Raw genomic sequence first — 67498 nt, 5'->3', positions numbered from 1 at the left:
TATCCATGTTGGCGATCCAGCCCTACGACAACTCGAAGAGCACGGGCTATATCGCGACCGTGGCCATGGCGTACATCCCCACCGACCAGGTGGATGGGCTGCAGAAGATGCTGAACAACCCCAACTCGCGGCTCTACCAGCAGGCCGATGGCTCCTCCAAGGCTCTGATGTCAATGGTCGATCCGTCCATTCCTCTAGTGGTGGGTGAGTCTGGATCCTCCTCGGGCAGCAGTGGATCCTCCGGCTCGAGTGGGTCCAGCGGCAACACCGGCGGCGACAGCGGCAACAGCGAATCGGACCCCAACTCGGATGCGGGAGCCAGCAGCAGCGGCTCGACCCATGCCAGCTCGGTCGGCATTGGCGTTGGTGTCGTGGCGGGAGCTGCCGCTTACGGTGCGGGTATGTTCTGGGTGGCTCGTCGCTACCGCAAGAAGCGTCAATTGCACCAGCGGTCGAGCTCGAATGTCGAACAGATGAGCGAGGGTCGTAACGGTGCGTCTCTGTTCGGAGCGGGTGGCCGTATGTCGCGCAACAGCAACAACAGTCGCGGCACCGGACGGACACAGATGATCAGTGCCCCCGTGATGGCCGAGAACTCGCTCGGATGGAATTAAAAATGAGATGTACATGACGAGGTCCTCTTTTAAAACGAGGGTAGCAAACAACAAGGCAAAACACACACACACACACCAAAATGACACAATTAGACTGGGAGGAATTCGGATCGAATCGATCGATTCTGTGTGGCCCTTGTGGAAGCTATGGCCGTTGATCTTCTAACTGTATTCAAGTTTTGGATATCATTTGTCTTTCTATGTTATTCGCCTTACATACCTTTTTTCTTTTTTTTTCTCTTCTTATTCCCCCTCTGTTTTGGCTTCTTTTTTTTCTCTTTTCTTTTTTCTTTCTCCTTCTTACTCTCCTTGATGGTGACCCAGCGCAAAAGATCTTGCCCCCCACCAAATCTTATTATTTACCGTAAAGATTTTTTTTTATGTATTCTTCTTTGATTTGGACTTCCTCTCCCGCTCTCTAATGTATGGGTGGTAAGGTATCTGTGACGAGTGATGTCGTACTATCCTACACTACCCCCTTGTCCCCTCCCCCTGTCCGTGTTCCTATTGTTCTCTGACTGGATTGATTTTCTTTCTGTCGCTTGTCCATGTGTGTACAGTTGTATATTGCCAGTAGAAAGCGAAATGAGCCATGCGTCGGCATGGATTGAATGATTTTGAGTCTGTTCCCGTTGTGTGAATGTAGGGCGGAATGGTCGGGTCGATGTAGCATCCGGCGGACCGACGAGTATTCGAGGCTGTATCGAGCAGGGTCTACGTCTCCCGAGATTAGTTCCTACGAGACTGATCTGACTCGCTGGACCTGAGCATGCGCTACTAGAAATGACGTCCCGTAGAGGAGCTGATCAAGGCATCGCAAGCCCTCGGACGAATCTGCGACACGGCTAAGGTATGTATGTATGGATGGATGGATGGATGTATTTATGTACATGCAACGTGGAGGAACAACAGAAAGAAAGAGGCACCAACGCTCCCATGCATAAGAAAAACAGATAAGCCAAAATTCGAAGGAAAGAAACCAGGAAACGATGTGCCATGATTACTCCGTCTTCTTTTTCGAGTCTTCTTCCCCCCCGAACCTCAGCAAGGCCAACGGTCCTTTCTGTCCGCGTTCCTCGAGCTCCTTCTTCCGCTCTTCTCTCGCCTGACGACGCCCCTCCTTGTATTCTTCCCAGGAGTAGGTGGTGCTGGCATCGGCGTCTGTACCGGCAATCTGCGCTGGAGGCAGTAGGCGGACGGCGTCCTCACCGGCGTAGGCACGGATGGCGGTGCGGAAGGACCACTCGACGGCCTCGTCGACGGGTTCGTCGAAGATGTACGGGAGGAAGGGGACGACGGAGAGACCAAGCTGGGCGAACGATTCTGTTAGCACTCCATTCAGGTCACAACGCACAGCGAAAAGGAACACTCACTCCAATAGGCGCCCAAGTGCGGAACCACACACTCTTGGAATTCTTCAAGGCGCGGCCCGAGTATTTCACCACGGAATGAATGGTCAGAGCGGGTAGTCCCATACTGGCGATGCTCTGGAACACGGCACGTTTGGCCATGACCACACGGTAATCCTCGATGAGCGGAATCTGGGTCGTGGGCCAGGGCTCCAGGGAATCCGACTCCCCCGTAGCGGAGCGTAACGAGCCGCCAACATTGCCGGTGGCCATGCCCTTGAGGACTTGATCTTGGGTGAGATCCTTGGCGTCCTTGTAGGCCTCGCCGGGCGGGGCGAGCACGCGCCGATTGCGCAGGTAGGCCTTGTAGCCTTCATGGGCCACATCGCCGATCAGGTAAGACCAGGAGATCGCGTAGGCGGAGCGCACCAGATACGGATGAGCGACGGGACGGAAGGATTCGCCTATGTCGGAGGTATAGGCGACATAACGATGGGCGGAGAGTAACACAGTGCGGAGTCGATTGGCGTATCCGGCATATCGGTAGGGAGTGTCGGTAGAATCCACGGAGCTATTGTTTTTGGCCAAATGATGATTCGGTTAGTGAGAGCGTCACGTGCGGACCTGGGTGGGAACAACAACGAAGGAAGGATGTCCGAGCATGTCTGAGTATTCGAAAGAAGCCCCAGATTTGCTGATGGATGCACTGATGTGACGAGGCTCCCGTTTTGCGGGGGAAAGGAAAAGTGTGGGGAAGGAGAAAGAAGAAGAAGAAGAACAACAACAACAACATACTAGGGCGAATAGATATCATCATAGAACCCGTCGTCGTGATCCACGAGTTGCTGTAGTTGCGGAGGCAGTTTCTCTCGGGGGATAGGCTTCTCCGGCGAGTCCTCGGGCTTGGGTTGTGATCCCCAGAGCATGATGATCGTATGGGTTTCGTACTCGTTGTAGTCGTAGGGGCCGTGCGAGTGGTGGTGGTGGTGGTAGTAGTAGTAGTAGTAGTAGTAGTAGTAGTAGTAGTAGTAGTAGTAGTAGTAGTATAGACTGTCCGATCCCGAGACGAGTGAGTAGGAGAGAGACCACGAAGGCGAGGGAAACACATACCGTGGACTAGTCGAGAAGGAGCACGAACAGGGGGAGACTCGAATGAGGGAAGAGGATCGGAGTGGATGTTAATGAAGGAATCCCCAACGTGCCATAGCCGCACACGGTTGCCGGACCAGCTCAGAAGCTCCAGGGGAGGAAGAGTTCACTTCCCCCGAGGTTGTTTCTTCCTGTGGTCCGGATGCGCCCTCATGGCTCTTTCATTTGGGTTCATTTTTTTTCTTTTCTCTTTCCTGTGGTAATTGCGTGGCTCTTCTTTTCTTCCGATTGCGATCCTTGACCTCCATTTACCCTTTGGCCAAGCTGAAGACAAGCAACCACGAAGCATGCGCCCGGATGGCTTCACCGATCTCTTCCGACGTCATGGCCGCGGAACCTCGGATATACCCGGGAGAGCCCCCGTGACGGCTGCTGACTCAGATGCATCTCGGGTGACGATGACTAAGATCGTGTGCATAAGATCGATAGTGACACTAACTACTACTGGGTAGTAGTTATGCTAGTTGTTACTCCTGCGCAGTGCTGAACGGTGGCTGACGCACCAGCCACCGGCCTGCACCGCCCCAGCCTGAGTAAGCCCCTGCAATCCGAAACCCGAACCTCGCCTTTCTTGAGATCATTTCGCTTCACTGCTTCTCCGCCGTTGTTTCGTCCCTCCACTCCCTCGTGTCAATCAACTCCCGTCTACCGTCATCATGGTTGTCTACTACCAGCTCGCCGGCAAGCAGGTCGGCTCCCACGTGGTAGGTCCCTAATGCTGCCTCACCGGCTCCCCCGGTTCCAAATTCTGTTCGCCGCGTGATGGAGCTGCGATGTTGTGGAAGCCCCCCCCGTTGCTGATCCTCTTGTTCTCCTAGCTTGCCATGGGTGTTCTCGGCTCCCTCTTCGGCGGTGTCTACCTCGCCACCCGCGGTGGCTCTCAGCCCAAGCAGGCCGCTCCCCCAATCCAGGCCTCTTCCAAGGATGAGGAGACCTTCATCCAGTATGTCCTCTCTCTCTCTCTCTCCGTTCCCCAGCTCCTTCACGACGGGTGACGTCGCATGCTGTTATGTCTGTTGCAATCGTCTGAGAGCGATGAGCGACGACAGTGTCACTGTGCCAGCATTGAGCTAGTCCACGGCCTGGAAACAGAAGCACCACCCGGCCAACCCGCGATCAAATCGTTCGACGGGAGCCATGAAACCTCGCTAACCATGCGGTCAACCACAGGGACTTCCTGAAGCAAGTGAACGGAAGCGGGGAGGAGAAGAAGAGCGGCCATTAAGATTTCCGAAAGATGAGAAATGAATCGAGGACCGTCCCGGTGTCCACGGAACCTTGACGGCGACTCTCCCTGACTTCATGAGCGTCAATGGTCTGATCCGAAACAGGGATAGCAACTGGGGCGGGCCTTGTATTATGTATCGGACTGCTGGACGGCTTGTGCCAGCAGCGAGGTGTGTGATCTGTACATATAGAGGTATACACCGCATTGAGCTATGTTCTTCTATGCTGGTAATCATCAACAAGAGTTGGAGAATCATGTTCGGTGCACCGTCCCGTTGGTTCCGTAGGGCGGTTCGATCGCCGATCCATGCGTAGTGTAGACCATTGATGGGCGATATTTCTCGTGTACCTTTGCCGCAGCAATATAAACTACTGCTACATACATGATCGAATTCGATTCGACACATCCGCAAAAGTTGACAGAATCTGGCGTCACCCACGGAGTCACCTGACCCCGCTGCCGTAGTTGTTGCGGCAAGAAAGATTCTCTCGATCCTTCTCACTCATCCTCACATCTCCAGACCCCTCACGCCAGCTGCCCTCCGCCGTGACCACCATGAAACCGCTGCCCTTCCCGCTGGCCCTGAATATCGGTACGGACATTGTTCACCTTCCACGCATCACGCGCCTCCTCCACCGCGGCGACTACCTGGCACGCTTCACACGACGCATCCTCCACGATCATGAACAACGTGACTTCCGCACTCGCTTTGCCCTGCCTGCCGCCACGAACCTGCCGAACCCATGCGCGAACCAGAGTACTACAGACATGGCCCGCTGGCTCGCCGGTCGCTTCGCCGCCAAGGAAGCCGCACGCAAGGCCGCGCCAAACGGAGCGGCGAGCCTGGGATGGAAGGACGTGATGGTGCGGGTTAGCGAGACGGATACGGGCAGACCGGAAGTGGTCTACTTGGACGGAGAGACGCCCCGCATTGGGAAGCTGTCCATCTCGCACGACGGGGAGTACGTGATTGCTACGGTTCTGGCGGCCGGATGAGGTTGATCTCTGGGGTGTGGGATGACAATCTGTCCTGCCTGAGATCACAGCTCAGAACAGATGGGGTACGAGCTTCGCGCCATGGGTTCACCCCGCTCGTCGGAGCGGTGGCTACGTGTCCCGCTTACCGGGAGTTGGATTAGGCATTGGGATGGAGGACGAGGTACATCGGTACGTCCACACGTGGAGCGTTCCCGTTGCGACAACCTCAGCGACAGTCCAGCCATGCGATGGGAATTACTACGAGGTTGGCGATATGACGACAGTCAGAACAGGCGCTTAGCACATCTGCAGCCCGCATGTGTCGAGCCGAGGTACATTCCTACCATGGGACGAGAGGACGACGTCCTGTATGGACGGAGTAGCAGTTCAACAGAGAGGTGAATTCAAGACGCTTTGTAGAGTTTATGCAGTAGTCTGTCTGGGTTGATCCGGTGGGACCGGGACAGTTCATGAACCAGTCTTCCGATTAGTCCGCTCATCATCTCCATCGCCCCCATCCTCTTCGGCCAGGATTTCCCATCATCCCCACCACTGTATGCATTCGGTCGTGCGGTACGCGACACAAATCGGGACCTCAGGATTGGAGTGTCTCTCCGGGCGGATTTGATAGCAGTCGTCGAAGTCTCCACGGGCTGCCCGCATCCATCTGAGTCATCGCGGGGTAAATAAAGAGTCTGTCCATTTATTCGGCATCCAAACGACTTCACTCCCTCATCGTCAAATCCCACATCGGCAATGCCTTTCTCACATCACAGCCACTCCGGGCAATTCTGCCCGGGGCACGCCAAAGACTCGCTGGAGGAGGTCATCCAGCTCGCCATCGCCAAGAAATTCCAGGTCTTCTGTCTGACCGAGCACATGCCGCGAGGCCAAGAGGATTTCTATCCGGAAGAGGTACTTCGCCTGACGGTCCACGTTAATCCGCACAGCTAACGGCGGCGGTAGATCGAAGCGGGCAACACGGAGACGGGCCTGGTGGCCAACGAAGCCGCGTACTTCCAGGAGGCGCAACGGCTGCGCGAAAGGTATGCGGACCAGATCAAGATCCTGATCGGATTCGAAATCGACTGGATCCGTGCGGAATCCCGCACGCTCATCGAGGCATCTCTGGCACGTCACCCCTTCGAGTTCTTCATGGGCTCCGTCCACCACACGTTGACGATCCCCATCGACTACGACCGAGAGATGTACGTGCAAGCACGGGATCTGGCCGGCGGTACGGACGAACAGCTCTTCCAGGTGTACTTCGACGAGCAGTATGAGATGCTGCGGCAGCTGAAGCCGCTCGTCGTGGGGCATTTCGATCTGATCCGGTTGAAGAGTGACGACCCCGAGCGGAGCTTTACCCAGTGGCCTGCCGTTTGGGAGCGTATCCTGCGGAATCTGGACTTCGTCGCCTCGTACGGTGGGCTCTTGGAACTGAATTCGGCTGCGCTGCGGAAGGGCATGAGCGAGCCGTATCCCAAGGCGGAGATTTGCAAGGTATGCTGTGCCACCCCCAGGACGATAACGACCCAGGGAAAACTAATGGGTGTAGGAATTCCTGGCGCGAGGAGGTCGTTTCTGTTTGTCCGATGACAGCCATGGGCTCGACCAGGTGGGATTGAACTTCCATCGTGTGCTGGCCTTTGTGGAAGCCGTAGGTATCTCGACGTTGCATTACTTGGATTTGGCGGACGAGCCGGCCGTGGACGACCGATTCCCGCGGACCCAGATTCGGTCAATATCGTTGGAGGAGATGAAGAAGTTGGCATTTTGGCAATAGACGACGGAGTTGACGACGTGTCGATGCTAGATCTAGAGATACCGTTATGCATGTCGGGAGGGAACCATCCCAGGCTACCTTCTGTAGCTACTTCTCACGTTGTTCCCCGTTGCTGTGTGAGACCCTAACAACCATGGCCCAACCACGACAGTGGTAGGGTTTGTCACCCATGCTTGAGAAAGTCTTTCATCGCTGAACCCAAGTTTTGCCTTCACCTAGCCAGCAGTTGGTGACATAACTGTAATGCCAAAGCCCGTACTTCTGTATTTCTCGGTTCTCATATTACGGCCATGACCGCTAATGCGAGGCCGCGCGACATGGATTAAATCAAGGATAGAAAGCCACCGTCGAAGTGACCAGAGAGATATGATGGGGCAGACGACCCAGTCGGTGACCTGTGTAGACTACTCGAATTTGCGAGTCGTTTAGCAGTCTTCTATGACAACAATGGCTAGATTCCCAGCAATCCCGGCGGATGAGCGCACCCCAACCACGAACTTCATTGAGCAAAGCATTCGACAAACCTTCTCTCAAATGCCTTCACACCTGGAATGGCACGATGCTTCTGGCGCGCTCCTGGGTACTTATGCTTCGTTGCCGTACGTTTCGCTTCCAGAAGATGATCTTCCCACGGTGTGATTGGGACGAAGGCTGATGTGAGGTTAAACAGTTACACGGAGGATCTGGCCAAGCCATGGTTCAACCTTGCTTTTGCCATCACTCGGCAGGAGAGATTCACGATCAAGGAGAGAGAACGCGTAATCCTCGCAGTTCTGACCGAGTATGACGCGCCGTATGATCATGAGCTCCCTCGTCGCAGCGGTTGAACTCGGGCCTATCAGCAAATTCTGAGTATTATTCTCTTCGATAGAACTGACTCGGGACTTGAAGGCACTCTATTGCGTGGTAGAATGTGATCTTAGAAGGAAGAGCGGAAACAGCTGGTACATCAACATTCCGGTTTATGTTCACTGACGACAATGCTCACTGAGGATAATTCCTAGATCTTGCAAGAGGCTTTCTCACCATGTGCTGGTTGGCGATATCGCTCAAACATATGCTTTGGGTTTATAGGTTGGATGAGCCTGGATATGCAAGCTGTCAGCTTGTGCCACTGCATGATTCAAATTACACATGAAGCGCCAGCTAAGACAGCCCATCCGGAGATAATTCAGATACTGCTGTCCAAGAGCTTTTCTGGTTGTTACCTGTGTAGGGGCCGCATGATCAATCTTCTGCATGGTGTGCTGAAAGAGAAATGGCTCGTGTAATCCATAATATGTTAAAAAACAGTGACGAAGTCTATAAAGCCCTTACACTGGCCGGATTTCCAGTGGCTTTAGTCAAAGCGGCTCCCGAACTGCTCCCTCACGCAGTTGCATTCATTGATGTGGGCCATCCGGAGGAATTGCATTGATCCTGACAATCGCCAATGGTATTGGATCGGGTGACTGATAGGATTGCAGATGTGCTGCTGGTGAGCAACGTCATCTAATAGGCAATTGCCAAGGGCCAAGACATCGCTCTTTGCCACTTTGAGTGCTATCAACTGGGGGAGATCTCATGGCCATTATACAGAGCATTGACCACAGGTTTTAGCAACGGAGAAGCTTTGTGTTTAGTCCCTGTTCGAGAAACGAGTACAGGTGATCCGCTTAGAGGGATACCAACCGCCGAGCTTCGTATATTGGTCTCTGGTACCGAGCAGAGTAGTGCTATCTCGGTGCGGATCACACGACGCCCGGTGCTTCCTTGGAAAGCAAAACACCAATTTCGCTCTGAATCTGTCTATGTCCAATGCCTCTCAGTCCCAAATTCTCTCTGATTGCTCTTGAATTATCTCCCGGACATCCGCTTTGATTCCAACCGACTGGACATGGCTATCTAGCCCTAAGACAGTTATGATGTATCTACAATCCGGCAAATACAACTGGGATCTAGAATGAGGTTAGGATCTATGGGAACATCCGAGCCAGGGTGTAACTCGTGCATCCAACTTCCTGTCGGCTTGTTCTTGCCCGAGACCCTGTTGATGAGCAGCAAAACGTGGCTTCGTTCACTGGGTGCAGGGTGACATCCCCAGCTCTCTTTATCTCCACTCTCTGCTCCGCATCACCTCACCTTCTTCGTAAGGGATAGCTCTGGCTTGACCTGCTAGCTGAACTCTATCATGCGCTCGGGTTAACATTTCCCGTGCATCCCCGCATTTGTGCTAGGCGTCGATTCCTTAAAGCTATACTCCGCATACAGCTTGAAGGAACGCTGCCTCAGTGGTATATAACTTCCTTCAGGACATTGCGGACGTTCCTCTACGTTTTTCCTACTATAGCCGAACAGTCTTAATTCCCGGCTACTATTATCTCACTATGTTGCCTTTCAAGACTGTATTCTCCGCTATTTTCTTGGCTGTAGGAGGTTGGTTAAGGGTTCCTTAAAACCAGTTCTCCATACTTAAGCTCGTCACTAGGCTTCCTCTTCGGCTATGATAGCGGTATCATTACCTCCACGATCTCACTGCCCGCATTCCAAGAGTACTTCACCAACCCCAGCGACACCGTCACTGGTGGTATTGTGTCCGCATTCCAGGGAGGCGCCATTCTCGGTACAATGGTGAACATGGTCTGCGCGGACTGGTTAGGTCGAAAGCGGACAATCCTGGCGGGTTCGGTTATCTCCTGTCTAGGCTGTGCACTACAGGCTGGCGCCGTGAGCATGACGATGCTTATTGTTGGCCGCTTCATTGCTGGCATGGCTGTGGGAATGCTCACAGCCACGATTCCTATGTACGCCGCTGAGTTGTCTGAGCCAAAGTGGCGTGCCACCCTTTCCGGGTTGCTTCAATGGATGTTGAGCTGGGGCTTTCTTGTTGCCCAGTGGCTTGGATACGGCTGTTCCTTTTCCTCTACAGAATTTTCATGTAATGTCTCATTCCTGAGTGAGATCAACAGAACATACTGACTGAGTCTAGGGAGATTCCCGCTCGCCTTTCAGAACATACCCGGTCTGATTCTAATTGCCGGCATTTGGTTTCTCGATGAGTCGCCGCGTTGGTTGATGGAGAAGGATAGATATGAGGAGGCCAAGGCAGTCCTTACACGGCTTCGAGGTAATGCCTCTCCTGGCCTAGTCGAGCTGGAATTCTGCGAGATCCGAGACGTCATTGACGCCGACCGTGCTGCTGGCAATACCTCGTGGAGGACAATCATGACGAAACCATCCTGGCGTCGTCGATTGATTCTTGGGTGTGGTGTACAGGCATTTGGGCCTCTCTCCGGCATCAACGTGATCAATTAGTCTGTATCCAAGTTACTCGACATGTTTAGACCAGCCCTAACCTCCCTAGTTACGGACCTCGAATTTATGAGATCCTGGGTATCGACAACAATCAGACTTCGCTCATGATCATTGGGATCAGCGGAGCTCTGTCCATCGTGTATTGCACCATCTGTCTATACCTCGTGGACAAGGTTGGACGTGTTAAGCCGCTGATTGTTTCTGCTGCGTTTCTCGCCGCGTCTCTGCTCGTCAACGCCGTCCAAGCCCAATACATGGACGCCAATAACCCACACCAGCTGCGGTCCATGGTCGCCATGAATTTCGTATTTAGTCTCTTCTACACTCCGCTGGGCATCATTTCCTGGGTAGGCATTCATTCCTGCATCCAATGCTGCCTCACCCTAACCCACTATCTCCTAGGTTTACCCGGCTGAAATTTTCCCCGTTGAGGTGCGCGCGCTGGGGAATGCCCTCACCACCTTCACCAACTGGACGGTCAACTTGATCTTCGCACAGTTCACGCCTGGTGCGCTGTCCTCAGTGGGGTTCAAGTACTTTTACCTGTTCTTCGCGCTGAATCTGATCGCGATGACTTGTTACTACTTCTTCTATCCCGAGACCAAAGGGCGCACTCTGGAGCAGATCGATGAACTGTTCGGTGACCAGCTCGTACCGCACGCCCTGGAAGATCCCGTCGGTGCACAAGCAGCCATGGAAAAGGAGGCACAGGTGGCCCACGTAGAGAATGAGGGACGGGAATGACCTGGAGGCTAGTGGCGGTTAGGTTTTTGATTCGGTGGGTAAATATGGCGAGGAACTAGATACTTAATGCGTCGTTTGGGCAAGTGAAGACAGCCCGGCCACTTTTCTCTCTTAGCCAAGTAGATTTATTGTCTCGGCTAGAGTCTGGGTAAGCCAGAGTGCTCTCGTATCTCAGGAGTGCCAGTGCGGGCACTAAATGCCTGCAGCGGCGAAAGACCAATAGGCGTCGGAGAACGCCGCCGCCGCTCAAAACCCTAAAGCGATATCGAGGCGATTAAAGACGCGTTGGGTGTCTAATGCGGGGGTCAAAGACCCCTGAGCAACCGTTAGGTCAATCAATGGCATTCCCATTCAACCTGAATAGAAGCTGTATGTATGGACGGCAATGTGCCGGGTTTTCGCGGCCTGCGAGGGCTCCGCTTAGAAAACGTAGCTCTGATGCAGGCGAGAGGAAGTCTCGGAAGACCATAGCACACATCGGGGCAGCAAATGCTATTTCTAGACTATCGAACCTAAGAGGTCGAATGTACCTTTGGGTACGCACCCCCATCTTCGCACCAGTGGGCCATAATGCATTTTCTTGGTTGTGTTGGGTCGTGGCTTTGCCATCATCATCCCCAGGTGGGAAGTGTGATGCACCTCTGTTAGTATGCCTGTCCTGTGCGGAGTGTGATATGTCGAGGACACTTTATTGGTCTAATGCTGCAGCATACCTCCGAGAAGACCAGAAGTCCTTTCATTCTACAGGATTGGGTTGTAGCGAGGGCTTTAATCAAGTGATGTACGCCTGGCGTAGTTGAAGACTTGTCAGTGTTCCAGGCGATTGCGTGGCCTGCTTTACAGCAGCCCATAGCAGTCTCCATACAGAGAACGCCCCCCGCATAAACAACTGCATCTGGCAACATGGAGTAACCGACCGGAAGGCTTTGCTTTCTTGGGAAGCCATGCTGTGGATGATTCCTCTGATTTGGAGGCAGTAGAGTGCTTTACCGACGTGGCTACGAAGGTCCAAGCGCTTTTGCTAATGCAATATCGGCTAGATATCGACCGAGTGTGGACGATTGAAAGCTACTATCGTAGATGAGACGAAATGCCAATACGCCGTAATGATACACCGAGAGAGATGCAGCATTACAGCTGGGCTGCTGAGCTCCAACTAGCTATGGAATGGCCGTGTAGGGATCCCTAGATACTCTGAACAGCTGTAGGTGCTGGAGAAATAGAAGATATAGCATACGTTCATACTACGAGCAGCTATTTATTCTTACTGCTGACAAATCTTTCTTTTGCTTCTGCAACTCGTGAAATTTCATCATGAAGCTTCGTATTTTATTACATGACCTCGCTCTAGTTTCCTCTGCTTGCTCTACCTTCCCCTTTACTCCACGAGCTTGGAAACCTGCTTCCCTGGAGGATATTGTGACATACGATGTAGACCCTCTTTGTCAAAAGCGAACGTATCTGCGCACTCGTGGGAGAATATGCTCCATTTCGTCGTCCTGTCCCTAGTGCCTGGCTCGACACCTTGACAGAGTAAAAGCTCTCGGTTTTAACTCTATCTCGTTCTACGTGCCCTGATTCCTCGTTGAAGAAGAGCATGGGGATTTTCTGTCGAAGGCGTCTTTGATCTCAAATAATTGTTCGACGCAGCCACCCAAACAGGCATCTACCTTACAGCCCGTCCTGGGCCGTACATCCACACCGAAACGTCAGGCGGAGGTCTCCTTGGGTGTTTGCAGAGAGTAAAGGGCCTTCTGCACACCACTGCTCCTGACTATTTGGCTGCAACCGATAACTGCATGGATCACATGTACAAGATCATTGCCTATAGACAGATAACAGGCGGGCCTGTGATGCTCGTCTAACGAGTACCCCATGCGTGAGAGCGAGCGAGGCATGGGTCCAGATGGAAAAGTACGTGCGATAACTCATCGGCAAATCTCGCGATGTTGGTATCGTTTCTCTGATAACGAGTAATGACACCAACAACAACGGTTACAACGCTCCGGGAACTGGCTTGCGTGCTGTCGATCGCTACGGTTATGGCCAATATCCCATCAGGGTGGGATGCTAGAATCTATACGACTGCTACTGGAATTCACACCCTGCATTGAGCCTAGGTACTCACACCTCACCGCAGAATTACAAACTTGAACCTCTAGTGCATGGGACGAGCCTGGATATTATCATTGTACCCCAGCTAGTACGACGTGGTCTTCAACAATCTTTATGCTTCCGGCGTCAAAAACCTTAGCCTCTACTCCACCGGCGGTGACACGAACTTGGGAAACCCAGGATACCCTAAATTTTACGCCAGCTACGATCTTGCAGCTATGATTGTTGAGGATGGCACTGTCACCTGTGAGAAATGTTCCGAAGCTAGATTGCAAGGTCAATTTTTCAAGGTATTACTGAACTACTACTCTGCACGATCTGTCAAATCAGATTCAACCACCTTCATGAACGACCCGATACTCAGAGTGACCCAACTCTCATCAGAACGGACTGGCCTCCATTTCTGTTATTTGCCATACTGCATATGAAAGCTACGATGTTACTCCTTATAAGACGAGGTTACCAACCGGACACGTCAAGGGATGATCGTAACAGGGACCCGTGGAGTAGACCAATTTCTGCAGGATCACAGTATAGACCATAGTGAGGGTGAGAAGTAGGAACTCGCTCGGAGGATCTGGTATGAACCCTGCATACATGCATTGATGTACTCATTTCATTCCGACAGGGCTCGGAATATAACCCTAGGGTTCATCCCGGGCGGAGTAAATCTGCGATTAGTAACCAGCAGGAACTCCGATTTCTCTTCCACCTTCTTGACCATGACTACCACTGATAACCCAGGAATAAGTGAATAAGGCGATGCTCAATCACAGAGTCTATCTACCATGAAGAACATCTCTAGGGGCATGGTCCGGAAGAATGGTAAACCAATCTCCTGCGAACCGTGTCGTATCTCCAAAATCCGCTGTGACCATCAACAACCGACGTGTAGACGATGTGACATCAGGGGTTTGAGCTCTAAGGCATGTACAAATTCTTCTGATCCTGGCTATAGAACCTGAATCTGGACGTTATACCAGGGCCAGTGAGGCGCGGACTGACAGTACCAGTGCTACTATCATCCGGCCCCTTTAACTCGACCACGGAAGAAGGCACAAGCACCTCGCAGTGCGTCTCCCGTCAACCCATCGCGTGTGGACGATGAGGCCTTGGACGCCTCTGCTAGCCGGGGTGACGGGATCGTACCAACTGGGCCTCAGATGGGCTTGACGTCTACCTCCCAGCCGACTTATTTGGGATCCACTAGTTTTATGTCAGCGTTTCACCATAATCAACGGGATATGAGCCTTTCAACACCGAAAACAGCCCATGCATCCAGCCTGCGCAAGGCATGGAGTGCGGACTTCACGCACGTGCTTCCCCGGCTGGTACAGCTCCTGCGTCCCCTCAGGCTCTATGAAGATTTAATAACCGACAAATACCATCGAAGCCCATTCACCGTCATCCCAGCTCCTCTTGTGCTTACGCCCTTAAGATTGCTTCGTAACCACTGGGACAGGGAGGGATGGCCGCAAGAGGGCTTGGGATCCCGGATCACTCAGAACACAGCCACCAAATTGATCAAGGTGGAAACGAATATGACAACGGACCAGTTTTACCGTTTGTTCACGGGTGCGAATCTGCGATGGGAGTTTGTCGGCCTCATATTCGCCCTGGCGGGGCTCGGTGCCAGCATATCCTCTTCCTCCCCATTGTTCTCTCTGAACGGCAAGGATGAAATCAGCTCAGAAGCCTTTGCCATGGAGATGGCAGCTGCAAGTCTTGCATGTATTGAAATCTGCAGGCAGTACGACAATGTGAATGACTTGGTCGTTTGGCTGCACTACACGTATTTCGTATTAGGATCAAATATAGATGGAGAGACAAGTAATACCAATCCACTCCATAAGGGTGGCGCGCAATGCCCAAGGCTAACAGAGAATAGACCATCATATTTACGCACAATTTGGGGACTTGATCTCTTGCATCCATGCCATGGGCCTACACCGCCCACATCCTCCTGACTCCTCCATTCCATTCTTTCTCTCGCAGACCCGCAAGAGGGTTTTCGCAGCGTCATATCGAACCGACAAGAATCTAGCTACTTTCCTGGGAAGGCCACCTCGACTTCCCTATCATTATTGCGACGTGGAACTACCCTTGGATCTCGACGACCATAGTCTCATCCTGGATCGCCTTTCCCTCGACAAAGCTGTCAGGCAGCTTACCCCGGATGGATGGGGTGCTTTCAGCGGTGGTCTTCGCCCTGCCACAGTCATCCGGTTGCGATATATGATTGCGAGGTTGCGAGAGCAGGTGATGGAGCTGTCCTTGGGGCGGGCCTCAGTTGGTTCCCGAGAACATGAACTCCAGTAGGATAATAGCGGAGACTTCTCGCTCGATATGGTGAAGCTAATATGCCTGTAGGATTACCTATCAAGAGTGTAAGCGACTGTGGGATAGAGTGCCCAATGAATTCCACTACAGCAAGCGCTCCTGGGAGGTTCTGGGTCCGCACTTGTCCATAATAAGTCTGGTCATCCATCTGGAATATCTTTATACGGTGTTTCAGGTCGAGCGTATCCGTTGTGGTGAGAGTGCCGATGCCATGGCCGATCTCCTGGACTCGGCCATGCAGATTGTCTCTGCAGTCACGGACTTTGCGAAGCAACGTGATCAAGAAGGCAGCATCCGAGAGCAGTACACGTGGATTGTAAGTCATTATAACCTGTCTGCATCCCGTTACCTAACCTATCGGAACCCATTAGTTTCTGTTTTATGCTCTCCCGGCAGCAGGTGTCGTTGCAACCGAACTCCATCGTTGCACGGTGTCCATGGTGCCACTACCATGTTCCATACCCCGGTCCAGGATCATCCGTGATCTAAACCTGCTTGCCTCCTGGTTCGAAAGTGCTAGTCCACCGACTAGTTACACACATCAGGCGTGTGTGGAAGTCACCCAGGTCATAATCAAACTCTTAGATGATACTTTGGACTACCCACCAAGCGGGCAGATGGCACATGGACCACAACCCGGTACAGGCAGTCGTCCTACGCCGAGCAGCGGTGATCGAGTTCGGGAGAGTTCTCATTCGATCGGGGTGTCCTTAAATGTGTACGAACAGAGCGAGACCCTACCAAACGTAGATACCCTTGAAACCAGTGAGGATTTCTTGAACTGGCTGGATGAACTGGGGCTGGAAACCAGCGTCCCTGAGTTCTTTCGGTGGCAGTAGCATATATTAGCCATCACTGAGTTCCATTTGGGCCCTCTGAGATATGCAGGAACATGGATTGTACCTATTATGTCCACTGTCAGTCTCCAAGGCAAAGGCCCAGCTGATGCCCACCCTGTTGATCAGCATCTCACCGTGACTGGCTTGGGTGGGTATAAGCTGTCCAGAGAAAAGGGACGGCGAAACCATGTTTATCTTATGACTATAATAATTGGCATAAAGTAATGAGAATTGGCACTAAGATCATTTATACTCGTCAGGTCAACCCTGCTCTACCCAACGCATAGACAGTCCATTGTCCTGGAGCACTCATTCTATTGTATGACGCCAATCACGTCGAATAACGGCCATATTACGCAAAAGATCTGCCCATCCATTCGTCGAACAAATTACCAGCACTGAGAGTATCAAATGGGACGAAGGCTTCCAGTAAAAAATTCATCGCTCTCAATAAAAAGTCTGGTAAGGCACTCCTAATTCTAATTAATAAAGCCGCTTTAGAATGCGGCAGTGTGTTAATACATTTCGACGAATGACCTGAATAGGTTCAAACCTGTCACGCTTGGTCTGGATTTGTATGGGAAACGCCAAATTCAGCAACTGGTGATGCGGCCAACTGCTTGGTACGGTAGCTGAAATACCATCCACTTGGACTGCATGGTCAGTCACTGAATGCTGACGTCCTAAATAGCTTCAGCAAATTTAATGTTGATAATGCTCGATTAACAACCCGTGTTCGTGCATATTTCCTTGTGGTTGTCAACTAGGTCTACTTCTACACTGGTAGGACCGCATACCTTCTGAAACATTAATAGAGTCATGTCCTGACCGACCTCCTTCAATAATAGGGAGGTCACTATCAGGTCCTTGACAAGAAATCAGTTCTCCACGGAACATTGAGACAAGTGTTTGTGGGAATTGATTCTTTGATCCACAGTGACAACAAGTCGTGATTATTTTGACGTCGACGGCATATGCAGCTGGTTTGTTATGGTTTCCCCTATACAACTACCCGGGATGATCCAAATTGGGAACATCAAAGGGGACATATCGATGATCGTGATCTATATAATCATCCAAGTCAGCTGCAAAGCGGCTTCAGGCGGGTCAGATGGTTCATCGGTTCAATGATCTGCTGCTCACTGGCTTCACCAGCTCAGACACGATTGTTCCATTGGTTCGGCTGTCGATTTCAGCTCTGGGGCCTTAACTGGTCCAAGTGGATCTACCGTGACCATCGTTAGGACGGTCGTTCACAATGGTTTACCTACTATTGTTCTAGTTAGGGCTAGCCTTCTTCTAAGGATGACGCACTTAAGGAGCGTTATTTAAGCTCACAATTGGAATGTGTCCCAGCTGAAAGCAGGGCCTTATAAGCTTTCCTGATTATAGCTTTCGCTAATTCCTCGCTCACTATTCCTCATCACGATATTGGAGAAGCTGGCTTGGTCATTTAGGCGTCAACAGGCCGCCAAGGCGTTGACCAAGTGCGCTTCCATTAACTCCACACATAGACCGGGATCTTCCCGTTGCCCCCACTGGGTTAAGACAAGAAGGTATGTAGGGTTCCATCTGAGACAAAGACAAAGACCGGGAATGATGCCTGGGGTCAGCTTTTGGAGCATCTGTGTGTTGTTGGATTTCGGTGGAGGGAGAAGAATCCACGAGTGTTGTCACAGTCGGTGTATGGGGAGAAGAGCCATTGTATCTACCATTTGGGTATAGCAGTCTCAGCGGATAATCGAGCTCAGTGAAATGAAGGGAAAGAATCGACAGTTACTTATTGATGTATGGTACTACCATAGGCTGCTGGAGTACGTACCAGGGCTTGAGGTCACATGCTAGGATGAACCCCAGTCCCATCCCAGTAGTCATACTACTACTAGTAGTACGATCAGGTATAAGTAGTTAGTTACTACTTCAAAGCCTATGTTCCTTAGATGCTGTTCCTCATCCCCACCCATATTGAATCATCCAACACCCAAAACTTGACAAACATGTCCTCGAATAACTTCCGTATTCTGATATGGCTGCGATCTCCCTAGAACTAATCTGGCTTTCTTGCACCCACGGCTCTTTATTACACTCATCCTCCTGGATCCGGTCATCCAATTGACCCCACCAACCATGGGCTTTGGAGCCCTTGGAAGGCTATCATTCCCATAGGCTCAAGCGTGACGACCCACGCTACGAAGCGTTTGGGGGGAGCGTACCTGACAGGACTCCCTGCACTCTGCCTTGGAATGATGCACCTCCTTTGTGGTTCATTATAGAAATACCCTGTCTGCTATGTAGCCTATATTTTGTCAAGGATGCCACTACTCATACCCCGCTTCCGAACGATGAGATCGAAATTGAAAGGCGCGAATGGGTGAGCTTCAAGGGCTGCTTGGTTGCTCTAGGAAGAACTCCAGGAGACAAATTAGGAAATGAGTGTGCACGGATTGCCCGCAAGGTTGCAACAGTTGCCTCCAAGCGCAAGAAGGACTTTCGCATATCATACTACAGTATACCTGCCAGTCATATCTTCTAGAGCAGGGACATGTCTTTTCCCGTGGGTATCAGAAGTTACACTGGCACCCGTAGAGTGGACGTCGTACTGAATTCACTCGCGGGCGACAGCGTTCAGGCTTCTTGGAATGTTTGGCGCCATACGGACGTTTCGAGGAAATCGGGAAGACAGATACACGCGCAAATTCTACCCTACCAATGTTGCCTCCTAATAAAGACGTCATCTCTATATGTGAAGGGCCAATCTAGATGATTGAGCGTTCACTAGAGGCCCAACCATATATAGAAGTAGTCATGGGTCTTTTTGCGGAGAGTAAGCTGAAAATCACAAAACCGTTGGCGGTCCGCAGTATTGCAAATATCGACTAGGCCTTTCCCGAGCGCATTGAAGGCTAAAGCATTGGGAAAGCCGTCTCATAAGACCAAGAGGAGGGCTTTTTCACCGGAAAGCCTGGAATGTTGAGACAGCAAACATGAAGAAGAGTCCACATTGAGCAAAAGCTCTAGTCCGTATGTAGAACTATCCAACCTAGGTTGGGTATGAATGTGAAAGAGAACAGTTCTCACGTCTGGAATTTTCCTGTATATGCCAGTCCCCATGGTGCTTCGTCATCTGTGCTAAGCACCATAAAAGTGTCATACTCGGGAGCAATTTTGTCTTACAGAGGTCGAAGCTGGGCGCGACCATAGCTTTCCAACAGTGATCTTCGGCCGATGCCTGATTTATCCTCAACGTAGCTTGTGAACATTATGCCAATTATCTTTAGAAAGGAGATGACCTTTGTGTGCCAGTTCAAAGCAACACAAAGAGCGGACTGTGCTTACTGCTACGGAAAGAGGTACAGCCTTCACCTGCCCAGACAGTTTGATGCCGTTTTTCAATTTGGAAAAAGTTCTCTGGGAGCTCGATTGCTATAACTTCTGCTCCATGACCAAGTAGAAGTGTCTGGGTTCGCTCCCATGCAGCTCTGTGGCTAGGACCGGCTTTGACCAGAGATGCGTATTTGCAAAAGCAATCTTGGCTTTGTCCGCGAAATGGTGATCAGGGAATTGGTGTACCATCAGCCAGATCAAAACGATAGCCAAGGTCCTCTACACTGCGGGTGAACCCCCCCACGGTATCACAACTTATTGAATAGTTGAATTGATTCTTCTCATGTCTATACATAGAATAGTGATCGGTTCGCTTTTTCGTCCATAGCAGCTACTATACTAGACTAGAATTATCCATTACATGGTACTGAACTTGATGCTGGAGAATAAATTAGGGCATGTGCAGTAATAGGACAACTCTTGTCAGTTTTCCTAGGTTTTGGAATTTCTTCTCATTTCCTAAAGACATATTTTTGTTATTTCTTATCTTATTACTGGATTCGCTTCTAGGGCGATTCCAACCAGTCACCTTGCAAGAGAGCAGAGAGACTCCGAGGAAACACGGATGGTCGAACTACCAGGCCAGGCAACGCATAGATGGAAATCTAAGATGTCGAGGAAGGAGTAGTAGGGTCAGCAGAGGGACTAGATCTGTCTCATGGACAATAGTTTGGATGCTAGAGGCTGTGGAGATATCAAGCAATGAAAGGCCTGTCCCACAGGTCTGATTCTAAATACTTCCTACAGTCAATATAACAAACCACCTCTGCTATCACTCCCGCATTAACATAAGAAGGCCAATTGTTCTTCATAAACATTAATCTATACAACACGGTGTGTCCTGGATATCCCCAAACCACATTTCATGCATCAGATCATATCACGCTCCAGAAACCTTGCATCAAATGGGCCTCGTCATCAGCACCGCCTTCTCATATACCATGTCGAGGTATATCCGTGAAGCACTTACATACAAAAGTCTTCATGAGTTGGCGTTCATCATCTGTTACGACCTGCTGATGACTGGGTTTAAGACGGCCTGCCAAATGGTGGGGATCTCTTGTTCCTACAAGTCAGGATCCCACTCGCCACGGCGGGTGTGACTCTGGGTCTGGCTCCAATTTTGCCGATACTGGAGACTTTGTAGTATGTTCCTGGGCTATGGGGGGTCTAGATGTTACAGGGGCAGTTCAATTGCTCAAAGTATGCTCCCATCCTCCGCTTTTGAGTATCATACATGATAACCATCGTGTCTCTTGGTTGTTAGGCCATATTGAAAAGTGGAGGTCAATACCTGATTCCTAGTATGATAAATTTACAATCCGAAGCAGAGGCATTTGAGTTCACGTTGAACCAAAGCCGATGTATAGGCTTTGACCTAATGCAACTACTTCATCTCGGTTATCAGGGTGGCGTAACCCTAGTGTAAATGAGATCTTACAAGAGCAGCAAAAGATCTAACCACATTACAATATAATAAGATTGAAAGACTAATTCAAAAAATAAAAATAAAAGATAGAATGGAAAGAGGTGTACAGCCACTAAGCTTTAATCGCAAGCATCGATATCAAGTCCATATACATCTCGTCAACACCATCGGACCTCCCGGGTTGCGAGACTGGCCCTCACCATTAATAGACTACTGGAACTTCCTTCCCTCCACCTTGACCACCGGCCCATCATAGTACTTCCTTGCATATGTCCAATATACAATTGTCGAGATGCCCATCAACCCCACGAACAACACCGACGCCCAGTTGAAGTTTTCAGCATTGACATCGTACGCGTTAGGCCAGAAACTCCAGAAGAAAGACCAGCTGGCATACACCATGGCCAGGATATTGACGGGCATACCAAAACGTCCCAGCGTCCATCGGGATGGTGGAAGCGGTGGATCACGGGAGATGCGACGAGCAATAATACAACCGATAGAGATGAGATAGGTCGCCATCAGCGCGGTGGTCGATAGAGAGAGCATGGCATTGAAGGCGACGGTTGAGCCGATGTTGATGAGAGACATTGCCATGGAGAAGAGACAGGTGACAATGATAGAGTTGACCGGGATATGTAGTCGTGGGTGGACCTGCAGGATGCTACGTGTGAGTTATAACGAACAACGGCCGGACACCGGACTAGGGCTGGTGTGAAACCTACCTCTCCTAGCCAGTTTGAAAACGGCAGGCCGTTATCGCGGGCAAAGGCAAATGTCTGACGCGAAGCCGATGCCAGCGAGCTAATCGTGATCATGACAATCAAGACAAGGACAATCACAACAAGTATCGTAGCACCGGCGGTATTATCAATCGCCTGGCGGAAGACATAGATAAAAGGGAAACCCGTGGGAGAGTCGAGAGCACTTTGCACGTCGGGCATACAGAACAGGTATGTGACGAGCAGGCCAAACGCGAAAGGGATGTTCAAGAGGAACGCCCAGATCATCGACTTGGGAACGATGACGCTGGCATTTTCAATCTCTTCCGCTACCGGAAAGTCAGTAAGAAGCTCTGTATGATGTGCCAATCATCACTTACACATGTGTGCGACAGAGTCAGACCCTAGACAGGTAGAGCGTACGTATTAGCTACTCGAGTCGGCTATTTTTTTTTTGAGCATGTGGATCTCACCCAGCACAACAAACATGCAAGATACCTGGCCGACCATGACCGTCCATGAGACGGATGGCCATCCGGACCCATAATCTGTAAACCCAGTGAAGACATCTTCTGCCTTGGCCTTCGGGGCGAGGACGAGCAGGGTGACGATCACTGGGATAAAAGCAAAGAAATGACAGGTAACGAAGATCCCTTCCGCCAATGGCAGATGCTTCGCACCGAAGATGTTGAACAACGACATGCCGATTGCGGCAGCAAAGACAAGCAACGTTCCCTGCCAGCGTGCTGGAAAGTACGTGTCGTCATTCAGTGAGATGAGGCCTTGCACGATCGTTCCAGCCAGGTAAGCATCAAGGGCGACGATGCTCTGCCAGGATATCGTTGAGAGCCATCCTATTATACTCAGTCCGGGCCGGAGTTGAGGATCATCTCATCTACAATGGACTTACCGGAGGCATAACTGAGGAATTTCTGGTAGGCCCGAGGAGCGAATTCCGAAACCCACTGGCAAACATGTCAGCGGAGTCGAGTGAGTGAGTTTCGCGATCCGCGACTTACATGGTACTGTCCACCCGCGGTGGGTGCCCTAGTCACGGTCAGACCAGAATCACAAGAGCCGTCGCCATACTTACATGGAAGACATCTCCGCCATGGAGAGCACGATGAAGAGCTGCCCGCAGTAGGCCCATACTAAGGACCAGAACAGAGCAGGTCGTCCGCCGGCTGTCAGACCGGGAGTGTTGGAGCTGGCTTCGCATTAGCCTGCAGTGCTAAACAAGCATGTACGGCCGGGGGGGGGGTTGTACGTCAATAGGATCTCCCAGGTGCCCATGACGCAAGTCGTGAAACCGATGGTGCTGGCCATGCGAAAGTTCCTCTACATGCTCAGTCAGTCCTGTCGGAAAGCCACACATCCCGAGATAGACAAACCCGTAACTCCTGCTTCTTGCCCATGCGCTGCATATCCCGCTGATCGTTCACGGTGAAGCCTGCCTTGACATCGTCGGACAAGTCGGGGTCAAGAGAACCATTTCTCTCTTCTACATGTGGAGAACGGGCTGAGCCGATCTCCTTCAATTCCAGCTGTCCACTGGATAGCATCTTGAGATATAGCGCACCTACAGCAAAGGTAAGAGAAAGGGGAGAGTTGGTAGAGAGAGGAGGGTTATGGTTGAGTTTGCCTTTTTTTTTCATATTCTTCTCTGGCAGCTTCGAGTCAAATCATAATGGGGCTAGTTACATGTACGTAAATGGCGCCAGAGACTCCCAGGTAAGGATGAAGGGCTGGGACAGGGGCTATAGTGGACCTTTTCCTGTCAAAGTTGCGCCAAAACGGTTTTAACAGTCTAGGCCGGCGAGTTAGGGCACGCAGGGGGCCACTACCCGTATAACGTTGCATTTAACTACTAATGAATATAGGATCGCCCCGCCACGGATGGGGATCTGCCGTGCAAAATCTTCCGAGCCAAGATCCTAGTGACAAATGTCCGGGTAAGTCTTCTTTCTAACATGGGGGCGAACACCTGCTGTTTCGACTCCATGTCGGGTCGGCTGGGGAATACTAACCAAAGACGAGGGGAAGGGAAACCGGTAAAAAAGAGTGTGGTTGGAATGGAAGCGGCATGGAAAGGATAGCAATCTCGTACATTCGCATTATGATAACGTCCACAGACTCAGTGCATGCGCCTACTGCCGATGGGGCTGGCAGTGTTAGGGGAAGTGCAGCTATTATTATGCAGTTTGCAGGGATGTATTCCTTCGGCGAGTCTAAATCAAGAGAGTTACATCGAAAAAGGATCCTCCCTCAGGTTAACACAGCCCGATGCCGGCGGACCACACCGGAGAAAACTTCACTAGTATAGTTTGCGTTTCCTATATGGAACGTTGGATAATGTCTGTTCCCTGGCTCAGAGGAAGGGGGGAGACTTTCGGAGAAGTAGATAATGCTTTCGTCTGGCTCTCTGGAGTCTTCCTTGCAGGGTTGATCCTCTGATTGATTCGATTCCGGGAATGTGCGTTCCTGATGTCGTCCAGCAACGCTGATGGAGACGCCTACGTCCAGGTGACACCAGACGACCATAGCGCCTTCATTATTATTGCGGTTCTGATTGGCCTGAGCTGGTCCGTTCTTATCATTGGCATCAGGGTGTATCTCCGCTTGAAGCTGAATCCCCCCTTTGGCTGGGACGATGTAGCCGCCCTATTCGGGACGGTAAAACACACCGAGCACTCTGTAATCCAGTCATCGCCAGGGAGCTGACGAGAGGATTTTCAGATCATAGGGGCCGTGCAAACCGCCGTGGTTCTCCAAGCAGTACGAAATGGGATCGGCAAGAAAGAAGCTTTGCTCACGGATGATCAAGTCGAATCGGGACTAAAGGTAGGCAAGCCCAGTCAGTACCGGTGGGCCAAGATACCGTGATGACTGACTTGGGCGAGATTCTAGGGCATCTACATCGCCTGGCTCCTGTATCCCGTCGTCGTCTGTTCGTCCAAGGTCTCGATCTCCCTCCTCATAGCGCGTCTCACCAGGACGAAGCTCCACCTAAAAGCGAGCCACCTTCTGACCGGATTCATCCTGCTCTGGGGGGTCATCTCGCTGTTCCTGATTGCCTTCCAATGCAAACTCCCCATGCCATGGAACGTCGGGGCAGTGGACCATTGTGGCAGCATGGTATGATAGTCGTCTTTACCGAACCAGGGCCATGTGGATCTAACAAGGCTATCAGTTTGCCCAATGGGCGGCAGTCGAGGCTGGAAACATCTTGATTGAGCTGCTCCTTCCATGCATTGTCATCCTAATGGTGTGGGATCTACGCGTGGCCTCAGCGACCAAAATCACCGTGGTCATGGTCTTTTCTCTCCAGTTGCTGTACGTATCCACGGTCTATATCCTGACCCCACTGACCTTCCTCAAGAGCAACGATCCCCATCATTGTGCGCCTCGTATTTCTCCAGCAAAGCACGACACAAGACAGCGCCGCCGACCCGACGTTCACAATCACCGACACCGTCCTGGCTACCGAAGTGGCAATGCACTTTTCCCTGATGTCGGCCACCTTTCCGTGCCTTCGCAAGTTCCTCCAGGTATTCGACTTAAACATGGGCGCCACAACGCACATGGACTGTGAGCCGGGCGGCACCTACTACAGTCGCTCTCGCTCAGCAGGCAGCTATGCGCTCCAGTCGATGGAGCGAGGTTCCCGGGTGCGCAAGGAGGAGTTGCCCGGTGCAAAGTCTCGGTTTAGCCCCAGAGGGCAATGTCAGACCGTCACCACCGTATCGGGGGGCTTGAGGGACGGGGTCAATAAGCAGAAGTCGCAACGGAACAGTGCCGTTGACGATGCCGAGATGAGGAGTATCGATAGTGATGGAAGTCAGAATGCGATTATTCGGCGAACGCAGTGGGAAGTTAAGGTGGAGTGAGTTAACATCGTTTACGGTTCGTTTTGGCCGGTGACTTTTGGATGGAAGTACTTTTAAAGAAATCCTGCCTGAGACGCACTAACTATAACATATGGATTGTAGTGATTCACTTAAGTAGACTGAGTGGAGTTTATCTCATAATGCAGCAGGAACATAGCTATAATTCAAGTGTTAAGATGTATATAGCATAGAGAGACTTGATCACCTTCGTTTATATCTTTTCAGTAAACAAAGGTATTCTTGTATTTGGCATAAGAGACTCTTCGAATTCCGTCGAGTCGGCTGGCACTGAACGATACTACGCTCATGGACTATAGAATAGTACACATGTCTTGGAACTACGGACAAAAAAAAAAAGGCAAGCTAGGATACCAAGGTGAGAATAAGCTCGCTGACCTGGTGTTTCCCAGGCATTGATCACTCGCCGAAGAAAGCTACACGGAGCCAACTGAGCTTCCCCGAAGGTGACCTTCACCCGGATGTCCATCGAATGATAAGTCTACGTTGGTACATCGAGCAAGCAATAGAGTCAATCAGTAAGCCGTAGCTATGACGCCTACAATAGGTATATGCAAAAACAAAAAAAAAAAATAAAAACTTTATGTACATGGGATCGACTGTGCATCAAAAGGGTATGAGAAAATCACAATCAACCATGGCCCAAAAAACCAATGCAAGACAACAAACACGATAAAGAGATACATAATGGCATAAACATGTCGGACATCACATTCTTATCATCCATCAGCCTCCGGGGAATTGACAGATGGCTCATAAGAGAAAGAAACCATAACACCGTTGCACCGTGCCCACCAGGAACCTGGGGAGGTCGAAAAGAACAAAACAGGCATGTCAATGCAGATAATCAACAAATCTATCGCAAATTGCCCTCGGGAATCACGTTTCTATGATAAATCCGGAAAGGAGCTCTTCAGACGAGCTCAACGAATAACGTCAGTTTGGAATTGCGTTGGATGGCCGTGTCGAGATCGCTGTCGCTGACCAGGTCGACGTAGGCGCCCGACGGCTCGTCCTTGTATTGCACCGCGATTTCAGTGTTGATCTTCAGACGATCCATGAGCTTCTCCCGCAGCTGCTGAAAGCTAATGTCGTTCGGGACTCGAATTGCGATGAGATCGCCCTGGAAGGAAACCTTGACTTTCAATGCGCCGCTGCTCGAGCTGGAGACCTGCGTCAGAGAGCTGGCCTGTCGGTTCATCGGCGGAGGCATGCCGTTGCTGTGCGATATCGACGCCTGCGCCCGCTGGTGCGAGTTCCGGTCGTGCGGGGGGTTGATCTGGGCCTGCGAGGACTGGCGGGAAGCGCTGCGGAGGTCCTCATGCGCCGAGTGGTGCGACCCACCGGAGAACCGCACATCCTCTCCAAACGCGCCGGGGTCGATCTCGAAGTCTCCCGCGCGAGGAGCAAACAATTCCCGGACCAGCTGGCAACGGGAGATGTGGGGAGGCATGGCCAGCAGTTTTCGAATGTACTCGTCTAAGTTCTGGCGGCGGCCGTTGGAGATCGCATCGGTAACGTGGGTGACCGGGCCGGGCATGAACGGCAAGGTCCGTGGCTTGCCTCGGTTCCCGGCCTCTTCTTCGAACTGCGTCAAGAGGGCGATCTGAAAGTCATAAAAGTCATGGTAGTACCGGGAGAGTTCCCAACAGCGACCGTCCTCCATCTTCGCCTCGATGATGTACCAGTATTTATCGTTGTCGAAGCAGTAGCGAGGAATGGACGCGGCGACCGGGGCCACCAGGGGCTGGTGGTAGCTTTGCATCGACTGGTGAGACATATGCTGTGCGAGAGAACCTTTGCTGGGATTGCGATGATGGTAGCCCTAACAGGACGGGTTAGCATGGCAATCCTCGGGATCCGGAACGGGGTGGCAGGGGGAAGTGTTGCGACTCACATAGGAATTGCCGTTCTGGCTCAAATGGGCGGTGCTCTGGTGGCTCATGGACATCTTTTCCATGCCGGAGGTCACCGAGTTCACATTGTTCGCCGCCGCCGCCGCCGCTGCGGCGGAGTCGATCTTGCCCAGCGTGATGCTGCTATTCTTGTAGTCGGCGGTCATCTTCTTCCATTCCTCCACCTTGGGCACTCCGGCGCGTCGCACAGCGTCGAGGGGATCCGTCACCGCTTGACCCGACTGCATATCCCTCAGCTCAATGAACGAGACCGGGATGAGGCCCGGGCCACCCAGGCGACCGATAGGTTTGGCGACAAACCATTCCGGATTGGACTGGGCGATGACGATGATGGCCTCGCCGGCTTTGGCGGCTAACTCGTCCGGTCGCTCGGCCTGGAAGTCATACTGGACGACACCGTAGACCATGGGGCTTGAGCCCTTGCCTAGTGTCGACATTCTCGGGAAGGCGGGGGGAGGGTTGTGTTTCGGCGAACCGTTGACGAAGTCGGGACCAGGGAAGGCAGCTGGGGCTCGATCAGAGAAACCGGAGTCGTGGGATTCCTTCTTCTTATGTAGGTCCAGCGAGCCGGCGCTATTTCTTTCGTTCTTGCCAATGATCTCGAAAAACGACACAGGCACCAACCCCCTAGCGGTAGGGATGAGGGGATTACACGCTTCGTACCAATCTAAGTCGTCCTCCCTGCTGATAACGTGAAAAAAGTCTCCCTTGCTGAAGGCCAATTCCTGGGTATTGCCAGGATCTGGTTGATAGTCGTAAAGAGCTTTGATGACCTGCGCGCCACCCAGGGGGGGGGTTGATCAATTAGTCGTTTGTTTTCTTTTTTTTGGTTGTTGCCAAGAAGGGGGACGATCCGACTAGTAAAAGCCGGGGGCAGGAGGAAGAGGAGGGAGAGAGAGGGGGGGGGGGGAACAAGCAGAAAAAAGAAAGGCAGGACTGAACAAGGGAAATGAAATTGATGGTAAGAAAGAGAAATGCCAACTAAACATGACGACACAGAAAATGTAACCGGGCGGAAGAGTAGGAAAATAAGCTTAGGCCATGCGAGATACACACCTTTTTCGGGGGTAGGATCGCGATCGCTGACTTTGGCGTAATCGAAAGATGGTGGTGGTGGTGGGGTTTAGGGTCTTTTTCCCCTTTGAGGGAGCGTCGGATGGCCTAAGGAATGAATCGATTAATTAATTAATTCCGGGGAGTCCAAGTGAGCGACCGAAAAATTGGGGATGTTGGTTACAAGCGATAATCGAGATAAACGAGGGGCGGGAAAGACGAAGCGCGAGAAACTTGAAACAAGAAGGGGGAATGCGATCCATCATACCTTCATGGCTGCCAGGCGGACCAACTAGTAAATCCGATGGAGGATCAACTTAACTCCAAAAGTTCCCACGTCCAACAGGAAAGAGAGAGGCAAAGTACAAAGGTAATCAGATCAAAAAATAAATAAAAAAAAAACAAATATAAAATAAAATAAAATACAAAATACAATCGTCCTCAAGGTCGGGTGTAGGTTTGAGGGCTGCAGCAGAGATGAAGATATCCCACGGATCTGCCTGCTATAAAACCCAATCTGCGCCACCAACAAGGAAGGGCGAGAGACGATGGCGACAGACGGTCGAATACAAAGAAAAGGAGTGTATGGAGGAGAGTCGGGGGAGGGACTCGAATGAATGAATGGAGAGGGAGAGTCGGAGATCGAGAGGGGAATGCGAATAATAAAAAAGAAAGACCAAGCGATGGAGAGTATCAGTGAGAGTGAGAGAGGCGCATGTACTGTATGGATGGATGGATGGATGGATGGATGTTATGTATGCCAATCGTATGGTCTCTTTCCCGTTCTATTTGGAGACTTGCTCACTCCAACACGGACTGGCTGTCTGTCTCTGTCTCGCGCTCTCTTCGCCCGTTTGTCAGATCTTACAACCACCGCTGGGTGAACCAGTCTGAATGGACGCTCTGGATTGCGATCACTCCAAAAAAGCAGCGAGGGCCCGCTTTGTGTCGCCCGCCCCTGATATTACGGAGTAGGAGGAATCTGGATGGGGCGAGTCACAATGAAGGATGGAGCTGACAATCCACGCGTGACAGCTGGGTTTGTTCCTTGAAGGCCCCAGACGGGAACCACTTCTTTTTTTTATCTTTATCTTTTTCCTTTCCGTTTTGGTGATGCGCAGTAATTCTTTTTGATTGTTATTCTGGGAATCCTGTGTTTCTGTGCAGAACCCGAGGGAAAGGCACCTGGTGGCTGTGAATCGATTTCCCGGTGGATTTGGGGGGGAAAGAGAAATGGGACCGTGGGGTTCTTGTTCTGTTCTGTTCTGCTCTGTATGCAGTTTGAAAATTTCGTGGGTTCGTAGTGGCGGGGAATTTTCGAATCCCTCCGGCTGGGTTGATAATATGGATCCTATCCTGCAAGATGTATGTATGTATGTATAAATCACAAGCAGGAAAGGGAGAAGCAGGGAGGTAGCTCTGGGAACTCTCAAAATAAGAGTCAAGCTAAAAATCAAAATCGAGGAATAGGAAAAAGGAAAAAAAAAAAGAAAAAGAAAAAAAAGGATGAGAAAAGCGAACAAAAAGTCTGCAGGTCGAGTGTCGACTACTACTGTTAACACATCTGCAACATCTCAAGCACATTGGATTGATTGGTGGTACGGTACCAGAGACGGTAAAGATGTACTGTATCCATCGACTTCCGTCGGGTACAATCAGTGTGGTTGGGTGGAGACGTGGGATCCGTTTGGAAAAACTTACTGTACCGTATGGAGGAACAACTTTTTTTTCATTCTTCCAGAAGGAAATCCATGAACTTTAAAAACTGGAAATCTTGGTTTCTTGAAATAAAAAATAAAAATAAAAAATCAAACTAGAGAAATTCGAGAAATTCGAGAGGCAAGAAATCGAGGAGAAATCGAGGAGAAATTCGAGAAAAGGCCAAGAGCAAACATACTACGGAGTACAGGCGCATATGGACCGATCCAAAACAAAAAAGAAAAAGTACATACTACCAAATAATGCCTCAAAAATCCAACCCGGGACCGTTGCATACCTAAAATTACCCTCGATTTAGTCTTTTCCTTGACCAGCGGGAGAGTCTCCCCGGCTGTCGTATGGCTCCTGTTGCGTCAACTAAACCCACTAGTTTGATGTCGATACTCCCGGTGCTGCCTTAGTCTGCTTCCCTCCAGCCCTGTTGGTTTCACTCGTCCTCGCACGCCTTGTTTATTCATTTGCTATCTTTTATTTTTCCCCTCGGGCAGAAAAAGAAAAGGACATAAAGACCAAAAAGTCAAATTGGCAAGCCCTGGTATCAACGCGGTTGGGCAGTGGTCCTTGCCTGGATACTTTTCCTTGTTGGTTGACCGTCCCAGAAGTTTACTGTTTCCTTGTGGAATGTTGGAACGAACGAACATACTAGAAAAGAAGGATCCGTACCAAAGTTGAAATCTCTGGACGCTAAGAGCAAAAGGCATGGCGTACCGCGTGTCCAGATGGGGATCCCATGTGGAATTGCCACACCCTCGGCAGCTCATTGGAGATGAACCAGACCAATGTCAGCGGGGGGGGTTCAGGTTCCAAGTTGTGGTCCGTGTGTCCAGGCTTTACTGCCATGGGTGACTTCTCCGAGTCTGTGCTTCATTCGTTCACGGTCTCTCTACCTCGACATGTATATGAATGACCCCGATAGATGCCCGCAAAAAGCCCCCTCTGATCAAGAGATGATATGATCGGCACATATCAGACTCCTGTGCCGACACTAGAGATTCTTATTTCTTTCTTTCAGCATCATAGTCGCCAATTAAGCTCACTTAGCCTCAGATTCTCCAACTCACCGTCCCTCACCATCGTCCTTTCTTTGGTTCCAAACCCTTTCGTTCCACTTTTAAAACACTCTCCCGCATCTTTTTAACTTTCAGACGATGTAAGAGGATAACCTAAATTGGTGAGCATGAGAGAAAAAAAAAGAAAGAAAGGAAAGAAAAGAAAACCGGAAACTTAGATCCGGGATTGACGTCCAACTTGAATTCGCACCATCTTCTCCGTGCAGCGTACAGCTGGAGATGCATACCGACTAAATGATAAATCCCATCTAGATCTATCTTAGTCAGGACCCCTTGTCCAATCCCGTAGCCCAGAATACTCCAACTGATGCAGGCCCAACTGGATCGACTTCTGTAGGGTTCTCGTAGGTCGCCTGCATAGTTCCCTCCCAGCTCAAGCTTCGTCAATGCTTCTGACGCAGGCCCTGAGTCATCCCGGCGATCAGCGCCCTTGCAGGGCGACTACATACTGGCCAGCTGGGTTGTTGGCTATGCAGACGTTTCCCCATCGATCGCGGACACCAGAGCTGATGACACAGCCCAGCCCAGTGGCCGTGGGTCAGGATCTACATTTTGCAAAGCTACTCGCGATACACTGCCCATTCGATGATGTCAAGGCCCAACAGACTTTGTACTAGTGTGTCCAAACTTAAAAGTGACCGACTCTGCCAATCTCAAGGGGGTGTGTTGGTCTATCCCGGAACAACCAAGCTGAAAGGCAGGCGTTGGTCTCCTTCGACTGACCGCCAGGTGTGAAATCACCGACAAAAGTACCATGCAGGTGAAAAATATCTAAACAGGTCCCACTGGTTCCTGGACTAGTACACCGAAGAAGATGGAGGTACGTACTGAATCCTGGGCAGAAGTGCACACTTGATAGGCTTGATTGGGGCGTCATTTTAACTTATCGCCTCGTGCGGCTGTCAGACCCATCCATCTCGACTTTTCCACTTGGCATGACTCATACGAGATCAAGTAAGTCGGGGAAATGAAATCGATGTATCATATAAATGAAATCGGATCGGAAGCTCTCAGCCCTACCTTCACCAGCACATGCCTTAATTTTTCAATTGCCAGCTAGATCAAGAGAAGAATAGACTCGGCACTAGTAGCAGGTTCCTTGGTAGATGTCATTTTCGTCGGGGCTAGGATCCACCGATGTGGGAATGATTCCAGAACAAAATCAGACAATACGTACATACATCGAACCGACAAGGATATGTATGGCAGCTGACAACCGACATATCCAAGTGCAAGCGTGCAGAGAGTGGACGAATGTTGACTCGTCATTCTCCAGAAGACGTCCTGGTAATTTCTGTCGACGGACTTTGCCCGACCATGTGGGCCGGACACGTTCGAGAACCTCGTTGCGGGTCCCTCGTGTACTTCCAATGTTTGAGCACACTGTTGGTGAGAAACCGGGCGAGTAGAGATTGACCATGCATAGCCAAGAGACAAGGATAGCATTGTCCGGTTCGTGTCTCCCGGGGAAGGTCGTGGTAGTGGGATACTCCTCCCGTACGGACAGATATTAAATGCGCCTGCCCGGCAAGGTCAATAGGAGCGTCTGCCGATTGATGTTCTCGGGGAACCGACGGACCAAAACATTCGGCGGCCCGCTCACTCCCTCCCTCACCCGGTGGGGCCGCTTCCACGGTCCTTGATGAAAAGAGGCATTTACTCGATCTTATCATCTACGTCCGATGTACTGTACGGGATGTACCATCGTTGCTTGCACCCGGGAAGTTATACACGCTAATCACCTTGCTATTTATGTAGACTGCTATGGGCTAATCAAATTCAGTACCAGATATCATCCGTGCCCTCCAGCTCCTGCCCAAAGAACAATATCGCCTAATCGAATTCAGCAACACTACCAACGCTTTTGCGGTCGAAATGGGTATAGATCTCCTGAGGCTGTAAAATATAGACGCAGGGACGCTCCAAATGGAAGAGCCGAACAATGATAGATAGATAGAAAGAAAACGAGGGGGGGAGAGAAACCCAGAAGAGGTAAAAAGAAAAAAGGAGAACCACCGAGTGCAGGTATGAAAAGAAGTGGATATGGGGTGATTGACAGGCCGTCTGCCCTGGTGTCTAGGGGCTATTCAAGGATTTCATATCTGACCCTTGATGTCGACAATCCGATGAGCATCAGCCTTGGCAGCCTCGAAAAGCTGTGCGGCTTTTGCGCCGGTAAGCAGCCTCACGGCTCCATCTTTTTCCTGGAGCAAGTCCTCCGAGGTATGATCCAGGATGAAGTGTGCGCTCTGCTCGTCAGACTCGAAACCAAGTTCTTCAGTAATGAAACGAATGTTTACATCGGGCTTGTAACTGTGATCAAGTGGTCAGCGTGCATATGGTAGATTGTTGACGAGTCAACACGTACGCTTTACAAATGGCTGTCAGCGCAGACAGTCGTTCTCGATCCACGAACATGTCCATCAGGTAAGCTCCCATATTTGGGGTGTCCAGGTAAAGTTGAAAGAAACGGTGGTAGTTTCCAAGCGCAAGAGCCGAGCGAACGTCTAAGGCATGTTTGACAGCAGGATCTCGCTTGTCTGCTGCTGTTAGATCGGCCAGGGCATCGTTCATGGCCGTCCAATTGCGGGTATGGATGAAATACAGAATACGATACGCCTTAAACTCCGTAGGGTGGCCCCCAAGTTGCTGTGCGTACAACGCGCGCAGCTGAGTCTGACACTGATTATACTCACCAAGATCTCCTTTCTCCAGGGCAATGCGCGCGTGAATCTCGTAGACACTGACAGTAAACTCATTCCTAATGTGCTGCACAGTCAAATCTTGCCGCAGCGACTTGAACTGATCGCATATGTAGTTATAGTTGTTGTCTCTCTTCCACTTCTTCTTCAGCAGATCCAGTGTCTTGACCAGGACCGGCAGAGGGCGGACGGTATCCGGGTTCGGCGCTGATGTCAGACGGAAATAGTTTTTCTCCAGTTCCTGGCACCGTCCGACGACAGGGCCCTGGTTTGCACTGGGAGAAGGGGAATCATCGCGCGACGATGGCGAGGAACCATATCGAGCCCGTGGTTCCTCGAAGCGTTTTCTCCGCAGTTCCAGATTAGCTTTGGACTTACTTGTGTTCTTATGATCTATCCGTTGGCGTTTGTCTGTGGGGGAATAAGTGATTCGGTCTTCAAATGCATTGTGATTGTTAGTTTGTCTCCATGGTGGACAGCTGTTTGCGTCCCCGTTGTACTCAACCGACTTCCGTTTCTTTGATGAGGCGTCGGAGGAGCTCTCATACTTCTGGGTAGGAACAGCGCTCCAAGCCGGCACGTTTGGACTGGCCAGGATCCGGTTGCGCTCGTTCTGGACCATGACCTGGGGTAACGGCAGGCTCGCCCAGTCAATCTTATCCAACTTGTTATTCTCTGCAGCCTCAGTAATGACGGCCTTTAACCTCGACTCCATGTCCTCTCTGCTAACTGATGACATTTGATGTTCCGGAGCAAAACTTCGTTGTACATACAAGCGAACTGGGGCTGGCCATTCTACTCGTTTGCGAGCGGCTTCGGCATCCGACGGCTGCGACGCTGGGGCTGGGATGGGACTCGCCACGGCTGTATGGATAAGGCTACGGCGTGCTTGAACTGGGATGTACGCAGGGGTCGCTATCATACGGGTTAACCAACCTTGGCCACATGACCAGTGAGAGGGAATCATACCATGTGTGGGATATGTTTGAGCGGTTGCAGTGGCTGACGCTGACACACGCCAGGGTGGAATGCCCGAACTCATTATTGCGAAAGAAGTCTAAGCAAACGGACAGTAAGGGAAGAGAAGAAAAGTGATGGTTTGAAAGTGTATAAAAAACTACGGGATTCTGATGTGACAGAGAAATGCTCAGAACACTCCTACACAAGGGGAAGCTGGGGGGGAAAAATGATGGAGGAACGGAGGAAATAGGAAAGGAAAGGAAAGGTAAATAAAGAAGACGAAGTGTTTGCGTAGAGGTAGAGGCTGAAAAGGGAGTAAAGTATCGGGCGCCAGATGAAGACGTCGAGATGGAATATGCAGACGTTCCTTTTTCGCTTACTGTTGGTGAAGATGCTTGGCGCGGGCGTCCATGACCGCCTTCCGGATCAGGACTCTGACATCAATACTTACTGTACGATCTCCTCCACCGACAAGATAGGCGTTCAAGTCATTCGTTCCCCTCTCCTCAAGTTCTTTTCTGTCATAAGAGAGATGCTGGTCGATCTACTAAATGCTCTTCAAGCCTTTGGATCTCAGTACAGCACTTCGTCCCTCGCTGTTGCCCGATGAGACTCTGCTCTTCGTCCAGGATGCGGTGGGGTTGTACGAGGGGTGAGTGACCGTGGGTTCCACCGGCCCTGTAGCTGTACTGATTGATATCTGTGCGAGCAGCAAATACAAGATCCCACATTATCAGGACGGCCATGCATACCTCACATCCCACCGTGTCTGTTATGTTGCGTTGGAGGAACCACGCAAGCACTCCGTCGCGATCGACTTGAAAGATATCGATCGAGCCGAGTACCAAGTATGAGATGTCTCACTCGTGGATTTCTAGTCTGGTCTAGTACTTATTTATACCCAAATCTTAGGCAGGCTTTCTCAAATCCTCCCCCAAGATTACACTGCACCCCAAACCACCCAAGAACAGCTCCAGCTCGAAAGGCACCAGCCTATCAAGGTCGCAGTCTCCTCGGGTACAAAACTCCACACCATTAGTGAAACCATCAGCATCAACATTGGTGAATGCCACATGGATCTGCCCGATCTGCACGTTCTCCAATCCCATCCCTTCAAACTTCGACCCTTCCACAGCGACAGCGACAAACATACCGCCTTGTCTGGCTTGCGGTATCAAGCCCCCGTTCACAACAGTGTTAAAGGCGGCCATTGCCGCTGCGGCATCCTCCCATGAGGGAACGTCCATAACCTCAGCGCCTCAAGGTAGTAGTCAGGATGCAGCACAGTCTCTAATCTCATGTCCAAGGTGCACCTTTGTGAATCATCCGTCTCTCCACGAGTGTGAGATATGCGGTGCTTTATTGTCGAGTTTGTTAGAGACTCCTAATGGTAACCCGCATCGCGCTGAATCACCAGCCCCACTCATTCAACTGCAGGGCAGTATTAAAAACACGGAGATCTCGGACAACATCAAATTATCCTTCCGCGGGGGTGGCGAGAAGACCTTCTACGAGCGACTCAAAGGTGCATTAGTCCAGAGAAAGTGGCTGCTCTACAATGCCCCGCCCGTCCCACAACAGCCATCGCCAAATACAACGTTGCCTACGAATGGATTCGTGTCTACGCCAACTCGATCCCCAGCTCCCGGGATTGCAGGCCTCGAGCAGCGGGGACTGGAAGCTCGCCGCAACAATGAGGTTGTGATCGGAAACGCATTCGAAGATCTCGAAGCACTGATGGCATCGGCGAAGCAAATTGTCACGCTGGCAGAAACTCTGGCCAGAGAGTCCGGTATGGGTGACGAGACTTCGAGCGAAACCAGTGCGGTTCTCTCAGAGTCAGCTGCAGCTCTGGGCATGGTTACGACGAAAGATATGCTGAGCTCGGGCTCGGAAAACTTGTACCTCTCGGAACTATCTCGGAACCTCGCGGAATACCTTACCGACGATACGAGGGGTATCCTGCAGAAGGAAGGCGGGATTATAAGCCTTATCGATCTCTGGGCCCTCTTCAATCGGTCTCGAAACGGAGTCGAGCTGGTGAGCCCTGCTGATTTCCAAAAGGCAGCCGAGTTGTGGGAATCATTACGACTACCCGTCCGCCTGCGCCGGTTCAAGAGTGGCCTGCTCGTTGTTCAGCGGTACGATTGGAGTGACGAGAAGACCATCCAGCAGCTGCAAGACTGGCTCCTAGAGCTCCAACAGACTCCACCCGATGAGCCTGCGCCGTGGGATTGGCGCCAGTTCGGCCGTGCGATTACCGCGCAGGAGACAGCACAGCGGTTCAAATGGAGCGTCGGGGTTGCGGCCGAAGAGCTTGAGATGGCAGAGGATCGCGGCATCCTGTGCCGAGAGGAGGGCATCGAGGGCCTGAGGTTCTGGGGCAACCACATTACATCGCACGATCTTGCCTCAAGTATCTCGAATCTTGTTATTTAGCATACGTATATAGACGTGGACCAGCACACGCGAGGGATAGAATTCGTTAGTCATGAAATGCAAATGAAAGCAATGATGCAGGGCGGAACCAATTCCGCCAGCAACCGAATGTACAACCGAATGTACGGCGGCCCAGGAGTCGATCGCGAGTCTATCCCAGAGATAAGAAAGCTTCTCCACCATCATAGAAACTCTTATCGTCTGCGGGGACTCCCCTTCTATATCAACTCTTCCCTTCTCATTGGACCATAATTCCGTCTCCGAGCAGAACAAGGTACACATCTCCAGTAGGTAGCCCGCATGGACCTGGAATGAGGAGAAGGGGGAGGAGGATAAAAGGGACAATCCTCCCTAAGATGCCACCCTTCTCCCACCCTCCTCTCCACACCGAGTAATCTATCCAACGACGTCAAACCATGTCTACTACCTGGCAAACAGAAGCCCTTAAAGCCAAAACCATCCTGCAAAACTCCATTCCGACGCAATGGCTTCTCCCCGAAGACAAACTGCCTCCATCCGACCAGAAGAACGTCGCTGACTTCCCCAGAGCCAGCGGACTGTTCACCGACAGGGAACTGTCGATCACGGAGATGTCCGCCACGGCCCTAGTTGCCGGGATGGGGGCTGGACGATTCAGTGCCGAGGAGGTGGTGGTTGCGTTCTTGAAGAGAGCCGTTCTGGGGCATCAGTTGGTATGCATCATCAGCGGAGCTTTTATGAGATGTGCTGATGAGGGCAGCTGAACTTCGCGACGGAGTTCATGGCAGACAAAGCCATTGCGAGGGCCAAAGAGCTGGATGCATACTACCGGCGGACAGGGAAGTTAGTCGGCCCCTTGGTATGTCTACTTGGTTTAGATACTATGATACACTGAGGGTTAACATCCACAGCACGGAGTCCCAATCAGCGTGAAAGAGCATATCGGCATCAAGAACCTGACCTGCAATGGCGGCTACGTAGCATGGTGAGTTCATTGCCTATCGCAAAGAAATCCACTAACAACCACAGGGTAAACGACATCGCGCCAGAAGATGCCCTCATCCTACAATGTCTTCACAAAGCAGGCGCCATTTTCCACGTTCGGACAAATCAACCTCAATCTCTCATGGTATGAACCCCCCAGTGTCCCCAGTCATGCAGCAACATATCTAACTACAATAGCACCTCTGCTGCAGTAACAACCTCACCGGCACGACGACAAATCCTTACAACCGCACCCTCACGCCGGGCGGCTCATCTGGCGGAGAAGGCGCGTCAATGGGCTTCAAATGCGCCCCGCTAGGCATAGGCACGGATATCGGGGGTTCGATCCGTGCCCCCGCGGCCTTCTGCAATGCATATGGGTTCCGGCCAACAATGCGGCGGAACCCCTGTTCCGGAATTAAGGCGCCCGAGCCCGGCCAGGAGGCCATCCTAGGTGTTGTGGGACCGCTGGCGGCGCAGAGTCTGGATGATCTGGAGCTGTTCCAGAGGGTGGTCCTTGATGCAGAGCCGTGGGATATCGAGACCTCATTGGTTCCTCTTCCATGGAGGAGGGTGAAGGAGAACAGAGAGTTCACTGTGGGAATCATGTGGGATGACGGGTACATATCTTTCCCTTCTCCATTCTATCCTCACTCAAATGTTTCAGCACATGGACATGACACCCTACTAACGAGAAAGCAGAACGGTCCGTCCCCATCCACCCATCATTCGAGCACTCAAAGCCGCCAGATCCAAACTGCAAGCAGCCGGCATCAAAGTCGTAGACTGGGATCCTTATAAGCACGCCCACGGCTGGGACATAATCGTATGCTCCTCCCTCCTCTCTCTCTCTCTCTCTCTCTGTCTTTCAAAACACAAACTAAATAAAACCTCCAGTCAAAACTCTACTTCCCGGACACAGCAACCTCGCAAAAAGCCGTCCTATCACAAACCAACGAGCCAATCCTGCCACTAACAAAGTGGGCCTTTTCCTATGCGCACCCAGCACCATTATCCATCGCCGAAGCCTGGGCCTTGAATGTCGCCCGCGACGAATACAGAGATGAATACCATGCGCGGATGAAAGCGATGAGGGTAGATTTCATTCTGTGTCCGGCCTATGTGGGCGTTGCGCCTGACTTGTATGAGGCGCAGTATTGGAACTATACTGCCGTGTGGAATGTTCTCGACCTGCCGGCGGTGGTATTTCCTTCGGGGATGGCGGTTGAGACAGGGGATGTCCGGGAGAAGTACGGCTGGGTGGCGAGGAATGAGGTGGAGGAGAGGGAATGGAGGAAGTGGTGGGTGGATCCTGGTCGGTTTGTAGGGGCTCCTGTGGGCTTGCAGGTGGTCGGAAGACATTTCAAGGATGAGGAGACTATCGCAGCGGCGAAGGTGGTTGAGGGGGTGGTTCGGGGACTGGATGGAGGAAGGGCTAGATTGTGAATGATTCAGTGGCGGACTCTCCAGTCGATCACTCCTGAGAGCTTGATTGACTGACTGGTGATGGCCTGGTCCGAGCCACCGCCATGCTGTGGTGTGAGGTGTGGTTGTGGATACTCTCAAGGCAAGTAAACATTTATGCCGATTCATTATTAAGAAGAGAATTAAAGACGTGCATTTACATCATTATGCCATGGATCCATCATCAATCAGTACATACAACGCGTAACCGTGAACATGACAATATTTTCATCAGAGAATCATGGCCAAAAAAAAAAAAAAAGAGCATAAGAGAAACATAAGAGAAATCATTTCCGCCAGAACATTACCTTCCCCACCTGCTGCTTCATGCCCCATTTCGCCTCGGTGAACTTATCCCTGAACGTGCCGCCGCCGCCATACTGCACCGTGCTGCCGTTGACCGCACTGGAAGTCGCGCTGCCAGTGCCATGGACGAGATTACCCGCGTCGAACTTGGCTTTCCCTTCCACGAGCTTCTGAACCACGTGCAGAATGGCGTACGTCGTCGAGCCGATCACACGGATCAACGCCAGGCCGGTCACGGACCACAGGATGATGGCGAGGTAGATGTTGGTGCCGCCCGAGTCCACTCCGTAGACCTCGGACACTGCCATGGCGAGGATCACGTTGGCAACCATCCAGATCGAGACCATGTAGGTACGGACCGCGCGGTAGTAGTCCTCTTGCAGCTGACTTTCCGAGACCGGGGGCTCGGGCACCTCCTCTCGATCACGAAGACTGCGCAGTGCGGCGTCATAGCCACTGTCAATATCGAGCTGCTCCGAAGGCATTTCGACTTCGACGATCGACCCGTTGATGATGCGCGCCGCACCCAGGTCGGTGTTGATCACGTTGTCTCCTTTCGTACCCCATGTGACGTCGTGCGTATTGCAAAACGCATACACTTGCAGCGTGCAGATGTAGCTGGGCAAGAGAGCAAAGTACTGCGCCGACGACGTGAACATGTGCCACGGATCCAGGTAGAGGAATGAGGAGAAGAAGTAGAGGCCGACACTCGAGAGAAGGGACACCACGATGTTGATGAAGAGCCCGTCGCTTACGGGGAGATCCACATCCCCTCCCGTTTTCGCGATCAGCTCCAGAATAACCAGGTAGAGCGTGCAGAAAATGGTATAGACCATGATGATGCTGTACACGATCATTCCTGAGAGATACAACTTCTTGGCTCTGTGAATCGTTAGCGAAGGACGCCCGTGTAATCCGGACACAATCACTCACCCTTGCGGACGGTTACCCATGGAGATAATGAACTGCAGGCACATGACCAATACGCAGGCATATCGCAGGATGATGAAGATCCACTTGCCCATGTTATGGCCGAAGGGATCGATCTTCGGGTCCGATAGTGACCCGGCGATGAAGAAGAACGCTAGGTAGAAGTTGGCCTGGCACAAAGTCAGTATGGGCTCCCAGTCACACTCAGATCATTGGCAACTCACCAATCCAAAATACGTGAAAAGGAGCTGGACAAATTGGTAGACGGCTTCGATCTGGAGGAGAATCTTTCGCGGCAGGGAATGGTCAGTCTTCCAGAGCTGCTTTCCATTGACGATGGAGTACACAGCGGCGAAGAAAGCACCGTTCAACCATCGTCTTCGTTGCGAGATGAACTCCGGGACGTTGTCGGGGACGTCAGTTTCTCCCACCGCGCTCTTGACGAATCGCAGGACCCATCTTTCTTCTCGCTTGGCTACCAGCTCCCAGCACAGGATACGATCTTCGGCAAGGTACATGTTTGCCGTGAACACATCCGCATCCTTTCCATGTAGTGTCTCTCCCTTGAAGTACTGGTTCAACGGCCCGTTACCCTCGGCATCGTTCTGCAGCGCGAAAAAGCGATAGGCACTCAGCGCACCAGGCAGCACGGTAATGTATCCAAACACGGACTCCAGCGGCTTGTCTAGAATGTTCGACATCTTGTATTCGAAGTTTTGACTTGCAATCAGAGGGTTCAGAAGACCCAGCATGCCCTTGCCTTTTCCTGCTTTGATCTCACCAGCGGCTCCGGCAACATTTGAATCCTGATCGAACGCTTTCCATAAGTGGTACAGGGCAGTAGGTGAGGGCTTGGTGCCAACATCCAGGAGGATACAGATGTTCGGTTGGAGGGCGCGGCCAAAAGCGTTGAAGAACCAACGATGCGAATTAAGCTTCTTTTTGTTATGCTCCTTCAGGCAGAAGATAACCTGGCACGGCATGATGCCCTTCTCGGCGCCCTTGAACTTCAGGTCGGGGTCGAGAGATACCTGAGTGGTGTACTCGTAGACGTGTGCATTGACTTGCTTCTGGTTAACGATGTTCTTGGCGATACCTTCCTGGTATACACCAAGAGCCGCCAGCGCGTTAAGGGTCCTCGGATGGACCTTTTTACGGCCGTCTGCAATAATACAAACCACGATCTTCTTCCACCCGTCTTTCCCCCATGTTCGCGACTTCGAGCGGGAGCAAAGATGACTGATATTTCGCATAACGCCGTGCATGGTCCGAGTAAAACAGATCTCGTCCTCGTTGTACATGGTCACACAGATAAATAGTTCCGTTTCACGCATGGTCGTGCCGATTTGCTGTCGCAATTTGTATCCTCGCTGCGTAAAGTCGTCGGGGTCGCAGGTCACGGCGGTATACCGCATGTGTGTAAATTCTCGGTCGTCTCGACGCGGCAAAAAGCTATGGAGAATGGTCGGAATCTTGCACTCCAGGATCAGCTCGCCGTTGACCAGCTGGACTTCTTTCTTGATCATCTGGGCTTCGCGAACACCTCGACGACTCTGCTTTTCTGGGGCAGGCCCGTAATGCAGGTTCGGGTCCACCATTCCCGTCGCTTCGTCATATTCATCCAGATCAATCTTGTTCATCGCTTCTTTTTCGTCCGTGATCATGGTCGACTCGCTCATGAAGGAATGCACACTGCCATGTTGGCCATGACGATGAATCGTCCTTCCGCCGCCACCGAATACGTCGTCATCCGGATCGCCAATGTCGATGCTTGTATCCTGCTCACCCATCGTAGATCGCGGAGCCGTGAACAACGGAGCGGGTGGCAACGGTCGTCGTGGACTGCCCCCATATCTCGAACTCGGGGTACCCGGGCGTGGACTGCCATTGAGGTCGGCTCGCTCATACTGCGAGCTCAACACAGAGGGGGCTCTTGGGGCCCTAGCCCAGTCGCCCACGTGGCTGGGAGACCAAGGTCGGGTTGGAGAACCAGGGCGTGATGCGTAATCGGGCACATCGACTACCGACGTTGCGGGTGGTGGGATGTTCGGAGCATTTCGCATGCTGGAAGCTGGCCGTGAAGGCGCATCCTCGGTTGCATACTGATAGTACCGGTTTAAAAATTGTCTCGGGTGATCCGTCCTATTACGAGGGATGCGAGCGTTAAATCTCTTTCTTCTCTGTCTTGCCATTGTCCCCGGGGACTAGTCTGAGACTCGTGCATGGAGTCCTTAGACCTTTTTCAGGAAGGAAGACAACAGAGGGGCAATCGTGCATATATCATCCGCCTTACGGGACAAGGTATCCCAGTGGCTTTCCTTGTTTCCCCAGCGGACGACTTGCAATGATTGCACCCAGGGCGATCATTGGCTCGACACAAACAAGGGGGAGGGAACTGGGCAACCGAACCGTTGGGCCAGATTCCGATGAAGTCATCGGTATGTGGGCAGAACATGACAGGTGCATTACTTACGGAGAATCTTCGTCTTCTTCATACGCCTCGCCGTAGTGGTAGGCCGAGGTATTTCCCACGTTTTCCCTGAAGTCATCATCTACCGTCGTGGTACTCGTGGGCAGCAGTCGCATGGTCGGCGCGGCATGACGAGGGGATTCGTGCTCGGAGAGGTACGGGCCTCCATAGCCGTATGATGGAGGCTCTTCCTCGTAGTTCGCCGCCGGCGGATATATGTGCGACGAGTTGGGATTCATGATTGCAGACGCTGCGAGATCAGTTTCTCATGATCAATCGACAGCGACAGCACCCCGATCACAGGGTAAGGTCAATTGGAGGGTGCCGCAATAACCTGGGGTATGGGTAGCAACCAGTCGTCAGTTCCGATGGCTCTGCAATGTCAGCTACATCAAATGGTGGTTCAAGAATGCAACTTACCGGAGGAAACTTTCTGGATCGTGCTTCAGGGCACGTAAACAAACCCGGAATGTTTCAAGCCGCCACGATAAGACTTCCGAAGTCACTGTGAGGGAGATCGATGTGCGAAGCTTTCTCCAGGACGGTGATTCAGTCGGGTGGATGCTAGCTTGCTCATAAACAACCCACGATCGCGGTACAGACGTCAATATCACACGCGCCGCAGGAGGGGAGAAATTTAGTCAATTAAATCCAGGCCCCCGTACCTGGCGACTTCCCATGGATACCGGCCTTTTAGTCTGATCGCAATGAATGGAGCAACGTGGAGGCGCTGCCGTTGCCCAGGCAACGGGCGCTTGTGGGAGCCAAGTCTCCTTGCAGTGGAGTCGCAAAACATCACCAGCGCCCTTCCTCCCACTCCAAGACATTCGAGGAGTACCGAGATGAAGTCAAGTCACCGCGTCTCCGTTCCATTCATCCCTATGCACGTCGCACTGGTCTTGATCCCAGTCGACTTACGGGCTTGTACAAGACCCAAAACAATCCCGGGTGGAGCACCTGATTAGATTGAAATGCTTTAGCGGCGGCAGTGACCACAACTAAGCAAGTCGATAAATTAAGTAGATTAAATAGATAGATAGATAGATCAAACAACCTCGTGCCAGATCCACGCAACTAGTAATCCAAGATTCACCATCAAATATTACACAGTACAGCACTAATGATCGGGAGTCGATCAATTTCCAGCGCAAGCCGTGACGAAGTAGCTGAATTCAAGTGGAACAAAAAAGTGGAGATCAAGACTCCGTGCATCAATCGTCCAATTCCGATTGCATCCGCCCAGTTTCAGCCGAACAGAAAAACAAAACAGGTCAATTTGGGGTCCAGATTGCAAATGACTCCTGGCGGCACCGTCGTGTGATCCAGGGCTTGGTGGGCGGCGACCCATTCTCAGGCCGCCGCTCCTGACTGCTCATTGAGCAGCGGTTCTCGCTCCCGATCCGCGGTTTCTGGGTGGGTGAGCCTGCGGAACAAAACGTCGCGCCCGGTATATTTAGTGCCAGTGATATAGAGCGACTCCGCCAGGAAGACCGCAAAGATCACAAAAGCAAAAATCCACTGCAGGGCGATGGTTTTGACGGCAATTTGCTTCAGTGCCAATCCTGCATGGGGGTCAGCCGTTTATTCATGTACCAATCCTCCGGGACTATATATATTCCTCACCGAGAAACAAGAAACTCAAGCAGTAGCCTAGCAGATCGTCCTGCCCCACTGTAATGTGGGTTGTCCCGATGAGGAAGATCACCCAGATGAAGACATTCGCGACGATCCTCGCCGGTAGCGAGTTGCTATGCACGGCGACGGCACCGTTCCAGAACAGCGCCATCAGCGTCCAGGCAAAGGGCCCGGCGATTGCGGACAAATGTACCAGTGGGGGCAACGCACGATGTCGCCAGTAAGCCGTATGCTGATTGACCAAGTGGGCCATCAAGATAATCTCGGAACCCCAGAAGTGGCCCCGAGTCCAGAGGAGGATCCAGGCGAAGATGAACAGGTTGTTAAGAATAAAATGCGCACCGACATTGGCGGTCGCCGTCACGATCGAGGCATCTTTATGGAAAAGATGGTAGACATAGCTGAGTTGGGAGATTAGAAGAAGGATCCTACCGCATCGATGTCAGTCTAGTTGACGTATTTTAAATTTCCGTTGGTAGTGTTGGAACAGAGAACTGCTCGGAACAAAAACAAAAGGCAAGAAGAAGAAAACCGAACAGGAGCAAGACGAACCAGTAAATGCCAGTGACGGTTGTGCTCTGACTGAAAGGCGTGATATGGTGGTTGGCCTGGTTGAAGATGGCATGGCCGTGTTTGGCATTGGCGGGGGCATGGACGGTATAGTAGATCCCGACCACCACCACCAGCAACCACGACAAAGGCACCAGCAGACGGTAGGACCCCAGGGAATAGGATCCGTGCGACTCTTGTCGGGCGAATGGATTATCTTGGCCAGAGATGCGGGTTAGTGAAGGGCGAGGGCTGCCTTCTCCGGAACACCACTTACGAGAAGCCATCACCGTCGTACTACTAACTAGTAGCCGTATCGAATAGTATAATTATCGTAGTCGTATGTACGACTGTGAGGGGGGTGGGTAAGAAGAGATGAAAGGAGGTGGCAGAATTCGAGATATATAGGAGAGAAGGTCACTGATACTTTTTAAGACGTAGTATCGTCGTACCCCCGCATTTCGGGGTCTTCTGACGTTCACCCTCACCACTCGGACAAGAGTCCAGATTACTTACTACCTGTGGTAGTTCGGCCTGACTAGTTAGTTACTACTCTCACTTGAACCATTCGGGTATAGCTCTTCTGCCGGTCCTTGCTCTTCTTTCTTTGTTTCTTGTTTGTTTCCCCCCGATCACCGCTGATAGTATAGTATAGGATAGTATAGTATAGTGTACGGAGTACTAGTAGTATACTGTTAGTGTTGTATTGTATTTTACGTCAGTGAGATGACATGGGTCATGACGTCATGGGTCGAGTCATGGAAGGATCATGCCATCATCCAGGGAAAAAGAAAAAGAGAAAAAAAAAACAATGCGGATAAAAGTAGTACGATCAAGCAATGAGGGAGGGAAATATGCATAAACCCAAAACCCCACGTCGGGCGATCTTGTGCACAGTCCGACTTCCAGATTTGGTGAGAATGACCTGACTTGTCATGCTCTATCAAGTGATGGATACTATCGCCTTTGTTTTCCCCCTACACCGTCACGCAGTAAAAGGGTTTTATCAAAAATAGAAAATAGAAAACCAAATGGTCCAACGTAAAACTCTTGAAGGAATCAGATTTGTATTCTTTCTACATGATCTGTTTTACAGCTTCAACCAGCCGTCCGTGGATGGAGGCCGGCGCCACTATCATTCCGTAACAACCGGCCAGGGTCCTGCCGAGGCTACAGTCCACCGGATTGCCTGCAAGGTCGCTGACGATACATCCTAGCTCCTGCACGATCAACATGCCCCCTGCGTGATCCCACATTTTCGATCGATAGGACGCGTTGCGTGGGATCTTGATCAAAGTATTGCAGCCACCGACTGCAATGGCGACATATCGCAGCTGGGCCGCCCAAAGGTCCGTTGTGTGTGGCCACGGCGCGCCAAGGTGGGACGCAAGGCGTTCATGCGCGACAATATTCGAGGAAGTGGCCGCCACGCAATCCACAAAGTCAAGATCCTTAGGGTCGGTGATCTGAGGCTTGGCATCGATGCGGTTAGCGGGCAAGAGGGCCCCGGTGCCCATCTTCCGCATGAATGCACCGTGACCGGCAACGGCGAAGAGTTGAGACCCATACCCATCCCGGTCCACAATATCCTCGTGCATGCGGCCCGTTTCAAGGTTGAGATTCGGAGCCCCCAAGACGCCGAGCTTTTGGACCCCGTTCTCTACAAGTGCCAAGCAGACCGCGTACTGCTGTCCATTGATGAACGTTGCGGTGCCATCCACCGGGTCCAAAACCCATGAGCGGTTCTCCCGGTTACAGGTGCCGCGGGCACCCAAATCAATCAAGTCGAGCATCTCCTCCTTGTCCTTGGGAGAGTAAAGGAACGCCTCACTCGTCTCATCGTCGAGATGGATGGAGGAGACGAGTTCCCACGTACGCTCAAGCAGGGCCTCGTTCGCCCGGAGAGCCTTGGAGTCTTCTTCGCCCACAATATCATCGTCCGGGAAGGCACGATGGATTGCCCCAATGATCAATGCTTGGGCAGCAAAGTCCGCAATGGTCACGGGGCTCGAGTCGCTTTTGTCCAAGGCCCCCTTGTCGACCGCATCGAGCACCTTCTTCGTCAACAGGGTAGCTCTTTGCACCGCTAGGCAAGCAATCTCGAGCTCCTTCGTGTAGGGGTGGGCTGGCTCTATCATCTTAAGTCTTTACTACAACTGGTCCCGTAAAATGTCGGTCAAGATCACGATCAACTGTCCAGCAGTTTAGAAATAGTCGAAGTATGTACTCAGACACAACTGAGTGCCAACTCTATTTCGAACCTTAGCGAGTCAGAACGGTGGATATATTCTGAGAGCGTCTACCTAGTGATCGATTTCCGAATCAAGCACGAAAGTCCAAGGGAACCCAACAAAATTAGGGTGTCAATTGAGTAAAACCAATACCGTCGAAGAAGCCCAGGTTCCAATGATACGTATGATGCCTCCGAGGAGGCTCGATGGGAGATGTAGTGGCGATGAATTGAGTCACTGGCTGAATCGGAGTGGTTTTGCCATACGAAATACCCTGCGGTCGGCCAAGCTTGGTCTAGCGGGTCTGTTTCGGGCATAGCGTTATCATGGCCCGATCTTTTACGTTCATGTACCGTACGGTATTGTATGATACATACATCTCCAAGAAGAGCGGTGTCTGTTTATCCAGCAGCTTCTCGACCCACGCTACCGTATTGTTTTTCTGCGGAAAGCTTGTGACTTTCCTTTTCCAGAACGGGACTAGTTCAGGCCGCTTTTTTGCTCAGTGATTGATCCTGGAGCGTGGGGAAAAGGCAGAAGTGCGTGTGCCGAGCGCTCCGTGAGTATCGAGCGAGCGTGCCGGAGCGATCCGGGAGCAAACCTGGATCAATCAATTCCCAGAGCAATAGCCCGCTGCCCACCTCTTCAGTTAATTCGAGGGAACAGAATATCTAATGTCCGAATTGATAAATAAGGTCTACTTCACGAGCAGTAAACTACGTGTATTACTGTTGTAGAGTTTCAGCTGGGTGCTAGCTAACTTACTGAGTAGATTCCGCCCCCTAAAGTAATTGAATTCTGTAGCTCTTGACAGAAACATGTTTCAATAGATCTAATTCTGTCTGCTAAATATTTTCTGATATAGTTTGACTCTTTGTGCTACTAACAGAGAGCTGCACAGTGCCAAACATACAGTTTCTCGTAATAAGAGACCAGATTAAGAGGAAGAGGGCTATTTTCCTATTTCGGTGGTCCCGGCGTCTATGACTTCTCTGAGATGATGTTCATCGATTCTGTATAATAATGAAATTATCTAGGCCTAAAACTGCATCGGTTAATAATCAGTAGTGGTGCTTTTGGAGGTAGAAGTATTGCATATTAAGGGCTGTAGTATTTTAATCATACGCCGTCCTTAAGTGCGGAATATATCGTACTATATTTATTGGCGTTTTAATGACTTAAGAATACTTAGGTACGTTTTCTAAAGATGAGTCGGCTGCTGCCAACTGCTGGAGGTATTGGTATAAGCAGCATGTAAAGGTTGGTTATACGCAGGAACTAAATTATATATTGTCTTGTATACAGCCAGGGAAGAGAAGTTACAAGGAGCAGACCGATACAGTACAACTAAGTGCGCAGGTCCCTTGCGGAACGCGGGTTCAGAAAATATAGTAATCTTTGTAAGGGGCCGGTTGGTAGCTGGTAAGATTATCATCCAGATGAAGGCTGCTTCAAACTATTGAGAAATGGCCTATCAAATATCAAGCGTCCGTACGACGCCTAGTATGCAAAATTTCCATTGGTGCATCGACACCGTAATTCATGGCTTTCTTTAGATCTCCCAAGAATAGGCTTGCGATGCATGCCACGACACCAAAGGGAACTGCAATGATGTAGACAACCCTGAAGCCATCGGCATATGCCTGTTTCAGGGCGCTGATGCCGGCGTGAGGATTTCCGAATTGACTCCCTTGATGCTTTCCAAAGCTGCACGATCGTCGGATGACAGAGCCTTGACAAAGGCTTCGATTGAAGACTTCGGCAATCCCGCATGTAACGCCGCGGTTGAAACATACTGCGGAATATATATCTTCAAGCGTGCGTTAGATGCGGCCGAAAATATAGCCGTGAAGACAGTTGCAGCGATGGCCCGAGAGCAAGTCGTGGCTGCCGTTGCGGTTGCGATTAGATGATGTGGTGTTGAGAGCTGAACCCCAGCAATTACCAAGATCAACGGGGCACCGAACCCTACCCCAGCCAGGGCGATGAATGCCATGGCGTTGAGATCGCCACTAGGTTGAACTGTAGCCAGCCCAACGAGGCCGCAGGTGAAGATGAAGAAGCCGATGAACATTGGAGAACGGATAGTACGGAACTTCGTACTATAATAGCCGTAGATCACCGTGGCAATGGCAGAAGCAATCCAGTAAGGAATTTGCCGAGCCGCCTCCAAAAATGGGTCCGTTTCGAACAAAGCCATCGTCCTATCACGATCTGAGATCAGTAAAATGGACGTCAGAATCCTGACAACAGACAATGCTTACAGAGCTGGGTAGAAGATAACGATTGCAAAAAGCATGATCCCTTCAATGAAAATGAGGCCGATACAGATAGCGAATGTACAGCCCGCCTTCTCCCCGGTTCTTCCCCCATGAAAGAGATCGTGGTGTAGAATTCCAACCCTGGTAAATCTCCACTCGTAAATCCCAAAGGCGATCAAAACGAGTATTCCTATGATCAAAGTAGCCAAGACTGGCGCACTGGACCAGGTATAAAGGCCTCCCCCCAGGTTGAGTCCCGTCAGGAAAATGGACAGTCCCGCAGTTAGCAAGAAGAACCCTGGAAGATCGACACAGCCAAGTTTTTGCCAGAATGACAGATGGTCAAATCGAGTGTGTCTTTTAGGGGGCCGATATCCAATGAAAAGCCCAATCGCTGTCATTCCCCAGAGAGCCATCTGAATCCACTTGACATTCTGTCAGATATACCAGAACTGCGGCGGCTTGAGGGGGGCCACGTACGTAAAAGTGCCTCCAACCAGTGTGAGGATTTGATCTCGTCAGCGCACCAATTATCAGAGGCCCCGAGCAAGCCCCGAAGGCTCCAGCAATATTGATAAAGGCTTGGACCACTGTGGAATTATTAAAGTCAATGAGATCCTTTACACTGGGAGAAGATGTCAAGTCGAACTCACTGGGTCTCCATTTTCTAGGCAAAATATCACTCGGAACGCAGTAAGCCAGCGGAACAGTGGCAAATCCAAAACCGATCAGCACCTGAGCTGCTATGAGACGATATATACTGGTTGATCCGGGCGCAATTGCACAACCTATAAACGAGATAATGGATGGTCCAACCAGAAATGCCTTTCGGGCCTGGAATGTATCTGATAGAGACGCAATGAGAGGCGCGAAGACAGCTTGGACGAGCGACAGGGAATTCGGAACCCAAGTACCAGCGGTAGTGTTATTAAGGTCCTTTTCAATATATGAAAGCTAGCGGAAGAGTGTCAGCTTGCCAATTGGTTGCAGAACTCGCGAGGCCTCTAGTACCGCAGCCGGGGGACTGAGCAGTCCAAAAACTTGCACGAGATTCAGCAGAAACATTGCAGCCAGAGCAAAGTACGTCTGTGCATGCAGCTCTGGCTCTTGATCCTCCTCGTACGTTAGATTTCCTTCAATAGGCTCTTTGGCATGTTCCACATGTTGAAATCGTTCAACGACATTGTGCTTGCCATCACCAAGCACATTCTGTCCGGGGGCGGAAGACATTTCAGATAGGGAGAGGACAGCCAAAATTGAGATAGAGAATATGAGAGAATAGAGGGCGATACAATTTCAGGGAAAGGAGCTAAATCCCTTTTAAGTCGTTTTCTACACCCTACGGCCTATTGCCTATTGCTTAAATCGGCTGCTGTCCCCGCGTTTTCCCCGGATTCAGAGCTATGACCTTCCCCACAAACAGATGACAGGTCCCGCAAGACATGAAATGCTACCAGGTGCTATGATCCTCCCCACAAACAGATGACAGGTCCCACAAGGCATTAAATCCTACCTCCGCGCGTTCTGCCGAGTTTATAGTGACTATTATAAGAGAAATACGGCTTTGTATAGCGCTGTCTAAACAGTATACATGAGATACGCGCCATTATGTATGGAGATTGTTTCTTACACCAAATTTCCTTTTACCAAGGCGATTGTACAAATTATTTGGCCGTACTTTTCGGGTATAGGACGGGTATGCAGCGGGCTGCCACCGTCGAACCTCCTGAGAGCTCCTCTTTGTTAGCCCGGGAATATTAGTGTGAGAATAAGGTAAAGTACTCCCAAACGAATGTTCGCCTGTGATTTCAATCGTGCTGTCCATATCCCTCCCAGATCTTCAATCTGGCTTATCCAAACTGGATTCGGACACGTAAGAACTGTATGGAAGCTAATGATGGCGCACCCGATTGAGCCGACTTTTGAGCCGCCGTGGCTTGTTTGGTGTCCGGTGCCCAGAATACAATTCGAGTCTGTAATCTGCTCGGAGGTTCAGAGGAAGGGCGCTTTTTGCGTCTATCCTGAGCAGCAGATATGCCAGATGGCTCAAGTTGGATACCAGTATCATCTGCTTTGAATGTTTCACTTTCATCGCAACCTGTTGTAGGGCTTTGCCAAATAGATTTGTCATAAGTATGCATGTCATGTAGATGACGGCGGAAGTTTCGCTCGTTGTCGAAAGCCTTCTCGTCGAACTGGCCTGGACACTTTCTGGGCCAATGCACTTGTTTGATGAGAGGTTCTGAATGACTAACTCTAAGATCATGACTTCGAGTAAATGGCCTGACATGGCAAGCACGAGCCGTCAAGTGATTCTTCCAAAGGCAAAAGATGCAAAATGTTGATTTGCCCAATGTACTGCGGTAGGTAATGGCCTCGTAATGAATGCCAGTGCTGCTGGCCATCGAGGAGACGTGGCTCTTGCAATGTACATCATAGTAATCCTCATTACAATTCATGAAACACTCCCAGCAATAGGACATTGCTTTGGAGGCATTCGCTGGACGAATTTGGATATCCCTTTAGATACATTTGTGAATATGATTGTTTCTTTCCCCTTTCCTAAAGCTATATATGAAGTCAGCGTTAGAAGATCCTATGCTATAGAAATACGTGGGACTTACTCATCCACTCTCCCTCCACATTCTGGAACAGGACATGACCATCAACAAGGGCTTCTCCCGGACGGTATATCACATCGAAGTCTCTGCTACCATGAATACAGAGATCCTTAATGACAGCCAACTTTTCATCATACAGAAGCGGTTCGTTTAGCGACATGACTGCTGCCAAACGTCCGAGTTCAGGCATGATCTTAGAAAGCGTTCATGTACATCCAGTATCATCAAGATATTCAGCGTGTAGTTGCCTCCGGTAAGGATGTTCCAGTCTCTTTGTTTTTGTACCCAGCTGGTCTGATATCGCTGCCGGACCAATGTACGAAGCCGAGCCTTTACTATGCCATGCTGCCTTTTTATTTGCGTGATTAGGCCAGCATTTCCACTTCCGACGCTCAACTCTAAGATCTTCCCCTCCAAGTTAGTTAACTGCTTCCTCCTCTGCCGCAGGTAACTTGCGTGTCAAGCCTTGCTCGTGAAATTGGCCACAGTTTTGGAAATAGTCCATATGGGTAGTGTCTTCCTCTTCATCCAGAGCCTGATTCACTGTACTTATAGACGAGCAGTGTGCGATATAACCCCGGCCATAGACAGCATCAGACCTCTACGTTAACACTTGAGCGACCATTGCGGAAGAGCAATTTTCTGCTGAAGCTGTTAGCCATTCTTCCGAACATTATATGAAACTTCTTTTTATGGGGGGAAACGAGACACCCACTGTTAATCTCCTTGCCCAGTGATCGATGCATGGCATGTACCGTAGGAGTTTTGAAATAGCCGGCATTGTTTGCAATCTAGCGGGAAAGTAACGTAACCGGCAAGCGACCCGCACCTGGAAGCCAGCCCGCACCCTCTGATATCTATAGAAAACTGTCTTTTTCAAACAATCATATCTCACCCACTAGTAAATTTATGAGTTTAAAAATAGAGTATATAATTAATACCGATATTCTTTATATATTAACTGGATTTAAATAGAAACAAAGTCTTAGAAGATATAAATCTTAACTATATACTATAAAATATGGTATAATATATCTGTTTATAGTAACCAGCAATTCAAAAAATCTCTTAGCTTAGTATATTATTATTATAGTATATAATAAACTACATATAAACTTTTAAGTAGATAGAACCTGGATTGATTGAGATATTGTTATTTAAAAAAGACGGTTTTCTATGGAAATCAGAGGGTGCGGCTGGCTTACAGGTGCGGGTGGGACCTTTATAAAAGCGGCGGGAGCCATAACAAAATGGGTCGCAGTATAATGCTACTATCATCAATCCACAACCTGTCAAGCCCACCTAGGGCAAGATTTAATGAGGACGAACACCGCCCGGGTATAGCTCTGGCGAACTTGCAGACCGTCTCTTGACCGCCGCATATAACCCTTCTTGCTTGAAGAAAAAGAAGTTCTGGGACTGAAATTTCTCCGGGTTTACGATCTCCAACTGTGCAGAGTTAGACACCGTTCACAATCTTTTCCAGGGAAGCGCAAAAGCAATACAGACCTCGTAATGAAGCATAAGAGCGGAGGTGAGCTTCTTCAGCTCTAACAGTGCAATATTTTTGCCAAGGCATACTCGCCTCCCAGCACCGAACTAGACAGTTGACCGTTACTCTCCATTTGTGTCAAGAATAGTATTATGAACTCACGCTTAGAAGAGCGTTCTCCATTTTCCGAGTGCGAACTGGATTCTCGAGCCATCTTTCAGGTCTCCAGGCGTCCGCGTCTTCGCCGAATGTTGGCCGATGGCGGTTGATAACCCAGGGGTTCATTCCGATCACTGTCCCACCGGGCAAGAAATGATCGCCGATAGTCATCCCTTCTGTGGGAACGACTCGTTCGAAAGGCAGGCAGAATGGTGGATGTATCCGAAGCGCTTCATTGACACAGGCATTGAGGTACGGTAATCTGGAAATCTCGCTCCATGCCGGGAACGGATAAGACAGCTTCGACTCCTGTTGGGCCTGGACAAGTTCCTTACGCAGGCGATGCATAGTAGCTGGATGCAAGAGTAAGTTATGCCAGAGTGCTTTCATGGCCACAGCGGTCGTGTCAGAGCCCGCAATCACGTTAGAGAATGACCAAGCCGTCACAGCCCTGTTGGGTCAGTTTAAGTGGGAAGACATTATTTCCGCGGCTCACTCACCAGGGTGGAATAGCGTCGCCGTTCGACTGGATGTGCATAAACCGAGACAGAAAATCCTTTTCGTTTACCTTCTCCAATGTACTCATAGTATTGGACAGCTCCTCTCGTCGTTCGTTAATTCTTGACAGCACAACGTTTAAGATCGGTTGTGCTGGTGTGGCCCGAAATAGAGCGATAATGGGGTTTTTATTCCACACCAAGTCAACCCATGGCATCTGCGTGACCTATGGCAAGTTAGCTAGGCTTATTCTATGGCTGCCATGGTTGTTCCACCTCACCGGTGCAGCAGCCTTCATAAAAGCCCAAATAGCCGAAAGCAGACCCGTGTCGTCTCGCCCCTTCTCTAAAAATCCATATCGCCGAGAGAAGGACATGGTCCCCATCACGTCAAATGCAAAGTACTGCAGCCAGATTCCGAGATCGAATGCCGCCTGGTCGGGAACGAATCGCTCTTCAAACTGGCGAAACAAAATCTCAAGAACTTGGTCGACAAACGTCTCGAATGTCAGGATATGTGACAAGGAGTACAGGTGTGCAATAGGAGTCTTGAGCTTCTTATGAAGGGCTTCATCCCGGGTGTTGAACACGAGCGGCAACGAGCGGCCTTTCCTGGTATAAGGCATCATTGACCGATAAAAATCACTCTTGACAGACCCATCCACATCAGCACAGATGCCATCGCTTGATACATGGGCAAGGTATCTGCGTCTTACTCACCTTTGGAACCCCGGGGCGAATCGGATATACCAGTGAAATGGCATCCGGGTCCGAGATAGATATCATATTTGGCCCTAACCGAACATACTGGCCATAGCGACTGTGTAAACCCATATGGCGATGGTGCGAGCGAGAAGTTTTGACCCACCAAAGCCTTCCTAGGTCCGTAAACCGCGCTACGAGCGGGCCGGGAAAGTGCCTTAATCTCCAATACGTCCGGGCCACATAGAGGCCAGTGTAGAGACATAGCAATCCAAGAAATATTAACATCACGCTGGGTCGCAAGGAGATAATCGCGTTGGTGCCTAGTAACTTATTAGAGTCAGCTTCACATGTCATTAGGAGTCCAGAAGATAGGCTCACTGTTTGTCCTGGGTGCAGTTCCTTCCTACCAAGACAACAGGCGGGAAAGCAAAGCTCTGATGGCAGAATAGCCATCGCTCCCCTTTAGAAATAGGTACGTCATCTAACTATGTATAGCAGGTTTGCACCTTCACCGTAAAGCGGGAGTTACCAACAAAGTTTGAAGGGTTGAGGCAAAAGCAGACCAGAACGAGGCGCGAACTCGAGAGTTCGTAGAAGGCGCACATGACCCATGCATAACCTAACGACCCCCGTACGTCGTACTAGTGGTAGTGGACACTCTTCTCTTGATCTAACTATTGATCTAGATGCCTCACTATACACGAAGCCTGCATTGGCCCTGTTCCACTGCATAATCCGGTAAAAAAAAATCCCACAAATCTTGAGCAAAGTAAAGTTCCTAACGGAGGTCCCCGGTGCATAGACGAAATTGACTTATCAGTGCCTCACTATAGGTGGCCCGTGCCTGTTCTTTGTCCCCCGTTGTCTTTTTTACCTCTTTTATTATCCGACCCTCCCTTCCGCCATCCGCTTTTGTTTTTCTGTGTTTCATTTTACACGATGAATGCATCATCGTCTGTCGGCTTTTGCTGCCTGATCCAAAGCGACTGCCCGCATACGTAACAAAGAAAGGAGTATGCGGCTTAGGCCTAGCATAAAGTTCGAATTCAAAGTACCTTCAAGGATTCGAAATTCCCTTCTATTTCCACGTACTGATGCATCTGCTAGATTGTCCCCACTGGATGCTCCACACTGATGACTTGCAAACCATCTCAGCCCTTTCCCCTTCCGCAGCCGGCTCAATGGAGATCATGACAGATATGGGTTGTTTGAGGCAATTAGGGACGACCATCTGAATCCGAACTATGCCGGCGGTGTCCTTTCCTGGGTATACAGGAGCTGTTAAGGGATCCATTCGCGCGATGGCCATACTACTACTACTACTCCTCCTCCTCCTCCACCTCGGCCTTTGGTGTGGATCTACGGCTGACTGACACGTATTCATGGGTCATGAGTTTCGCAATCCCATGAACCATGTACTTCAATGATGCACAGCTGTCAGATAAGCCGATCGTGACCGAGACATGCCATGACCAGTACTGTTACTTGGGCTACACGAAGGGCACCTCATCTCTGTCGGACCTTGTTTTGTAGCTCCTTGGTTCCTTTCTATCGTCCTGCATCCTCGAGGTTCCCTTTTTATGGCTGCTTCTCGTGGTAGCCGACTAGCCTCTTGTTCTCACTGGCCGCTTTGCTCGCCTGAGCGGTGGCTAACCGTCAGTGACGTACAATCAAGGGATTAAACCAGTTTGTGGCGGGCCTCGGGACAGTCCAGTACTCGTGGCTTTCGCTCGGTTTCCGGCTGTTTGTGCATGTGACCTATATCACGATAAACCAATCGCTTTAATACCCTTTGAGCATGTGTCTTGTCAACTCCAGCCGCAGCCAGAGACGAAAGCAAAGCCCAAAGCCACCTGCATTCCAGTGCATAACGGCTTTTCGTTCGTGCTGTGCAGGTCCGCCCTGGTTCTAAGGTTCTAGATCATGCGAACTTTAAGATAAACCTTAAGCGTAATTCGTAAATACTCTCGCGCCAGGCAGCAAGGAGGTAGCAGCTTAATGAGGCAAGGGACTCATTTGGCACAATTTCGTATATCTGGCGCCGTTAAATCTCTTGCGCCGTAGAGCTGCGTCCCACGATAGAAAGTGTGGGACTTTCAAGGCACACGACTCGGTCAAGGCGTACACCATATATAGAGCGTTGCAAGAATAGTTTCACGCCCCTTATCCAATATTCCTTGCGCTCTTCGGTACCCCGTCCATCACCTAGGGCTATTACATTTCAACAAACACTAACATCAGCCCAGGAAATCACTGTACATATTTGGTTGGTTGAAGTTCGCAGCGTTCCTTTTGTTCCTAAGCTATATGACGTGAGTCGAGATGGAGGACAACGTAAGAGCTCTTCCCGTCAGATAAACGGGTCATATCAGGAATTAGTGTGCTAATACATTCCAGGATATTTCACACGATGTCGCGGTGGTGGGTATGGGATGTCGTCTACCTGGGAAGATTAACACCCCTGAAGAACTGTGGCGGTCAATCCTCAAAAAAGTCGACGCCTCGAGTGAGATACCTAGCCTACGGTGGGCGCCATACCAGCGAAACGCACAGGACGCAAGGAGTATCGGTAAAGTGCCCCGGCGGGGCTATTTCGTGGAGAATCTAGAGAACTTTGATGCAAGCTTTTTTAGTATTTCGCCCAAGGAGGCGGAGCAGATGGATCCCCAACAGCGCCTTGCATTAGAAGTAGCGTGGGAGGCGTTGGAGAATGCAGGCATCCCGCTGAGCAGCCTGTCCGGGTCCGACACTGCTGTCTTCATGGGCGTGAATTCTGATGATTATGGAAAGCTGCTCCTACAAGACCTACCCCACGTGGAACCGTGGATGGGGATAGGGACCGCTTACTGTGGCGTTGCCAACCGAATATCTTACCATCTGAACCTGATGGGTCCAAGTACTGCAATAGATGCTGCCTGCGCATCTTCACTGGTCGCCATCCATTTGGGAAGACAGGCAATCCTGGGTGGAGAGTCCAAGGTCGCCATTGTTGGAGGAGTAAACGCTATTTTCGGCCCCGGTCTAACAAGTGTACTTGATAAAGCCGGTGCTTTATCCTCTGATGGCCGCTGCCACTCGTTTGATGACGCAGCCAGCGGTTACGGTCGTGGTGAAGGAGCTGCAGTGGTTATTCTTAAAAATATGGCAGAAGCTGTCAAGGACGGCGACCACATCCTAGCTGCCCTAAAAGGGACAGCGGTTGCTCAGGATGGGCGCACAAATGGAATCATGGCCCCAAATCAGAAGGCGCAAGAGCTGGTGGCGAGGAAGGCACTAGAGGTAGCTCGAGTTGGCGCTTCAACCATCGATTACGTGGAAGCCCATGCAACTTCAACACCAGTGGGAGATCCAACCGAGGTTTCCGCAATCTCAGCCGTTTATGGAAAGGGTAGAAGTCCAGATAAGCCATGTTACATCGGGTCTGTGAAACCAAACGTTGGGCATCTTGAAGCAGGCGCGGGTGCTGTTGGTTTCATTAAGGCGGTCATGTCTGTACAGAAAGGAATCCTACCCCCTCAAGCCAATCTGAAGACACTAAGCACTCGAGTGGATTGGAGCGAGGGAGTACGGGTGGTGCAAGATATTGAAGACTGGCCTAGCTCGGGAAATCCACGCCGTGCCGGCGTATGTTCCTATGGATATGGTGGTACGGTCTCTCACGGGATCATTGAGCAGTATATCCAAACAGATCCACCTATCAACTCAAAGGGGCAATGGCCAAAGGGGACTCAGGTTCTTCTCCTCTCAGCACCGCAGAGAAGATCGCTTGAAGCCCAGGCAGCCACACAAGCTGAGTGGATGTCCACTGTTGGAAAGTTAAATGATCTCAGGTGTGTCGCAGCCACCTTGGGAACACGTCGAAGCCATCTTAAGTATCGGGCAGCATTTGTCGTTGAAAGCCACGATGATGCAGCCGAGAAGCTGAATGCGTTTGCCCGCCAGACACCTATAAAGTGGGCCACGTCAGGTAGATTACCAGAAGGTGATGACCGGCCTGTGGTGTGGGTGTTCTCAGGCCACGGCGCCCAATGGACAGATATGGCTAAGGATCTCCTTCAATGTCCAGTCTTTCGGGATGTTATTGAATCGGTTGAGACACTTATACAGGACGAGATGGGGTTCTCAGCCATTCAGGCCATGGAGATGGGAGTACTTAATGGCTCGGACCAAGTTCAAGTTTTGACCTACCTCATGCAAATAGGACTGAGTGCTGTACTACGTTCCCTAGGTGTGAGTTGTGGTGCAGTCATAGGCCATTCGGTTGGGGAGATTGCAGCGTCAGTCGCTGCAGGTTGCATCACTCCAGTTGAAGGTACCCTCATTGTCACTCGGCGTGCAAAGCTCTACCGTCGTTTCATGGGAGCTGGAGCCATGGTTTTGGTTCGTGCCCCCTTTGAACAGGTGACAAGTGAGATCAGCACACAGCATGTCAATCACCTTGTGGCAGCAATCAACTCATCTTCATCTTCGTGCGTTGTCTCGGGACCAAGGGAGGAGATCGAGGCTTTCGCTCTGAATCTGAACAACAAAGGCGTCAAAACATTCCGCGTAGATACCGATATTGCGTTTCACCACCCAATGTTATCTGAGCTGATGGATCCTCTTGAGGAAGCCCTTGATGGCTGTATTTCTCCCTCGCAGTCAAAGGTAACAATCTATTCTACCTCAACAAGTGATCCGCGCAGCACGATGGATCGCGGTATCCGTTATTGGTTGGACAACATGGTCAATCCAGTGCAGCTAACCTCAGCTATAGCTGCGGCCGCAGAGGATGGGATGAGACTCTTCTTGGAGGTTTCCTCGCACTGTATAGTTTCCCATTCAATTTCGGAGACCTTGCTCAATATTGGCGTTGAGGACTATACAGTTACGAACACCATGCTACGTGACACACCAGCAGAGAGAACCATCCTTTATAGCATGGCTCAGCTTCACTGCCAAGGGGCCAAGATCGACTGGAGTCAGTATATGCAAGGTGCTTGGGCCCCTAATGTACCTACAACGACCTGGAACCACCGGCCAATATGCAGGCAGGTCAATGCATGGTCTGAACAACCTACCAGAATGCATGACGTCGACAAACATAATCTGCTCGGCCACCGAACTAGCATTGCGGGTGACAATACTATCATCTACGAAACCAGGATTGACGAACAGACAAAGCCATTTCCAGGCAGCCACCCCGTGCGTGGCTGTGAGATTATCCCGGCCGCAGTCCTGGTGAACACCTTTCTTCAAGGGACTGGGGCCCAAGTGTTGTACAACTTTTGTTTGCGTGTACCTGTTGCCACCAGTGAGCCCCGTGAGGTTCAATTTGTTGTCCAGTCAAATCAGTCCCGACTATGTTCCCGCCTTGTTAAAGGCAACGGCACCGAAGGCGACAGCGGCTGGCTAACGCACACGACCAGCTGCTGGACTGTGGAACAGGATGAACAACCGACCACCAGGAAAGTCGACATTGAGGCAGTGAAACCCCGTATAAACAACAAGCTAGAAGATAACTTCAGCATTGATTACCTAGCTTCTGTCGGGGTCTCAGCCATGGGCTTCCCATGGGTCGTCACCGAGCATCATGGTAATCTGGATGAGATGGTCGCCCGGGTAGACGTGAGCCCCAACAATGGCAGTGGCGAAATACCCTGGGACAAAAGTTCATGGGCACCAATTTTAGACTCGGCAACATCAGTGGCCTCAACACTATTCTTCGACAACCCTCGCCTTCGAATGCCAGCCCACGTCAAGGAGGTCAAAATCCTAGTCGAACAGCCACCTCCTAAAATAGCCTGGTTATATGTCAAGAAAGCCACGGACAGCGATTATGCAGCACATATCAGTATCTGCAATGAGGACGGGACTGTCCTTCTTCAGGTAAACTCGATGAGATTTTCTGAGATTGACGGTACGCCCGAAGACAGAGGCGGCCTGGAAGGCCTTGTGCATCAGTTGGCGTGGCCACCAGCAACTTATAGCGAGAGCCCTTTGGCGATCAGCCATGTCATTCTCATTTCAAGAGACGAGAGTCTGGCCAATGAGTATGCGGCTTCTATAAATCGGGACACACAAACAGTCATCATATTAATCTCTCCAGAAGAATTGGCCAAACTGGCAGAGGATGCAAACGTCTTGCATCAAAAGGACACAATAGTTACCTACATCCCAGGGTGTGTGTCCAGTCTTGATAGTATCACATCTGCCTCTCAGGAATACACCTCTGATCTTGTGAATATCATGAAACTTATCTCCTCTTCAGCATTTTCAATCAAGGTCTTTGTACTCACGCACCGTGTGGCAAAGGCTGAAACAGCCACCTCATTAGCCCAGGCGCCTTTACACGGGCTCTCACGCATCATTTCATCGGAGGTACCTGACAACTGGGGGGCCCTAATCGATCTGGAAACGCCAGTATTCCCATTAGCAATTATGAAATATGTTCAGAATGGCGACATCATCCGGATCTCGGACGGTATTCCACGTGTTGCACGTCTGCGGCCATTACCACGCACAAAAGCACTGCGACCTTCAGGACAGAACTCGCTTCTTCCCCGTCCTTCGGGGACCTATTTGATCACAGGCGGTCTGGGAGACTTGGGCTTAGCAACAGCAGACTTTCTCGTCCAGAAAGGGGCACGCCGAATCATCCTAGTCTCTCGTCGTGCACTCCCCCGCCGGAAGGACTGGGCCGCTCTTGTCCACTCGGCTTCGCCATTGGCACCGACAATCAAAAAGATCCTTTCAATGGAGTCTCGCGGAGCCACTATTCAGGCGATCGCCGTCGACATATCGTCTCATAACGCAGCCTCGCAACTATCCAGCCGCATCGATGACCTGTGCCTTCCTCCCGTTCAAGGAGTTGTCCACGCAGCCGGAGTTCTACACAATGAACATGTCCTGTCTGTCACTCCAGACTCCTTCGAACGTGTCCTCGCACCAAAAATTGCAGGCTCACTCACCTTAAACATGCTCTTTCCGCCTAAAACAGTAGATTTCATGGTCTTGTTCTCCTCGTGTGGCCAATTCTTTGGCTTTCCTGGGCAAGGGTCGTATGCATCCGGCAATGCATTTCTCGATGCTCTCGCAACTTATCGTCGCTCTCAGGGAGATAACACTGTCGCCATGCAGTGGACAAGCTGGCGCGAAATAGGCATGGCGGCTGGCTCCGAGTTCGTCAAGGCAGAGCTGGCCACCAAGGGAATCACAGACATTTCACAGGACGAGGCGTTCCAGGCCTGGATGCACGTCTCCAAATACGACGTCGATCACGCTGTGGTACTCCGGAGCCGTGCATTGGAGAAGCACGAACCACTTCCCAGTCCACTACTTATCGATATTGCTATCCAGAAAGTCTCCTCAATCCTCACTCCACCACCAAGCCCTCCGTTGAGTGCTTCCGGCGATTCACTCACTCCGCCTCAGACCCCTGCAGACCGGTTCGATTCTCTTACAAGACAGGTGCGAGAATGTGTCGCGAGCGTGCTGCAGATGGAGACCGACGAGGTGGCCAGCCAGGAGCTCCTGAGCAATATGGGAATGGACAGCGTGATGACCGTCCATTTACGTGGGCGATTGCAGAAGAGTCTGGGGGTGTTAGTCCCGCCAAACCTTACCTGGTGTCATCCAACGATAGACCACATCGTGAAGTGGTTAATGGAGAAAGCCGGCGGTAACGAGTGATGAGATATTCGGTATAACAATGCTATAAAAATTATCTAATACCGCAAGGTGGAGAAACCTGTCAAATTATTGATTGCTCCAATAATTTTAGCACTGGGCTACATACCTCAGCTTTTTACTTCGATAATCTATCTTCAGAAATGCTTATAATGGTATCTGTTATATAATTCTGCACACTAGTTACGATGATGATGATGATGGAAGCTACTATGGTGAGAAATGATTTGATTGCAACGATTCCTCTCGGGTTCATTCATGTAGGATACGCATGTTTCAATGGTGGTCTCGTATTGCAATGGGAAGGGAAGAACGTGGCATAGGACACATGACAAACCCTTGAGTTTCTGGAGTTGGCATTCAGTGGCATGTTAAACATCAGGACTGCCTAGTAGTAGTAGTAGTAGTAGTAGTAGTAGTAGTAGTAAGTAGTGTACAGAATGAGTATGTTGGAGAATTAACTCGGAATCCATTCTTGAAATGCATAGTTCCCACTATATAACTATCTCACCAATCATTGACTAATCCTGAAAGTAGATTACTGTAGATAAAGATCAATGTTCTAAGGTTGCTACTGTTAGAGATAAGTCGTGGTTCATGACCAAGATTAAGAATTAGAGACACTGCCCAACATTAAAACGAAGCAAACGCTAACTCATAAGCAAAGCCAAGAGTCAACTTCGCGTGTTCCAACATATGGTCAAAACTCAAGTATTTAATCCGGTCATCTGTCGTGTGGATCCTCTTGTTGGTGTTCTCCATCTCAGCCTCAGTAGCCATGGCCGAGGGGTAGCCATATTTACTTGCTGAAGTATGATCGGAGCAGGCGTAGCCACATTTCGTCTCAAGATACCCCACGTTGCAATACTGCGAGACATTTTGTCAGCGAGGCCGTATAAGCAGAAGTGGGAAAAATGAGAGGGCTTACGGCAGTAACCACGTCTTTAAGAAATTGTGTCAGACCTCGATCGACATAATCGATCATGATGCCCACGGCTTCTTTACGGCCAGCATTCAAAGCCCCCTGGATGTAACCGGTCATGTCCTGCTGGAGCATAGCCTTGATGTCACGTCTTTCTTGCTTGTATCGAGAGAAGATCGCCTGGGAGCCCAGCATGCCACCTTCCTCTGCCGAGTACCAGTGGAACTCGATCGTATTTGGCGCCTTACCTTGGGCCACGGTGTCTGACTGCAGCAGACCACGCAACGCCTCCAAGATCGTGACTGTTCCACTGCCGTCGTCATCGGCGCCTGGGGCAGCCAGAATGGACGGGAGGAACAAGTTGATACTATCTTGGTGGGCGCCTAATACAACTGTCTTGTTCGATTTACCCGGAATGCGAGCGATAATGCTAAACTGGCCCCACGGATGGGCAAACTGATCCACGGTCGCGCCATGGTCCGCTGCTCCGGATTGTTCGATCACCGTCTGAACCTGATTGTAGAGCCATGTCGCCGATTCGATTCCGGTCTGGGACTTGTAATAGCGGGTATGGAAGGAGGTGAACTTCTCCAGATCCCGCTCCATGTTGGCCTTGGTAAGGCCGCGGGTCAAGCCGACAACCTCATCGACATGCCCCATCTTCGCCGGATATCGGACGTTACTAGCCTGGTGCAGTGTGGGGTAAAACCCCGGGTTTCGCTCCTCGGTGATGTCAATGAAATTCACGCCATCCTAAGCCAGTGTTAACCGAACCGTCCGCAATGAAGAACTGAATCGTGGAGATATACCAATTTCAAGGCCCATTTTTCTTCTTCCGTCACCCATCTCGTTTGATAAGGTGCCAACTCTATAAGGTACTTTGTATTTTCGTGATGGATTTGTGGGTTATTCAACAGCGCCTGTTGTGGGACTACCGCGCTAGAACGCCTGCAGATGCCGTTGCGCCCAGCGCAAGAGCTGCTCGGATCTTCATGTTGATTGCGAAGAAATCGTCACAATGAAATGACTGTCGATACAGGAGGGGGGGGGGGCGTAATTGCTAGTGAATTAAAGCCTAGATCACAAGAGAAAATGAAGGGAAGGGAGAGAATATGTATTCAGAGGACTATTCGAGGGACAGTGAAGGGGGGGGTGCTGGAGGTACCCGCTCTCTTCAACGGTGATGTAAATGATCGATCGAGTGCAGGCGTTGGAGAAATGGGGAAATGATAAGCAGGAGCAAGAGTACAAGTCACGCGCTGCTGACTACTACCCTATAAATGCCGATGAACAACAACAATGATGGCGGGGATTTAAATGGAGTTTTATAGCTTGGGTTCGATCGATTAAATTGCAGCACGAGAGACAGAGCTCGGGTCTTTTATGCGTCAGAGATACGTTTGGGGGGTGACATCGTAGAATACTTATAAGGTCCGGGTCAGAAGGACTCGCAGCTATAAGGCCCGGTAAGGTGGTAGTAGTAGTACTAGTAGCACAAAAAAGTAGTGAGTGCACCTAAATTGAGACTCTCCAAACCTAATGACAGAAGGCGCAGACACACTAGCCGCTGCGGTGGAGTCAAGAGAGCACTGGACACTGGACACTGGACACTGGACACTGGACTGGGGTCCTCCGTAGGGTCCAAAAGTTCATGCCGGGGTTTGTATTACTATGTATTTATTTACCAAACATGCTACTCCGTCCTCGGTACTGCGAACTGCATTTTTCTCGTCTCAGGTAGGTCGTATCCACCTTGGCCTTCATCACGGCGTACAAACAAGACACTGAATGGCCATGCCTCGTTTGCTCGGTGGTTCTAGTCCAGTTCTCCTTTTAACCACGTCGCATACAAACTGGAACACTACTTGCCCTTTTCCTGTTCAGCCAAGACCTGAACGCTATTAATAATCTTTTGATTCACCCCGCGTTGCGACCGTGTCGGAAATAACAGGAGCTTGTCGTGGCGGTACTCAGTCGGCCCCATCCAACTCCGCCCAGTAACCATCCACTATGTCTTGTCCGGTCTTGACTTTTTGTTTGGCATTCATTTCTCCGGTCGAAGAAGCTCAATCGCTCAAAATAAAAGAAAGGCAGAGAGGATGGATACTAGATCTTTTGATTCGTTCACAAGCTCCCTTTCAGATCAGGCAACCGTTTAATGGGGCTCTCTGAAGGAGCTGTTCCTGCAGCCTCCAAGCTTGGAAGAACGCCGAATAGCGCCCTGCACGCCGTAGTCCCACCTCCAAAAGACAGTAGGTCGTGCCCCGTTGACAGGTCTGATTTTACTTGGGTAGAGCATGGAACCGGACATCATATCAGCGTTCATCCGTCCAGTCAACACCATGTTCGCGGTAAGGGGACTTTTATGGTATACCTTCGTACTCAGTAGTACTGACCAGACCGGTCAGCTCTGTAGTTGGAGCGCCGTCTACGGACCACATTGCACACCGCAATTGTGAAAATCATTGGATTATATTGGTTTCCCTCAAAACAGTACAGCTATAATGAATATATTACTATCCCGTCGAGGGACACCTACCCAGGTTGACTTCATAATACGACTCACATTCAATCATGAATGAATCACGCTGACTCGTCGTCGTCCCAGATATCCTGATTGGGAAACCTTACGCCGGTTAGAGTTCTCTAGGGCTAGGGCTTGAGCCTCTTGCCCAATTAGGTCCAGTTCTCAGGACCCGTGCCCCATCGTGACTCAACCCGTAATAATCCAGAGTCTCCGGACGCGACCGGGACGCCAGCGCGAACGATCCAGGTCCGTATCTCTTATCTCCTTCTCTGGCCCTCAACTCCCCCCGCCCTCTTCTCCTTTTCGCTCCTTCTCAACTCCGCTTATAGCAGTAGTCTATACGAGAGGTAGACTCTATAGGAA

At 50.8% G+C, this 67498-nt stretch overlaps 22 protein-coding genes across 22 annotated transcripts in view; 12 read left to right on the top strand and 10 right to left on the bottom strand.

Annotated features, from left to right (window-relative positions):
* ABOM_010498 (putative mucin family signaling protein Msb2) overlaps positions 1-614 on the top strand; it is a gene marked incomplete at both ends in the record, with an annotated part of 2850 nt that extends 2236 nt beyond the window's left edge. Inside the window, one exon of the mRNA XM_022537626.1 lies at positions 1-614. This exon is cut by the window's left edge and continues 2236 nt beyond it. Coding sequence (XP_022384692.1) covers positions 1-614 — 614 coding nt within the window.
* Positions 615-1614: 1000 nt separating this feature from the next.
* On the bottom strand, positions 1615-2889 carry ABOM_010497 (mitochondrial fission process 1 family protein; the record flags this gene model as incomplete). Its single annotated transcript, XM_022537625.1, has 3 exons — positions 1615-1923; positions 1988-2534; positions 2759-2889. 3 exons carry the CDS (start codon positions 2887-2889, stop codon positions 1615-1617), a joined length of 987 nt encoding a protein of 328 aa, XP_022384664.1.
* Positions 2890-3768: 879 nt separating this feature from the next.
* Positions 3769-4337, top strand: ABOM_010496 (ATP19 family protein; the record flags this gene model as incomplete). Its single annotated transcript, XM_022537624.1, has 3 exons — positions 3769-3816; positions 3931-4055; positions 4283-4337. The coding sequence occupies 3 exons, from the start codon at positions 3769-3771 to the stop codon at positions 4335-4337; spliced, it is 228 nt and encodes a 75-aa protein (XP_022384665.1).
* A 558-nt stretch (positions 4338-4895) lies between these two features.
* ABOM_010495 (phosphopantetheinyl transferase PptB) lies at positions 4896-5336 on the top strand (the record flags this gene model as incomplete). Its single annotated transcript, XM_022537623.1, has 1 exon — positions 4896-5336. One exon carries the CDS (start codon positions 4896-4898, stop codon positions 5334-5336), a length of 441 nt encoding a protein of 146 aa, XP_022384666.1.
* A 738-nt stretch (positions 5337-6074) lies between these two features.
* Positions 6075-7104, top strand: ABOM_010494 (histidinol-phosphatase; the record flags this gene model as incomplete). Its single annotated transcript, XM_022537622.1, has 3 exons — positions 6075-6233; positions 6285-6821; positions 6877-7104. 3 exons carry the CDS (start codon positions 6075-6077, stop codon positions 7102-7104), a joined length of 924 nt encoding a protein of 307 aa, XP_022384667.1.
* A 447-nt stretch (positions 7105-7551) lies between these two features.
* On the top strand, positions 7552-7931 carry ABOM_010493 (uncharacterized protein; the record flags this gene model as incomplete). The annotated part of the gene is made up of 2 exons (XM_022537621.1): positions 7552-7703; positions 7775-7931. 2 exons carry the CDS (start codon positions 7552-7554, stop codon positions 7929-7931), a joined length of 309 nt encoding a protein of 102 aa, XP_022384669.1.
* Positions 7932-9470: 1539 nt separating this feature from the next.
* Positions 9471-11142, top strand: ABOM_010492 (sugar porter family MFS transporter; the record flags this gene model as incomplete). The annotated part of the gene is made up of 5 exons (XM_022537620.1): positions 9471-9519; positions 9572-10021; positions 10073-10397; positions 10448-10745; positions 10801-11142. 5 exons carry the CDS (start codon positions 9471-9473, stop codon positions 11140-11142), a joined length of 1464 nt encoding a protein of 487 aa, XP_022384670.1.
* A 1906-nt stretch (positions 11143-13048) lies between these two features.
* ABOM_010491 (uncharacterized protein) lies at positions 13049-13622 on the top strand (the record flags this gene model as incomplete). Its single annotated transcript, XM_022537619.1, has 3 exons — positions 13049-13056; positions 13117-13204; positions 13347-13622. Coding segments are annotated over 3 exons (372 nt in total), but the record flags the coding sequence as incomplete, so codon positions are not given.
* Positions 13623-14079: 457 nt separating this feature from the next.
* ABOM_010490 (fungal specific transcription factor domain-containing protein) lies at positions 14080-16436 on the top strand (the record flags this gene model as incomplete). The annotated part of the gene is made up of 5 exons (XM_022537618.1): positions 14080-14169; positions 14271-15087; positions 15146-15572; positions 15628-15913; positions 15969-16436. 5 exons carry the CDS (start codon positions 14080-14082, stop codon positions 16434-16436), a joined length of 2088 nt encoding a protein of 695 aa, XP_022384693.1.
* A 5023-nt stretch (positions 16437-21459) lies between these two features.
* On the bottom strand, positions 21460-23533 carry ABOM_010489 (amino acid transporter; the record flags this gene model as incomplete). Its single annotated transcript, XM_022537617.1, has 9 exons — positions 21460-21903; positions 21975-22300; positions 22352-22375; positions 22445-22825; positions 22882-22936; positions 22991-23018; positions 23065-23178; positions 23239-23309; positions 23363-23533. The coding sequence occupies 9 exons, from the start codon at positions 23531-23533 to the stop codon at positions 21460-21462; spliced, it is 1614 nt and encodes a 537-aa protein (XP_022384689.1).
* A 922-nt stretch (positions 23534-24455) lies between these two features.
* ABOM_010488 (uncharacterized protein) lies at positions 24456-25858 on the top strand (the record flags this gene model as incomplete). The annotated part of the gene is made up of 5 exons (XM_022537616.1): positions 24456-24644; positions 24708-24812; positions 24879-25106; positions 25162-25304; positions 25351-25858. The coding sequence occupies 5 exons, from the start codon at positions 24456-24458 to the stop codon at positions 25856-25858; spliced, it is 1173 nt and encodes a 390-aa protein (XP_022384688.1).
* A 931-nt stretch (positions 25859-26789) lies between these two features.
* Positions 26790-28229, bottom strand: ABOM_010487 (phosphatidylinositol-3-phosphate-binding protein BEM1; the record flags this gene model as incomplete). Its single annotated transcript, XM_022537615.1, has 2 exons — positions 26790-27701; positions 27774-28229. 2 exons carry the CDS (start codon positions 28227-28229, stop codon positions 26790-26792), a joined length of 1368 nt encoding a protein of 455 aa, XP_022384674.1.
* Positions 28230-33730: 5501 nt separating this feature from the next.
* On the bottom strand, positions 33731-35378 carry ABOM_010486 (SAC3/GANP domain protein; the record flags this gene model as incomplete). Its single annotated transcript, XM_022537614.1, has 3 exons — positions 33731-33947; positions 34003-35251; positions 35306-35378. 3 exons carry the CDS (start codon positions 35376-35378, stop codon positions 33731-33733), a joined length of 1539 nt encoding a protein of 512 aa, XP_022384672.1.
* Positions 35379-35847: 469 nt separating this feature from the next.
* Positions 35848-37735, top strand: ABOM_010485 (ESCRT-II subunit protein VPS36; the record flags this gene model as incomplete). Its single annotated transcript, XM_022537613.1, has 3 exons — positions 35848-35948; positions 36009-36144; positions 36209-37735. 3 exons carry the CDS (start codon positions 35848-35850, stop codon positions 37733-37735), a joined length of 1764 nt encoding a protein of 587 aa, XP_022384676.1.
* Positions 37736-38151: 416 nt separating this feature from the next.
* ABOM_010484 (glutamyl-tRNA(gln) amidotransferase subunit A) lies at positions 38152-40144 on the top strand (the record flags this gene model as incomplete). The annotated part of the gene is made up of 7 exons (XM_022537612.1): positions 38152-38427; positions 38475-38573; positions 38626-38699; positions 38744-38843; positions 38897-39318; positions 39401-39524; positions 39596-40144. 7 exons carry the CDS (start codon positions 38152-38154, stop codon positions 40142-40144), a joined length of 1644 nt encoding a protein of 547 aa, XP_022384675.1.
* Positions 40145-40449: 305 nt separating this feature from the next.
* chsB (chitin synthase class II) lies at positions 40450-44107 on the bottom strand (the record flags this gene model as incomplete). The annotated part of the gene is made up of 4 exons (XM_022537611.1): positions 40450-41350; positions 41402-41568; positions 41623-43540; positions 43872-44107. The coding sequence occupies 4 exons, from the start codon at positions 44105-44107 to the stop codon at positions 40450-40452; spliced, it is 3222 nt and encodes a 1073-aa protein (XP_022384680.1).
* Positions 44108-45218: 1111 nt separating this feature from the next.
* ABOM_010482 (DUF1774 domain-containing protein) lies at positions 45219-46339 on the bottom strand (the record flags this gene model as incomplete). The annotated part of the gene is made up of 4 exons (XM_022537610.1): positions 45219-45430; positions 45492-45931; positions 46056-46269; positions 46330-46339. The coding sequence occupies 4 exons, from the start codon at positions 46337-46339 to the stop codon at positions 45219-45221; spliced, it is 876 nt and encodes a 291-aa protein (XP_022384671.1).
* A 789-nt stretch (positions 46340-47128) lies between these two features.
* Positions 47129-48190, bottom strand: ABOM_010481 (inositol monophosphatase family protein; the record flags this gene model as incomplete). Its single annotated transcript, XM_022537609.1, has 1 exon — positions 47129-48190. One exon carries the CDS (start codon positions 48188-48190, stop codon positions 47129-47131), a length of 1062 nt encoding a protein of 353 aa, XP_022384673.1.
* A 1741-nt stretch (positions 48191-49931) lies between these two features.
* Positions 49932-51774, bottom strand: ABOM_010480 (uncharacterized protein; the record flags this gene model as incomplete). The annotated part of the gene is made up of 4 exons (XM_022537608.1): positions 49932-50487; positions 50548-50969; positions 51025-51498; positions 51556-51774. 4 exons carry the CDS (start codon positions 51772-51774, stop codon positions 49932-49934), a joined length of 1671 nt encoding a protein of 556 aa, XP_022384681.1.
* A 2705-nt stretch (positions 51775-54479) lies between these two features.
* Positions 54480-55942, bottom strand: ABOM_010479 (cytochrome P450; the record flags this gene model as incomplete). Its single annotated transcript, XM_022537607.1, has 5 exons — positions 54480-54614; positions 54675-54764; positions 54820-55267; positions 55317-55540; positions 55595-55942. The coding sequence occupies 5 exons, from the start codon at positions 55940-55942 to the stop codon at positions 54480-54482; spliced, it is 1245 nt and encodes a 414-aa protein (XP_022384677.1).
* Positions 55943-58340: 2398 nt separating this feature from the next.
* ABOM_010478 (type I polyketide synthase) lies at positions 58341-63689 on the top strand (the record flags this gene model as incomplete). Its single annotated transcript, XM_022537606.1, has 2 exons — positions 58341-58352; positions 58416-63689. 2 exons carry the CDS (start codon positions 58341-58343, stop codon positions 63687-63689), a joined length of 5286 nt encoding a protein of 1761 aa, XP_022384678.1.
* A 630-nt stretch (positions 63690-64319) lies between these two features.
* On the bottom strand, positions 64320-65361 carry lap1 (putative aminopeptidase; the record flags this gene model as incomplete). The annotated part of the gene is made up of 2 exons (XM_022537605.1): positions 64320-64553; positions 64615-65361. Coding segments are annotated over 2 exons (981 nt in total), but the record flags the coding sequence as incomplete, so codon positions are not given.
* Between the last annotated feature and the right edge of the window lie 2137 nt (positions 65362-67498).

The sequence above is a fragment of the Aspergillus bombycis genome (genome assembly GCF_001792695.1).
Source record: "Aspergillus bombycis strain NRRL26010 chromosome Unknown contig00125, whole genome shotgun sequence".
Classification (NCBI taxonomy): domain Eukaryota; kingdom Fungi; phylum Ascomycota; class Eurotiomycetes; order Eurotiales; family Aspergillaceae; genus Aspergillus; species Aspergillus bombycis.
Note: the sequence above shows the minus strand (reverse complement) of the source record. Positions and strands in the feature narration are given on the sequence as shown.